Here is a 72,089-nt window from a genome sequence, read left to right as displayed (position 1 = left end):
ACCACCAGGAAAGGTGCAAAACCAGCCCAGTAGTGTGGCTTTAACCCCTCCAGCCACAACCCTTTCTTTAACCAAGGCACACATACCTGTGAAAAAGTGAAACCAGCTCAGAAGTGTAGCACCAAGTCCTTGGACCCCACAAATGCCCCCAATGAAGGCAGAGACTGCCATAATGCCAGGAGAAGCCCAACTCCCTCAGAGCTCCTGCTGCAGCCCCTCAGGCCATGTCCCCATCCCTGATGGGGCAGTGAATGCCACTGAGCCTGTGAGAAGCCCTGGCTGGCACCTGTATCGGGCTATAGCCCCTCCAGCTCCAGCTCTACCTCCCACCAAAGTGGGGGCTGCCAGTGCACCCCAGGGAAGACACAGCCCTCACTCATTTCAGATCTTGCCCTCCTGCTAGAACCACCAGGCACACACAGACCACACAGGGATGCTCCCACACAAGTACACACCTACAAGACAGAATAGATAACTGTTTCACCTAATTTCATAAAGACAGACAAAATTAAACAAAATGAGAAAACAGAGGAATACATTCCAAATTAAAGAACAAGATAAAACCCCAGGAAAAAATGCTAATAAAACAGAGATAAATAATTTACCTGATAAAGAGTTCGAAGCAATAGTAATAAGCATGCTAACTGAACTTAGGAAAAGAACAGATGAATGCAGTGAGAACTTCAACAAAGAACTAGAAACTATAAAAAATAACCAGTCAAAGGTAAAGAATACAATGACTGAAATGAAAACTACACTAGAAGGAATTAACAACAGATATGTATAACTGATTCACTATGCTGTACCCCTGAAACTAATACAACATTGTAAATCAACTATACTATAATAAAAATTAAAAACAACAACAACAGCAAAAACAGATTAGATGATACAGAAGAATACACAAGTGACCTAAAATACAGAAGAGTGGAAATCACCCAATCAGAAGAGCAAAAAACAATTTTTAATGAGAATAGTTTAAGGGACATCTGGGACAACATCAAGCAGACTAACTTTCATGTTATAGAGGTGCCAGAAGGAGAAGAGAGAGAGAAAGGGGTAGAAAATGTATTTGATGAAATTATGGCTGAAAAATTCCTGAACCTGAAGTTCAGGAACAGGAAGTACAGAGAGTCTCAAACAAGATGAACCCAAAGAGATCCACATCAAGACATATCATAATTAAAATGGGAACACTTAAAGATAAAGAGAGAACTTTAAAGGCAGCAAGAAAAGAAAAAAAAAAAACAAAGAGCCACATACAAGGAAACCCCCATAAGGCTACCAGCTGATTTTTCATCAGAAACTTTGCAGGTCAGAAAGGAGTGGTAAGATATATTTAAAATGCTGAAAGAAAAAAACCCTACAACCTAGGATACTTTTTACCCAGCAAGGTCATCATTCAGAATTGAAGGAGAGATAGACAGCTTTCCAGACAAGCGAAAACTTAAAGAGTCCATCACTACTAAACTGACCTTACTAGTAAAGTTAAAGGGTCTCTTTAAGTGAAAAAGAAAAGGCCATAACAAGAAATAAGAAGATATAGGAATGGAAAAATCCCACTGGTAAAGGCAAATATATAGTAAAGGCAGTGGATCAATCACTTAAATAAGCTAGTATGAAGGTTAAAAGACAATTGTAGAATCAACTATAACTACAATAAACAATTAAGGGGTAGACATGAGGATGCAAAATATGAAATAAAAAACACAAAACACTGGGGGAGTAATAAAAAATATAGATCTCTTAGAATGTGTTTGAACTTAAATTATTATAAGCTTAAAACAAGTAGATATAGTCATAAGTCAACATATATGAATTTCATGGTAACCACAAATTAAAAACCTACAATAGATACACAAAAATTAGAGAGAAAGGAACACATACATAATACAAAAAAAAATCATCAAATCATAAGGGAAGAGAATAAAAAGAACAGAGAAAAACTACAAAAACAATTAACAAGTAAACAAGGAGCAAAATGGCAATAAGTACACACCTATCAATAATCACTGTAAATGTCAATGGGCTAAACGTTCCAATCAAAAGACATAGGATGGCTGACTGAATAAAAAAAAGACCCATCTATATGCTACCTATAAAATATGCACTTCAGAACTAAAGACACATGCATACTGAAAATGAGGGAATGGAAAAAGATATTCCATGCAGACTGAAAAAAAAGAAGCTTGGGTAGCAATACTCACACCAGACAAAGTAGACTTTGAAACAAAGTTAGTAATAAAAAACAAAAAACGGTATTATATGATGAAAAATGTGTCAATACAAGAGGATATAACTTTCGTAAACATGTATGCATCTAATATAGGAGCACCTAAATATGTAAAGCAAATATTAACAGATACAAAGGGAGAAATTGAAATTGACAGCAATACAAAATCATTATGGGACTTTAATACACCACTTACATCAATGGATAGAACATCTAGACAGAAAATCAACAAGGAAACAGTGGCATCAGAAAGGGAAAGCAAGAAAATAAGCCTGTTTAAAAATCACTTCTAAAAGAGTAAAATACCTAGGAATAAACCTAACCAAGGAGGTGAAAGACCTATACTCTGAAAAGTATAAGACACTGATGAAAGAAATTGAAGACAAAACAAATAAATGGAAAGATATCCCAGGTTCATGGATTGGAAGAATTAATACTCTTGAAATGTCCATAGTACTCATAACAATCTACAGATTTAATGAAATCCCTATCAAAATAACCATGACATTTTTCAAAGAACTAGAACAATAATACTAATTGTTTGGAACCAAAAAAAGACCTCAAATGGCCAAAGCAATCTTGAGAAGAAAAAAAAAACACAGCTGGAGGTATCATACACCCTGACTTCAGACAATACTCAAAGTTACAGTAATCAAAACAGCATGGTACTGGCACAAAAACAGATACATAGATCAATGAAACAGAATAAAGAGCCCAGAAATAAATCCACACACAGATGGTGAATTGATCTATGACAAGGAAGGCAAAAATATACAATGGGGAAAAGACAGTGTCTGCAATGTGGTGCTGGGAAAACTGGACAGTTACATGTAAAAGAATGAAATTAGAACATTTTCTCACACTATATCTAAAAATAAACTCAAAATGGATTAAAGACATAAATGTAAAACCAGAAACAATAAAACATCTAGAAGAAAACATAGGGAGCACACTCTCTGCCATATGTCTTAGCAACATCTTTTTGGATCTGTTTCCTCAGGCAAGGAAAACAAAAGCAAAAAATAAACAAATGGGACCTAATCAAACTTAAAATCTTTTGCAGTGTGAAGGAAGCCATCAACAAAACGAAAAGGTAACCTATTGAATGGGAGTGGAAATTTTGCCATTTGCAACAGCATCAGTGGAACTGGAGGGTATTATGCCCAGTGAAGCAAGTCAGACAGAAAAAGATAAATACGGTATGTTTTCACTTATGTATGGAACCTGAAAAATAAAACAAGTGATCAAATATAACAAAACAGAAACAGCTTCACAAATACAGAGAATAAACTAGTGGTTACCAGTAGGGAGGGATGAGGGAAGATGCAAGTTAGGGAAAGGGGATTAGAGGTACAAACTACTGGGTATAAAACAAATAAGGTACAATGATGTAATATACCATATGGGAAATATAGTCAATATTTTATAATTTTATATGAAGTATAACCTATAAAAATATCAAATCACTATGTTGTACACCTGAAAACTATATAATATTGTAAGGCAACTATACTTCAATTAAAAGAAAAGAATTTCATCAGATATATTTTCCTATTCATTAGTCTTATGTCTAATATGCTGCTCAAGGCCTCCATTTAATTCTTTTCAATTGTTCAATTATAATTTTCATTTTTAAATTCCATTTTTGCTGATTGCTTACTTCTGTGACTTCATCCTTTATTTAAATATGTCATGTATAGGCTTTCTATATTCTGATTCTAACAGATCCAGTGTGTGAAATCTTTGTGAATCTAAATCTGTTGTTAATTGTTTCTGCTGACTCTCATTCATAGAGGCTTGTCTCCTCCTGTGCTTAGTGTTATTTGTGAGTTCTTTGAGCTTGAAAATCTGTGGGAATCCCAAAAGTGTCAGTGGGATGCTTTTCCTACTCCTCCTTGTAGCCAGGAGGTACCACAAACTTGGCATACTTTCAATTGCCCTCTGAAGTGGACATGGTAGTCCCAAGCTCAGATATACCACCCATAGTGGGCTCAAAGCACTTATCTGGACACCAGTGGTTCTTTGAATATCTGCCTGGAAGCATCCCTGACTCCCATCTCCCAGTACATACTTTTCTGAGCTCTGGACCTGTACACTTCGGTTTGTTAGTTTGGAAGGTAATGGTAGAGGATGGTCCTTGAGGGGGAAAAAGGTGTGATTTATGCAGAATCTAGTTGTTCTAAAGCAGGAGAATGCCCCAGATCTTCTAGTCCATCACACTGCAAGCAGCAAACATTTATTCAACTCGATTCTTAAATTATGTTCTGCTTCTCACATCCTAGAAGTACTGTCCCTTGTCCATACCATATCATCCTTCTGAATGGAGTCCTGTTCCTTCTCCTTAGCACCACCAACTCAAGACCAAAAATAAGAGGTAATAAGATTTTACATCACAAGGTAAGATCATTAACAACCTAAAATGTAATGTTATAAAGCCTCAGCTGCTGATGAATTATGCCTGCCTCTCTTCAGCTTGGACTACCTTATACTTATCTGGCTTGCCACACCTACAAATAACCCTGTTCTTTCTAGTGCAAATCAATTTAGCTTCTCTTTTTCCAACCATGTACAGAGGTCTAAATCTTTCTGACAAAATAGTATAAAATCACGCATATATGGAACTAAGACAGTTTTTCCCAAAAAGAGATTCTCTCACTCTTTTTTTTCCTTTCTTCTCACACTTTACCTGTAGATAATAGATGTCCCCTTTACCTGCAGATAATATATGTATAGTCACATGTGAGAGACATGTGTGCTGTTATATTTTATCAAGTGGCAACAAAAAATTCCTTAAAGTTTTAAAAGTTGACCACAGAGGAAACTGGTCAAAGATTATCCTTGAGATCACTTTCATCTTTAAATGGCTTTTATGAAATGGAAACTTCCCTGAGGTTAAGAGGCAAGTCACTTCATATATTTGTCATTAAAAAGAAAAATAATGATCTTGTAGATTTTGAATTCCTTTTTATAAGCATATTAACCAAATAACATGTGATGAAGAAAAAAACATAACCAAAGGAATCTGAGAAAGAGATTCCAGTGCCATCTGGGAAGTCAAGGCAATGCTTAAGTCATCTCATGTGGTGGTAGATAGGCATAGATTACATGCTAAGGGTGCAAGGATTTACAAAGTAAAAGTTTTAAGCTTACATCAAGTACCTTTTCTGTTACTTCCTCTTCAAGCACTAATAATTTGGGCATAGCCTCCTCCTAAATAATCCACTCCTTTCCAAGTATGATCATATTCTTCCACAAAGATTTAAAAGTCTTGGGACTCAAACTTCAGAGTTGTTTCTATTGCAATACAATACAATATTCCTTTGTGTCACAAGTTAACATACAAATAAATATTAATGGGTAACAATAAACTTTTTTAAAAAGACCTTGATATCAACCAATTAGGCACAAATTACTACAACAGAGAACATAGAAGGATTTGTATAGCTGTAAAAGACAATTGTGTGAATAATGTGCATGATTAAAGCCAATGTATTTTTTCCAGACCTCCTACAGCACTGCTTTTGATAAAAGTATACCACAAACTTACTAAGATTATGTCTATGTTACAAAGCCTGACAATTTTTAGGGTATGGGTTATGTATATAGTGATGATGGGAAGGTATCAATGAGATTCAGCAGCACTAAGGCAAATGTTTTATTTCAGAAGGAGTGAGAGGGCAGAGATCAGTCACTATGAGGTAGGAGAAGATGGTCCCCTGGGCCAGACAGCTGGGGTCTGTCAAGTAGAGTAAAACTGTGAAGCTTTGTTCTCACCCAGACACTCCAAGGACAAAGCTAATGGCAGAAGCTGAGCTCTGCTGAAGTAAAGAGATAAGACGACCACTCCTGAGGTCAAGGAAAACTTCCCTGTCTGGACATGAGCAGGAAGGCTCTTTGGGGGTCAAAAAGGGAGGGGGCACTACCCCATAATAAGTGTGGACATGCACCCACAGGTCTCTGTGGTGGGATCTGTCTTAGCATAAAGATGCGCACGCATGTTGCGGAGTGTCCTAGAACAGGTCAGATGTGGGAAAAGAAACAAGATAACTGGCAAAGGTAAACAAAGACCTGGAGGGACTGTCCTATATAAGTGACTTAAATCACTTCTTTACTGAGCTCCTCACTCAGGACGCCTGCACTTCCCTCCGGGTGTGTATTTCTGCCCAGCTTCTGACTTACTGTGATCCTCCTCCTTAGAGAGGACCACCATACCCTTTCTCTCTGGGTGTGTATCTCTGCCTAGCTTCAGTCTTAAATAACCAACCTGTTTCTCTGTGTGCTCTCCCACTTGTGCTGTGTCTCTAATAATAAACTTTGTACCTGTTTTTACAATTTTTGCCTCTTTGAAACATTCTTGCTTTCAAATGGGGGAAAGAGCCAGGGCCACTTTTCTTCTAGCCTCTAGTCCCTGGTGGTCTAATGGCTAGGATTCCTGGTTTTCATCCAGGCTACCCAGGTTCAATTCCTGGGCAGGGAACTAAGATCACTGCTGTCTCTCTGAGATCAACTGGAGAGTTAAAGGGTTTAGTCTATACATAACTTCCAGGAAAAGTCACAGTATGTGCCTTCATTTCCTTTTAGTGTACAATAGTTTGAGGTTGCAAAGCACGCGCACCAAAACTGTTTCACTGAATAAATGCAAGTTAGTGGTTTTTGTTTTCCTTCACTCCTTGTGTGACAGCAATGAGTTTTGAGACTTTCACCTGAAACTGAACTTAGCTAATACATATCCACCTAATTTTTGTGAATTAAATTATAACTAAATACACTAGGAAGCCAGGCTACTGAAATTAATTGTATTACAAAACAAAATGTTACTGTAATACTGCTGTTGACTCCTAGTGCACTGCACCCCAAACTTTCATGCTTAACTGATCTTTACCATTTTGTCATGCCTTCGCACAGTGTACTATCATTTACTTAACATTTTTCTTTTTAAGATATCAATCTTTTTAAGATACCCTTCTATCTCTCATGAAATTTAGATTTGCATGTACTTACATTTTACTAAGGGGCATACAATAAATAAGTAGTAACTAAAATTTAAAGGATTGTCCATATGCCTCCTCCTAATATTTTCAAATTCTACCACTTGTATGTTATCCTACCTTGGAAAATGCTAATTTAACTATATTTTTGTATGCTGTACATTTTTTAATATTGTATTTTCTCTTAAACAATGTGTGCTTATCAGTACTTATTAAAGAGAAGTCATGAATGAATACAAAAATATAGGTAGAGGGCATGGATCAACAACATATTTTGTCTTTAGGTATAGTTACGTAGAAACATCTGTCCAAGATTTACGAGATATCTAAGAAAATAAGAAAAATGAAATAACAATATTATCCTTTTTTTTTCAGCCTTACGTTGAACATTTGATGCTGTACAACTTTCAGACTGATAAACTATGCGTCCCTTCCAGTTCAGAATGGGTCTATTCATGTATCTTCCAATGAAGATACAGTTTCAAAGTTCAGATTATTCTTAAAGAAAAATGACATTCTTTTAAGTTCCATTAGTTTATTAGACCTTCTAACTTGATAAATCAAAAGATAAAAGACCACTATATAAACATCTATGACATAAGGAATTTCTGAGACTCTTATTTATTGGCTACAACATTTTGCTAACAAAACTGAGTAAATTCCATACGTTCATTGTGTTTCAAAAACCTATAAACATACCATGAAGAAAAGCTATGTGCATAGATTACAGATGGTCCTAATGTTTACAGTAGCTAGATTATTTAATAGTTTAAGCAAAGGATACTTACGAATGCTTCAAAAGATAAGCAAAAAAGAAATGCTAAAATCATGAAATATATTATAGGTAACAGCTCTTAGAAAATGTACTTAAAAGAGTAGTTAAACTGTACAAACATACAGCAATGAGATTACTGTATTTTATATTATAAATTTTCACAATTGGTTGAATTTTCCCACAATAAAATCTTTCAATGAAAGCTTTCAAAAAATAAAACAAAAACTTGATTACTTAACATGATTTAAGATTAGTTAAATTAAAATGTATGTTAAATTTCATTGGGCCAAGATTAGAAGAATATTCCTATTATCTTTCAAGAAGAAACTGAAATACAGAGAAATAATGAAGATAAAATACCTGCAAGAAAAAGGAGAAATGAAAGATATAAAGATGTGAAAAAGTAATTTTAGAAATAATAAATATTATACTGGAAAATTAGCCCAATATCAAATATTATATACAGTCTAAAAATAAAAAACACTCTTATCTAGAAATACAACTAATATTATTAAGCATCATTCCTATCTCCAGTAATTATACCTTGTTAATTTTTGTAGACTGTTGGATCTTAATTTTTTTATAAATGGGGAAAGGATATTGTTACTTCAGGTTTCCAGTCTGGCATGTAAGGAGCTTAGAAGTCATCACTCCATGCTAACAACAAGTAAAAAGTTAAACAAATTGAAAAAAAAGACCTCTTCTTAGATACAGCCAAAAAGTGAGGTCACAAGGCAAAATGCTGCCTCCTAAATTGGAGAGACAGGTAGATACAGAGAATCAGAACTTACCAAAGCAGAAACCTACTAGCAGAAACCTCCAGGGGAACCAGTCCAGGGTAGGAAAATCTAACTTGTAATTGACAAATTGTTCAAGGCTCAGTGTGGACAAGGCTGCAAGTTAAAAACTCCAAGGGGACATAGTCATAGGGGAACTCACACACTTGTGAGTTTTACCTCTAGGAGCTCTACCAGGTTTTCAGTGAATATCAAAGAAAAATCCCCTTATTCTTCTAGCAGGAGGAGCATTTTGAAATACACCAGAGCATTCTGTTCTTCTTAACAAGGCCTGACCTCAAAAGAAACTATTTTTACCAAAAACTAACCTAATAGGGTTTTACAGAACCTATCCTACCCAGGGAAAGGGAAATACCCATCTCCAGCCTACTCTAGCTATCCTGTCCCACCTACAGGGGTAATAAACAACTTAGAGGCACTGGTGAAATTCACAGCCCAGGGATACCAGCTCAACGAAAGACTGAGACTTAATCATAATACTAGAGATGGTTCAGCGCCCCCCTGCCAACACATTACTAAAGATCTATTTACCATAGTTCCTTTAACCCAGTACATCATGTCCACCTGTTAACAAAAAATTACAAAACATACTAAAAGGCAAAAAATAAATAAATAAATAAATAAACTGAGCAAATGTCAGAATCAAAGTCAGAACAGCAGGAGTACTGCAAATAAACTATGATTAATATGCTAAGTGCTTTAATGAGAAGAGCAGACAAATTGGAAGAGTAGACAAAATGGATAATGTAAGTCAAGAGATTAAAATCCTAAAAATAAAGAAGAAACGCTAGAGATCAAAGACAGTGTATCAGCAATGAAGAATGCCTTTGATGGGCACATAAATAGACTGGACATGGCTGAGGAAAGGATTTCTGAGCTTGAGGATATGACAAAACTTCCAAAACTATTTTTAAAAAAGTAGAAAAAAACTACATAAAAAATACAGAACATATACAAACTGTGGAACAACTGCAAGATGTGTAACATATGCTTTATGTAAATATCAGAAGGAGAAGAAAGAAAAAGAAGAAATAGTCAAGGAAATAATGATTGAGAATTTCCCCAAATTAATGTCAGATACCACACCACTTTTCCAGGAAACTCGGAGCACACCAAGCAGGACAATACAAAAACAAAAATAAAAACAAAAAAAAGAAAAAATTATTCCTAGGCACATGACATTCAAACTACAGAAAATCAAAGATAAAGAAAAAATCCTGAAAGAAGCCAAAGGGGAAAAAATTTGTAACCATAGAGGAGCAAAGATAAGAATTACATCTGATTTCTCTGAAACTATGCAAGCAAGGTGAGTAAACTTAAATACTTTACGTGTTAAGAGAGGAAAAAAAAAAAACCACCAACCTATAATTATGTCCCTCTGAAACTGTTCTTCAAAAGTGAAGGGACTTTCTCAGACAAACAAAAATTGAGGGAACTTGTTGTCAGTAGACCTGTCTTGGAAGAAATGTTAAAAGAAGTTCTTCAGTAAAAAGGAACATTATATAGGTAAGAAATGCAGATCTACATAAAGAAAGAAAGAGCAGAAAGAAGATATAAGTGAAGTAAAATAAAACCTTTTACTTTACTTATTTTTTTTTTAATTATTTATTTATTTTTGGCTGTGTTGGGTCTTCATTTCTGTGCGAGGGCTTTCTCCAGTTGCGGCAAGCAGTGGCCACTCTTCATCACAGTGCGCGGGCCTCTCACTATCGTGGCCTCTCTTGTTGCGGAGCACAGGCTCCAGACGCGCAGGCTCAGTAGTTGTGGCTCACGGGCCTAGTTGCTCCGTGGCATGTGGGATCTTCCCAGACCAGGGCTCGAACCCGTGTCCCCTGCATTGGCAGGCAGATTCTCAACCACTGCGCCACCAGGGAAGCCCACTTATTCTTAATTGATCTAAGAAGTAACACTTTTTTCAAAATAATAATAGAAACTATTATGTATGCTTATGTATAAATATGTGTATGAATGCTTATGTATAAGTGAAATAAATGACAGTAATGATACAAGAAACAGGAAAGAAAAATTAGCAATTATTGTTACTATAAGGTACTTGCAGTAACCATGAAGCAGTATAGTGTTATTTGAAAATGGACTTGGATTAGTTGTAAATATATATTGCAAACTCTTGAGCAACCACTAAAAAAGTAAAAAAAAACAAAAAAACAAAAAAACAAGAGAAACAGAGAAAAAAGAAGTACAATTGGTATGCTAAGGAGAGAAAATGTAATCATATAAAATGCTCATTTAAAACCATGAAAGTCAGATAAGTGTGAAAGATAAAATTAGGAACAAAGAACAGGGGCAACAAATAGAAAACAGTAACAAATAGCACAGATATTAATCCAACTATATCAATAATTACTTTAAACATAAATGGCCTAAAAACACCAATTAAAAAAAAGAGATTGTCAAAGAGGATTCCCCCGTCAAAAAGAGAAAAGACCTAACTGTATGTTGTCTAGAAGAAACCCATTTTATATTAAAAGTAAAGGGATGGAGAAAGATACCACATTAACACGAATTAAAAGAAAGTAGAAGCAGCTATTTTAATTTCAGATAGAGCAGTCTTCAGAGCAAGGAAAGTTATCAGGGATAAAGAGGGAAATTACATAATGATAAAAGGGTCAATATTATAAGAATACAATAATCCTTAATAAGTATATGCCACTCTACACCTATTAGAATGGTCAACATCCAAAACACTGATGCCAAATACTGGTGAGTATGTGAAACAACAGGAACTCTCATTCACTGCTGGTAGAAGCGCAAAATGGTGCAGCCACTTTGGAAAACAGTTTGGCAGCTTCTTACAAACCTAAACACATTCATCATATAATCCAGCAATCTTGCTCCTTGGTATTTGCCCAAATAAATAGAAAACTAAGTTTATAGCAGCCTTATCCATAATCGATAAAACCTGGGCGCAACCAAGATGTACTTACTAGGCAAATGGATAAATAAACTGTAGGACATCCAGATAATGAAATATTACTCAGTGCTAAAAAGAAATGAGCTATCAAACCATGAAAAGAAATGGAGGAAATTTAAATGCATACACTATGTGAAAGAAGCCAATTTGAGAAGATTTCATACTGTATAATCCCAACCATATTATATTCTGGAAAGGCAAAACTATGGAAACAGTAAAAAGGTCAAAAGTTGCAAGAGTTAGGGGTGAGGCAGGGATGCACAGGCAGATCACAGAGGATTTTTAGGGCAGTGAAACTATTCTGTATTATGTTACAATGGTGGGCACAGATCATAATACATTTGTCAAAAACCCACAGAATGTACAAAACCAAGAGAGAAACCTCATATAAACTATGGATTTTGGGTGATAATGATGTATCCACGTAGGTTCATTGATCGTAACAAATGTACCAACGTAGTGTGAAATGTCAAAAGCTGGGGAGGTTGTATGGGTGTGGAAGTGTGAGTATATGGGAACTCTCTGTATTTTCAGCTCCATTTTGCTAATGAACCTAAAACTGCTCTAAAAATAAAGTTTATTAAATTTTTTTAAAGATTATTCCCAATGCTATGCAAATAAAGCAGGCCCTGCCAATGTGCATATCATTCTCTAATAAAGTTAGGCAGTGAGGAAAATGAACTATTTGTTAAGGAAAAATTAAACAATTATTGGTAAAGCACAGCATTTTCCAAGGCACTCTTCAAAAGAAATTTTCCTTTCGGAAGTAATTTTGAGAAATTCCATCCATTATATTCTCTCTTGGCAAGCAACAATGTATACTTGCTAATAAGTCCTAAAGTAAAGAAAGTTACTGGGGCTTCCCCGGTGGTGCAGTGATTAAGAATCCACCTGCCAATGCAGGGGACACGGGTTCGAGCCCTGGCCCGGGAAGATCCCACATGCCACGAAGCAACTAAGCCCGTGAGCCACAACTACTGAAGCCCTTGTGCCTAGATCCCATGGTCCACAACAAGGGAAGCCACCGCACTGAGAAGCCCGCGCACCACAACAAAGAGTAGCCCCCGCTCTCTGCAACTAGAGAAAGCCCGCGCGCAGCAACGAAGACCCAACACAGCCAAAAATAAATAAATAAAACAAATGTATTTAAAAAAAGAAAGAAAGTTATTTAATGCAGTTATTTAATGCAGTGTTTATTTATTCAGCAAACACTTATATAGCATTTCCTTTGCAGGAGGTACTCTTCTAAGCATTTTTTCAAATATTAACTCTTAATTAAACTTCTCATAAGAATGAACTCAGAATTTTCCTAAGAACTTTTTGAGGGAGTCATTATTATTATTTCCATTTTACAAATGAGGAAAAATGTCACAAAGATACTAAGTTACCCACGTCAGCAGCTAGTAAATTGTGGAGCTGGGATTCAAATAAACATGTGTAAGCATGGAGCCACATTTCAATGTAAAACTATGGAAATAAAATGGAATTAGTACTCTGATATACTTTGAGAATTAATGGTAGTATATCACATTATAGTTTTCAAAAATGTTTCCTTTGGTTTTCTCATTTGGAAGTACAATCACCCTTGGGATATGAGTCACAGAGACGTTTTATAAATATTAAATGATTTTTCCAAGATTTCAGAGCTAATAAGTGATGAAGTTGAAATTTCAGTTTTGATTTACTGAATTCTGAAGTCTGTTCTCTTTGCAATATGCTCTGCTAGGAACAACAGGACTTTTTGCTATGCAATGAGGATAGGCAAGGGCGGGGTGAGGGGATGATGGGCTTTAAGACTGGAAACCAATTGAAGGCCAATTGTAAAAATTGGAAGGAGTCTTACTTCCAGGCTAAGGTGTTTGGACATGATTGAGTAGAAGAAAACGGTGGTTTCATGGGAGGGTTTTTTTCACTGCTCAGGGGGACAACTGAAGCAGTTCGCTGTAAACGTGAATCTACATAATACGAACAATGTTTGGAAATGTTTGGAATAAGGAATGAATGGAAGCTGGAAGAACCACAAAATTATTAAATTAGCATTGTGGTCTAAAATAAAAGGTTGTCTGATCAAAATAACCGATATTTTATGCCCCCTAATTATATGAAAGAAGGTTTACGTATGTAACATTAGAGTTAAAAATAAACACATTTACACAAAAATTGAGTCATTTTCTATTTACCATTTTTATACATCTCTATTATCCTATTTCATCTATAGGCAGAGTGAAGTTCCTTCTTGGCTTCTCTTCAGGAAGAGAATACTAATTGCTCCTTTGGACCAGAGAGATTACGGCTCCCCTATTGCACACAATAGGGGAGCATGTGCTGTAAATCTATAAGGACTCGTTTGTTAACGATATGTCGGACTCGTTTGTTAACGATATGTCCTTTATCTACATTTTACAATAAGGAGTACGTTTTCTTAAAAGCATTTGGGCTCTTTTCAACTTACTTTAAAGCCAACAAATACAAAAGAACAGGTCTTGACACAATTATATAGTGCTGTTTTCACATGATTAGGGCAACTTGACAAATACTCAGCACTGAAACAGAGCTCCAAACCATGCTGTTTGCAAGGACATACTCATAGCCTCGATAGACTTTTCAAAGTTGTGACAAGAACATAATGCAAGAATCCCTCGGAAAAAAAAAAAAAAAAAGCAGCAGCAAAGCTGAGGAATGGAAAATCAATTGTGACCATGAAATATATATGCATAAAGTTTTTAATATGATTTTTTAATATTGGATAACCAACCCAAAACAGCTACATATGTTCCCATCTTTGGGCATGAGTTCAGCCTTCGATAAAATGATCTCATAGGCCAACACACTCACCGCACACTTGCAGAACACTAGGACTGTTTTCAGGCAGGCTATTGTGCAAACGGGGTCAAGGCACTACAAGGATCCCTAGCCTGGCCTGTGGGTAGCGTGCACATTTTGAGCCCATTTCTGCTGGCACTGTCAGTTTATTAAGCTGCCGGCTGCCTGCAGTTTCTATTCTCATTTCCATTCTCTTGCTTTCAATGTTTTTGGAATCAGTTGAAGTTGAAACATCTTGGAAGAAAAGTTTGGTTTTTTGAACCCCCTGGTTTCAATTATTTTTAAATCTGACGCACAAACACTGCTTTTAAAGATATGTGACTGAAGTGCCAAATAAGGCTCTTTTGATTTTTTGAAATACATGTGGTTGAAATTTGAGACCTGGCTGCTGCCAAGCTGCAGTTCAGGGAATAGAATACTGGCACAAGAAAATGAGCTGTTGTTCGGAGGATAATGTCAGACGGAACTGTCCTACAGAAGGAAAATGTAAATTTTCATGATTTAGCTTATGCTTGTGGGACAATTCCATAATCCTTTGTTAAACATGTAAAAGTTGAAATGCTGACTCTCCTGTTGTTTATTCAGGTTCTCAGCTGTAAGTTTCTCATCTATAATAAGTCAGACTTACCTTGAATTTTTATAATGGTAATTTTAAAAATTACATTCACAAGATACCATGACATGAATTCAAACAGGTCCATTTTGTTTTTTAAGTGTAACATGATGGCAAGAGGTATTGATTTCTCAGAGAGAAAAGTTACAGTACTTTACAGTAGTACAAACTCCTCCGGTACAACTGGAATTGTGGTAAAAATCATTCAGGCTAACATGTAACTCAGGGAGAAAGTATCAAAGTATAATTTACCTATTTGTGGCAGGTACTCTAAGTGGGTGCCTCCAATAAATATATTAGAGCATTCATTGTGTAAGTCACTATAATTCATCATCTAGTATTTTAGCCAATGCTACACATAAAAAGAAAAATCAACAGTACTATCGTTTTTTGACTAGCTAATGATAGATGCCACATCTAGCAAAATATGCCAGGAATTCATATCAATTGGAAAGATATAAAAGTTGAAACTAGATTGTGCTGCTGAAGAAGACCATGAAGAAATAGCAAAATCATACAGGAAAACTAACATGCAATAAAATCAAATAGGGGCAAATTTGAAGAATCAAAACAGGAATAGAAAAAGAACTATTTATTTATTTATTTTAACATCTTTATTGGAGTATAATTGCTTTACAATGGTGTGTTCGTTTCTGCTTTATAACCAAGTGAATCAGCTATACGTATACATATATCCCCATATCCCCTCCCTCTTGCGTCTCCCTCCCTCCCACCCTCCCTATCCCACCCCTCTAGGTGGACACAATGCACCCAGCTGATCTCCCTGTGCTGTGTGGCTACTTCCCACTAGCTATCTATTTTACATGGCATGGACATATATACACTGCCAAAAATAACTCTTAAACATTTCCAGTGTATTACCAAATCCTTAGAATTGGTTACCTCAGACAAGTAGGACCAGTGGAGCAAAGCAATACTATTGGGTTGACCAAAAAGTTTGGTCAGGTTTTTCCATAACAGCTTATGGAAAAACCTGAAAGAAATTTTTGGCCAACCCAATATTATTATTTTTTGCACATTCTGTATTGTTTGAATTACTTGTGCAATAACGGAACATATATTACTTTAAAAATAAATGGTTATTAAATTTGGCTTTTCTTAATTCGATATAAATTTCTAGAATCACCATACTCTTCCAAAAGTATTTACTATGCACTTGCACTTTACAGTAACATAAAAAATCTGAAGATAACAGGTCTCTTTGGAAGCTTATGCTAAAGCTGCAGTTATACGACATCAGATCTCCAGATTAAATGCAACAATTTAAGTCAGCTAAGCATATGTTTGGCATTAGAGAGCTGAATGTCCAGATAAATTAACACAATGTTTACTATTTACCCAGATGCATGAATAGTAAACAAAGATACTATCTACAAGTATGAAAGGACAAAATAGATAGATACATATGATATGACTTAAATTCATAAAATGTATCAATATAGCATCATATGGGAAATAATTTGAGAAAATAGTTGAGGGTGATAAGAGCATTTTATGAATACTATGTGTTCATGGGAGAGTCTAGAGTAGAAAGTGTTATTTCCCTAATTTATCTTAAAAGTCTTCCAGAAAAAAAATTAAGATTTCAAAAATGGTTTTTGGAAACTATCAATACATAATATTTTGGTAAGCTTAAGAGGATGACAGATTTGAATTCAAAGTTTGAAAAGAAACACGAAAGCAGACACTGATTAGTGGCAAAAAGGAATTATGATACAAGGACTGAAAACACCATGGTTAACATCTAGAGTATTCACCCTGCAGGAAAGCCCACTCTCCTCCAGAAGCCATATTTGGCACTTTTATGAATACCTACAGTTGTATAAATCATGTTGAAAGTGTTTAAGTACCCCTTATTTTGATCTATTTTTATTCTCTCCCTAAACAGACAAGTGGACCTGAAAGAATATTGACTTAAGAAGTTTAAAGGGAAAAAGGACCATCATAAATGCCTTAATTTACCTTCTAAAGTTTAAGGATTTGATGGACTAGTATAATTTGTGACATGAATCTTGTTAAATCAGCACTCTGTTAAGAGAAGCCATTATCATTTCACTATAAGAAACAGAACATCTTTTTTTTTGTTGTTTTTTAAGTTGGCTAGTTTTATTATCTAAGTAATGCATTCCTGTTGTGTTGTTCACCACCAGACTGAGCCACATCTTATGCAGATCCACACGCAGGTCACTTCCAAGCACTGAGGACCATTGTCTATGACTAAAGATTTCAAAGACTTCCTGCCTAAGGGCAGAAGTTGAGACACAGATGTAGAGAACAAACGTATGGACACCAAGGGGGGAAAACTGCGGTGGGGTGGGGATGGTGGTGTGCTGAATTGGGCGATTGGGATTGACATGTATACAGTGATGTGTATAAAATTGATGACTGATTTAAAAAAAAAAAAAAAAGACTTCCTGCCTAAAGAAGTTCATGGTTCAGTTTTAAAGCACTTAATTTTCATAAACTATATTTAAGGTGATAGTTATTGCTCCTATTTATTACACAGATATATGCAAATTCTTGCGTTTAAGCAGGTTGGCTGTCTTTCACGCAAAGTACGAATTTATCTGTTATAGCTCCGTGCTACCACCTAGAAAAGTATTTCTTTATTTTGGGGGCTGAAATAAGGGGATTTATAAATAATTCTGGATTTCATGGACAAAAACAAACATTTTTTTCTGATTGAAGATAGAGGGTAAAACATACAAAAATTCTCTCTTCTATTCCCAAAATATAGAAATATATTATATAAATATAACTATTTATAATTATAAAATAATAATTATATAAAATATAAGTAAATAAATTTATAATTATTAAATATAATTAATATATAAATATAAAATACAGATAATGGCTTCTTTTTGGTTTAAAATATAGAGACAAACTCATAAACTAAACAGGTACATAACCATGAAGTAGCAAAGGATAACTGAGAAGAAGTAAAAGGAAGAGAAAGAAAGCAACTGAAAATATAGTCATGTAGCCTATGAATAGAGCCAAATACAGGCTATGAGGTCACGGGCTACACCTATATAAACGGAGCCAGATCTGTACCCTCTTCCCACAAAAAAGGAAAGAAAGAAACTACCAGACTATTGCCCAGCACAGATGAAAAGTTAGTTGTGTGTGGCATGAATATGAGGTATCACATAGACCAAGAGTTTTAAGCCAAACATTTACCATGTTCAAGCCACTTACTTTATAAGCCCAGAGCAGAAATAAACAATTGCAATAAACAGTAAGCAATTATATAGACAGTCACAAACCCACATAGGGTAAGTTTACAGACAAGATTTAAAAAGAACAAAAGTACATGTATTACTGATGTGACAAATAGTTATTAAGTACCTACTATGTGCCAGGAGCTCTGCCAAGTGCTGAGGAAACAACAGTTTTTTAAAAAGAAGTTAACAAGTCAAAGCCTTCATGAAGCAAACATTATGCACCAGCAGGAGTAAAATCAAACACACAATAAACTGATAAAACGTAAGAGGGTTCATTTTCTCCAACAGGAGAGAATTTGAACCCAGAAAATTAAGTTAATGAAGTAATTTAAGAAAATGCTAAGAGAACTATGTTTAAATATCTCAAAGAGATAAAAAGAGAAAAGCTTTTTAGGAAAGATAATAAGTGGTTACAAAACAGCAGACAGGAAAATGAACAAATTAGACATTTGGGAATGAAAAAAACATAGTCATTAGGGAAATTTAAAAATCCTTCAAACTACAGGCTAAATCTCGCTTAAAGAAACTTAAACACAAAATTAATAAGTTAGAAGACAAAACTAAGGAAATCTCCCAGGAGGAGGAAGGGGGAGGGGAAGAGAGAAAGAGAGATTAACAGACATGAGGAAAAATTTGAGGAGTTCATATATCTGCCTAATTCCAGAAAGAAAAGAAAAATGGAAAGACCACAAAGAGGTAATATTTGAAGATATAAGAGCTGAAATTTGCCCAGAACTAATGATGTGAATCTTCAGGCTAAAAAAAATCCACCAAATGCCTAATCTACACCTCTACACATCATAATGAACTTTGCTACTTTTGGCGGCAACAAAAATTTTTTTAATTTTCCAGTAAAAGACTAATTTTCTGTAAGGAAACTTCACTAATTAGATTGAAGGCAGACTTCTTATTCCCAGAAAGACATGGCAGAAATCAGACAATAAATATATTTAGATGGCTGTGGGAAAAGTACCTTGTCTTCATTATATGCCTTGTCAGACATATGCCTTGTCACCCTCAAGAGCTAGGGTGAGTTAAAGACATTTGTATAAATTTAGGACACAGAAATTTCAGTCATTTCCTCACCGAAAAAAAAATATATAAGGGGCATATTTCAACAAGGAGAAATTAACTATGTAGTAAGCCACAGAAATAAAGCTTCCACAAATTCCAAGTAATTGATATTCTGAGACTGTCTTCTCTTATCACAGTCTTATGAAGTTAGAAGACAGAAATTAACAGAACTAAAACAAACCAAAAAAGGACAAAAATACCAAATATTTGAGAGCCAGAAAAGTCACATCCAAGTAATCTAATAATCCATGAGTTAAGAAAAGAAAATCATATTACATTGACCAGGACCTCCAGTAATTAATGCTTTGAGCAGGAGGGGTGATAGTGGGCATCACTTTTTTAAATGCTTCTGAAGTTAAAAATTAAGCACTATTGTTCGCATTAAGTTTTGGTAGATACGCACAAGCAGGTTAAGTAAAGTTCCCTTCTACTGTTAATACACACACACACAAACACACATAGACAACTGCATGTGTGTACAATATTGAATGGTATTGAATGCCTTTTCTGTATGTATTGAGATGATCAAGAATTCTGCTAATAGAGTGATGAATTTGCAGTGATAAGGTAGTATAAAAAGTATTGTCAAATCTTCCTTGCATAAATATGATTAGTTCTGATGTATTTTTAAATACTTCACATATTTTTCTCAAACACAACCAAATTCGATTATGTCATCTCAATGAGATGTCTGACATTAATATCTGTAAAATGCCATTTGCTCTATTTACTAGATCTTTTATTTTATTGAGAAAATAAGTTGAAACTCATGTTAAATATTCAAACATTATTGTCAATGCAGTGAAAAGAACTTCTCTAATCCCCATTTTCTTGCCCATGAGAATCACTCTTAATAGTGTCCATGTGACCTACGAATTTATCATTTTAACATAAATTCACATACATTTTAATACTGTTCTGGGAATTGATTTTTCTACTTAAAATATATTTAAGAGATCTTTTTTATGTAAACACAAAGACCAACTCTTCTTTTTAATAGTTGCATAATATTCCCTGGTATAGGTATTGCATAATCAAATGCAAGACATTAAGGTAGCTGCCAGTTTTTGCTATCATAAACAGGGCAGCAGAAACCATCTTTGTAGATATGTCCTTGCACACATCTATAAGTATACCACGTGATAAATTCCTAGTAGTGAAGTTTCTGGGTCAAAGTAATGTACATTTTTATAGGTATTGTCAAACTGCCATTAAAAGAGATGAAAATAATTTCAACTTCACCACCTTTGAATGAGAATTATTACTCCTCCATTCTGTACACTTAACATACCATATTTATTAATAGATATTTCAGTCTTTAAGAAAATAAGTGAAAATCAAGTTCTTATTATCTTAATTCTCATTTCTTTAATTATGAGTCAGATTATGCAGTTCAGTGGAAAGGTAGTCCACTTGCATTTCTTTTGGGTGTTTTGGTTACCCAATATTTAAAAACACATGTAAAACTATATACATGACACATTTCATGGTCACAATTAATTTTCCATTCTTCAGATTTGTCCTTTTTTGGAGAGATTCTTGCATTATGTTCTTGCCACAACCTTGAAAGTCTATCAAGGCTGTGCTATGTCCTTGTGAACAGCATGGTTAACAGTTCTGTTTCAGTGTTAAGTATTTGTCAAGTTGAATCAATCGTGTAAAAACACTATGTAACTATCTTAAGACTTATTATTTTGTATTTGTTGGCTTTAAACTATTAAGTTGAAAAGAGTCCAGGTACCTTTAAGAAAAAGGGAGGCCTTATTGTAAAATGCAGATAAAGGACATACAGCGGTTGGCAAATCTGCTTCCTTGCAGACTTACAGCACATACTTCCCCCATTGTGTGTAATAGGGCAGCCATGGTTCTCTCTTCCTGAAGAGAAGCCAGGAAGGAACTTCACTGGCCTGTTCATGTCTTTTACAAAAATTTCCAGTATGTTATCGACCTTTTTCTTATTGATTTGTTATTTGCATAACTCATAAATAAGACTATATATTGTAAAGGATACATATCCTTTATAATAATTCATTAAAATTAAAAGATGATGAAAGAGAGGAAGAAGCAGGAAGAAAAGAGGTAACAGGAGCAGGAGGAGGAGAGAAGGTAAGGAAGTAGCCACATCTCATAGGGACTGATTTCTTTCCACTGACTTGAAACCAAGCAGGACCCTGCAAGGCCTTCCCAGGGACAGAGATCTCCATGTCCCTGGCTCTTGTTTGTAGAAAAGCTTTAGCTTAGAGGGCCTTTCCTGAGTCTCAAAGAGCGAATTTAATTAGAGAAGTGAGAAAATGCAGAAACAAAGAAAAACAGATAAGCAAAATAAAATAATAATAGTTTAGCCATAAAACAAAGTCAAGGACCTTTAGTTCCTCCTCAAGGTCTGTAGATAATATCCTGAGCCGTATCCTAGAGTAGTTTTACTAATAGTAAAACCCCCATCAGGTGGAAAAAGTTAACCGCATGCTGACCACCAGCACACAGACGTCAGTCAGACAAGCTGGAACCAGAAGGCTTATGATTGAGATTCCAGAAACATCAAACTGCTACCTCACCACCAACCAGTCAGAGAATTAAGCACAAGCTGATCACACACCTTGTGACCCTCTCCTTCACATTGTCTTTAAAAGCCCTTCCCCAAAAGCCTTCAGGGAGCTCAGATCTTTTGAGCATGAGCTGCCCATTCTCCTGGCTTGGCCCCACTATGGGGTATTTCCTGTATGTTTTACTTTGCATGATACACACAAAAAGGAGAAAAATCACTACACTAAAATAACCAGCATGATTGAAGGATAGTCAGTAGACCACGCTGTAAAATTTGTAGTCACTGTAGCATAAATTCAGGAATATCTATGAATAATTACCCCAGAAAGAAGCAAAGAATATTCCATTTGGGTGTAGATCCTCAGAAAGACCAACAATATGGTGGTCTATACGGCTAAAGCAAATGATAGTACAAAAGGGATTTTGTTTACAAGTTCTATTTCTGGTCTGCTAAAATATGACAGGTTAATTTTTTTTCAACATACAGTAAGTTTTTATGAGTCGCTATAAACAATATAATGCACTTTAAAGAAAAACTCAAAGAAATTTAATTACATAATTAACAAGCATTTATTTGAATAAGGTTAGATAAAAGGGGAAAATTTATTTCAAAGACATTGCTTGCAGATATTTATGTAAAGACAGTTTTCCAGTCATTAAACTATTTTTAATAAAAATATAAGAGATAAACCTATATCAAGGTCAAGCTGCTTGAAGAAATATAATTCCTCAAAGGTTTTGATTTAAATCTGTAGTTTGGCCTATCTCCCCAAAGAAGTAACAGAGGTTCAGCCACCTGAGACATATGTTCTCAACCACACTCAAGTCAACCACATTTACTACTGAGAAAGTCAACACCTAAGATGCACAGCAACTGGGAAATGAAATGCCGTAGTCTATGTTTGCTTTAAACATAACCTAATAAGAGCAACACTCACATACACAACAGACTTTAGCCCCATTGTGTACGTACATGCTCAGAAATGGCATTTGAGCTTTTTCCTGTTCTCCCTCTCACTCTCCCCAAAAATGGTACAGTTAAGATGATGTGGGATTTGGCCCGCAAGCTCTAGCTTGCAAATCTCTGCTCTATGTTCTTCACATTGCTTCTGTTATTTCTGAATTTTAATAAAATATATGTATGTTCCAAATTAGCATGTGTTTGTTATTTACCTTTAATAAAAATATTATTCTATGGGCAAGTTAATTTGGAAAACTCTGAGTTACCCAGTCAGCCCTGACACACAGACTCAGCTACCCCAGCCTCCCGCATGCATTTCAAGAGTAAATTCAATATAGTTTAAAATAATTGAGCTCAGTTTGGGCACAGTTCACAACTCTAATCACTATGGCTCAATACGTTACTGCATCTGTAAATTCAAAATAAATAATGATAGCACAGTGACTATAAAGATGACGAAAGAGTATTTGGTTTACTTTAATATTGTAATTCTATGCACAAATCACTCTCTGAATCTTGCAGAATTTATTTTATTGAAGGCATCCTTCATGTATGTCTTCCCTATTTTTCAAAAAAATACTTTAATTAAGAAGTACTAATCCATTACTTCTTTGTTTTCTAATTTTTTTACTAGCATAGTTATATACACAAAATTTAACACAAGAAAATTTCTCTGTATTTCTTTTTCTGTTATTATTACTGTTAGTATCTGTTTCATTTCATGATTATTACTAAAAATAATTTTGTTATATAAGGAATATTATAAGATGATCCACTTTGGGGATAATTTACAATATATACAGCACTGCTCCATGGGTTTATTAAGCAAGTATATGCATTTTAAGCATTTATTTACTTGGTAAAAAGTTTAAATGTTTTCAAGGGTAAAAAAGAATTAAGATAAAATTAATCTCAGAAATCAACAAAGTGCCAATAACATATTAGACAAAGTTCAGAGAATACAAAGATTGAAATTTCACAGGACTAATCATATAAAATAACTAATCAGAAATTTCACAGGACTAATAAGATGTAAATAATAAGCAAGCTGCAATCACACAGTAAAAGGGCACAGTTTAGGAAATGTACATTGTATCTATAAGGACAAGGTGAGCTTGAATACTGGACTCATCATTAATTACATCTGATATAAAAGTGCCTTTTCTCAAAAGAAGCTGGCTTTCATATAAATCTAGTCTTTTCAAACATATCAGAAAGTCAGAGGAGGGACTTTTGTCAAAATCTTAAAATTTTATTATCTATTCTGTTAGTCTTTCAAGAGATGAATCACTGGACTCATTAAGTATTATATATCTAAGAACAGGATTATTCATTTGTTTGAAATGAAACATAATAATGAACAACTTAAATTCCTTTAGTATCATCACCTTCTTTAGCATTTAAACATCTTATATGTCTTTAGAGATGTTAATAACATATAGTTTAATTAATTCAACAAACCTATACTGAGAATTGACTAGGCCTGAGAAAGAAATACCAACACAAGGTTTTCCAAGTTCATTCTTCAACCAAAAGTAAAAAGAGCGTTGGAGACAAAATGATAGAGTGAGGAGAAAAGATAACAGAATATTAGATTACCTCACAGGATCTCAACTGCAAAATATGTGGTATGTAGAACTTAACTAAATTCCATTGTTTTACTGTCAGAGCAAAATGCCTCATTGTTTTAGAAAACTTTGGCTTTGCAAGTGTGGTAATCTTAACAATAAATATCTATATTATTTCTGATTATTCCTTAACTTATTATTCCTTAACAAGATTTCTTCCTGCGTTACACGACAGCTGTCTTACATGTGCCATTCACTGGTTAAACACAAATCCAAAGAATTGTCATACCAAGAGGTTTGGGTGTCACCAGGCTAGGCTAAAATGTTAAGATACAATTCCAGAGTCCCTTCATCATTGAGAAAAAAATAAAGGTATAACCTATATATTTCCCCCAAATATTTTAAAATTATGGGTTTTGAATGATTTTGAAAAATCCCTGCAATTATGAATTCTTGGTGCAGTGAAAGAACAGTGAACTAATCAGAAAACCTGGGCTGAAATTCCATTAAGCCACCTAACCTTATTAAACCACAGTTTCTTAAAATAAGCAAATGATACCTGCACTCACAGCCTGTTATGAGAAAATAAATCAACAGACAAAGAGAGGTTGGGCAGGAAAAAATTGCTTTTTAAAGATGAAATCTCAGTATAAATAGATTCATTAGGTTAGTGTATCTCTAAACGTAATTTAGGAAAATAAAAGTATCTTCCATCTATGGCTGCTTAGACTGTGCTTAAATATTCACCAGCGGCCAATTTTCTTCCCACCAAATTATTACAAATTAAATTAAAAATTATACAATGATTTAGATGAGTCTCTTTAGAAAGAGATTTCATACATAAACCATATTCTAAATATGAAATTACATGAAATTACATGATTGTAAATCTGAACCCTCACAAAGTAAATTTGATTCATGAGATGGTATTTCAGGAAACGTTTTGGAAGAGTGCTTAAGTCAAAGACAAAAAAGCCTCAAAATCTTGCAACTAGGGGGCTTCCCTGGTGGCACAGTGGTTGAGAATCTGCCTGCCAGTGTAGGGGACGCGGGTTCGATCCCTGGTCTGGGAGGATCCCACATGCCGTGGAGCAACTAGGCCCGTGAGCCACAATTACTGAGCCTGCGCGTCTAGAGCCTGTGCTCCGCAACAAGAGAGGCCACGATAGTGAGAGGCCCGTGCACCGCGATGTAGAGTGGCCCCCGCTTGCCACACTAGAGAAAGCCCTCGCACAGAAGAGAAGACCCAACACAGCCATAAAAAAAAAAAAAAAAAAAAATCTTGCAACTATGATTAAATATGTGAAACACACACAATTAGTGGAGAATTCAACAATGACGCATTCACTCCATTTTTGGGTTCATTTTTAACACTGAACATAATATATTCTGTACTTTGTTTTATTTTTAACAATTAATACATGTATATGTTACCTTATAAAATTTGTAATGAAAAGCAACAGCGTCTTCCCTATCCCCCCCCCCCCCCACCTCAACACAAGTCCCGGTCCCATTAGCCAGAGGCAATAATTTTGGAGTATCTCCTGCTTTTGACATTTACTTCCACAACCCTGAGTACTACGTTCCTCTCTAGTTCTGCTATGCAGGGAATATATACCAGTTACCTGCTAATTAGTTACCTGGTGGCTTTCCTATGTACTTTTTTCTCTCACTGTTTTGCTTTTTAACTTCATGTTCTCAAAGTTATTCTGCTATTTCTGTTTTAGATTTTCTAAATCAAAGAACGTTGTTTTTTCCTTTAATTATTCCTCTTTCCTTCACTGACTTTTTTTTTAATTTTTTAATTTTATTTTATTTTTTTATACAGTTGGTTCTTATTAGTTATCCATTTTATACATAATAGTGTATATATGTCAATTCCAATCTCCCAATTCATCCCACCACCACCACCCCCCCTCCACTTTCCCCCCTTGGTGTCCATACGTTTGTTCTCTACATCTGTGTCTCTATTTCTGCCCTGCAAAACGGTTCAGCTGTACCATTTTTCTAGGTTCCACATATATGTGTTAATATACGATATTTGTTTTTCTCTTTCTGACTTACTTCACTCTGTATGACAGTCTCTAGATCCATCCACGTCTCTACAAATCAAACATTCAGAGAAGAGCTAAAACCCATCCTTCTCAAACTCGTCCAAAAATTGCAGAGGAAGAAACACTCCCAAACTCATTTTATGAGGCCACCAACACCCTGATACCTAAACCAGACAAAGATACTACAAAAAAAGAAAATTACAGACCAATATCACTGATGAATATAGAGGCAAAAATCCTCAACAAAATACTATCAAACAGAATCCAACAACACATTAAAAGGATCATACACCATGATCAAGTGGGATTTATCCCAGGGATGCGAGGATTCTTCAATATATGCAAATCAATCAATGTGATACACCATATTAAGAAATTGAAGAAGAAAAACCATACGATCATCTTAATAGATGCAGAAAAAGCTTTTGACAAAATTCAACACTGATTTATGATAAAAACTCTCCAGAAAGTGGGCATAGAGGGAAACTACTTCAAGATCATATAGGCCATATACGACAAACTCACAGCAAACATCATTCTCAATGGTGAAAAACTGAAAGCATTTCCTCTAAGATCAGGAACAAGACAAGGATGTCCACTCTTGCCACTGTTATTCAACATAGTTTTGGAAGTTCTACCCATGGCAATCAGAGAAGAAAAAGAAATAAAAGGAAAACAAATTGGAAAAGAAGACGTAAAACTGTCACTGTTGGCAGATGACATGATACTATACATAGAGGAACCTAAAGATGCCTCCAGAAAACTACTAGAGCTAATCAATGAATTTGGTAAAGTTACAGGATACAACATTAATGCACAGAAATCTCTTGCATTCCTATACACTAATGATGAAAAATCTGAAAGAGAAATTAAGGAAACACTCCCATTTACCACTGCAACAGAAAGAATAAAATACCTAGAAATAAACCTACCTAGGGAGACAAAAGTCCTGTATGCAGAAAACTATAAGACACTGATGAAAGAAATTAAAGATGATACCAACAGATGGAGAGATATACCATGTTCCTGGATAGGAAGAATCAATATTGTGAAAACGACTATACTACCCAAAGCAATCTACAGATTCAATGCAATCCCTATCAAATTACCAATGGCACTTTTTACAGAACTAGAACAAATCATCTGAAAATTTGTATGGAGACACAAAAGACCCCGAATATCCAAAGCAGTCTTGAGGGAAAAAAATGGAGCTGGAGGAATCAGACTCCCTGACTTCAGACTATACTACAAAGCTACAGTAATCAAGACAATATGGTACTGGCACAAAAACAGAAATATTGATCAATGGAACAGGATAGAAAGCCCAGCGATAAACCCATGCACCTACTAATCTATGATAAAGGAGGCAAGGATATACAATGGAGAAAAGACAGCCTCTTCAATAAGTGGTGCTGGGAAAACTGGACAGCTACATGTAAAAGAATGAAATTAGAACACTCCTTAACACCATACACAAAAATAAACTCAAAATGCATTAAAGACTTAAATGTAAGACTGGACACTATAAAACTCTTAGAGGAAAACATAGGAAGAACACTCTTTGACATAAATCACAACAAGATCTTTTTTGATCCACCTCCTAGAGTAATGGAAATAAAAACAAAAATAAACAAATCGGACCTAACGAAACTTAAAAGCTTTTGCAAAGCAAAGGAAACTACAAGCAAGATGAAAAGACAACCCTCAGAATGGGAGAAAATATTTGCAAACCAATCAATGGACAAAGGATTAATCTCCAAAATATATAAACAGCTCATGCAGCTCAATATTAAAAAAACAAACAACCCAATCCAAAAATGGGCAGAAGACCTAAACAGACATTTCTCCAAATAAGACATACAGATGGCCAAGAAGCACATGAAAACCTGCTCAACACTAATTATTAGAGAAATGCAACTCAAAACTACAATGAGGTATCACCTCACATCAGTTGGAATGGGCATTATCAGAAAATCTACAAACAACAAATGCTGGAGAGGGTGTGGAGAAAAGGGAACCCTCTTGCACTGTTGGTGGGAATGTAAATTGATACAGCCACTATGGAGAACAGTAGGGAGGTTCCTTTAAAAACTAAAAATATAATTACCATATGATGCAGCAATCCCACTACTGGGCATATACCCAGAGAAAACCATAATTCAAAAAGACACATTCACCCCAATATTCATTGCAGTACTATTTACAATAACCCGGTCATGGAAGCAACCTAAATGCCCATTGACAGACGAATGGATAAAGAGGATGTGGTACATATACACAACGAAATTGGCTTCCTTTCTTTATGGACACAATTCTTCTTGTACTTTTGAAGTTATTAACAAAAAATTGTTAAGCTATCGTCTCATTCCTGAATTGCCTGTTTCCTACAATCATTTGTTATTTTTGTGGGTTTTGGTCTTTCTCACTCCTGCTGCCAATTTTCCTTACAGGGCTAGAGATTGTGATTCCCTTTTTCCTGTTGGAGGAAAGGATTATGTTGATTCTGGGGTTTCTGGCAGACAGTCATCTCCATCGGGCCTCTCTCTCAGCTGAGGGGTTTCCTGGGAGCTCTGTGTACACAACTTAGGGGTACAGACTGACCTTTTTGGGGGTGCATGTATTGTAGAGTTCCCACAGTTGTCAGGATGTAGACGACTATTGTGGAGTGCCAATGTCCACTTTAGCAACCTCAGCTCTGCACAGGAATATCAGTCATTCTCTTCACAGAAGAGTCCTCTGATTTTCTTGTCTGGGTATAAACACCAAAGAGTTGTTCTGTGCTTGAGGTACAAAGGACTAGAGAATATAGGGATAGCACCTGGTACAAGGAGTCCATGACAAGTCTTTAATTACCTCCCTATTTCAGCTGCTTTTCTCACATCTACTCTTGGTACCTGCCTCGCTGGTGTTCCACCCGAGAGTCACCTGCTAATACCTCTAACAGCTTCATAGCGGCAGACTCCTCTTAAATAGTGTTTTTTGTACCGTGTTGAATCCAATCTCCAGCTCATATTCACTTTCTAACTTCTAGAGACTTGCTGAAAGCTCTCCACTTACGATCCTTCACCTTCATTTTGCTTCACTGCCATGGATTTATTTCCATTTGCAGGGCGTTTCTGTTCACTTAATGCTGTCCCCCTGAGCACCATTTTTGAATAACTTTATCCATGCGCATTAACAGCCATCCAAATCATCGTGTGTGTGCTTAACCTCTACCTCTCTAGAACAACATGTTTTCCTTTGAATCTATTCATCCTTCAAGTCTCTCTTCAAGTTTCACCCTTTTGGGGAATCTTCTCTGATCTCTGTGTTGTGTCTCCTCAATGAGCTCCCACAGCACCTTGTTTTCCACCACAGACTCTATCACAGTGGGTCTGACTAATCTCTTTGCCACTTGAGGGCAGGAGGTCCTTGATAACACAGATGGAAATGTTTCCAAATCACATATTATTGAGCTTAATTCCTTATCTAAAATGTTTTTCGAATTAATGTAAAAAGTGACCCAGGAACTTTTTTTTTTAAGCATTTATTTCCTAGAGAATATAGAATGAATTCCAACCTCAAAAACTGTTAACATGGAGCTTGTTGGTCAAAAAAGTCTGGGAAATAATGCTATATATCCTTTTTATAAATATACAGTTCACATCTTAGCATATTAAAGGTTCTAAACAAAGGAAAAAAACATTAAATTGTATTAACTTGGTGTTTCCTAAAGTTACTTAACTACATAATTCTTTTGTGAAATAATGACGAACATCCCACAGTTCTAGTGCATTAGGAATAATAGAGAGCTCTATGAAATCTAGGATAAAATGTGATGATTCTGGAAAAGCAGGTGGCTTATGATCAAAGAGGACTTGAAGATAAGGGCTGGCCTTGGATTCTTGTACGAGGGCTAAAAAATGGACATCAGAGTAGTTCTTTATGCCTCTCCTTGGGAGAGAAGTTTAGAGCTTCCCTAGGAGTCAAATGTGTACTTGTTATGCCAGAGTACCCTGCAGAGATTTCACCTTTTGTGGGCCAAGGCCAACCCAAAAAAGGTTGTTAGGCAGGTCTTCAGTCTTAACCAAAAGAAAAAGAATTCACTCAAACACAGTTTAAGTTAGTCTAAACCTAAAGTGATTTTCTTAAAAAAAGTAATCACTTTTAACCTTTTCTAAGGATAAATGCATAGGTAGGTTATATCAAATCAGCTACTGTCATGGTGCTCTGGCACCGATTCCAATCAGTTGAGGCTGCTGGATGGATTTAAAGCATGTATTTGAAACATTTTAGGATATTTGTCTGTATGCTTATACCATTGTACATTATTTTCAGTGGGTAGCCCAGAACAGAGCCATATGCAATCAGAGAAGTCAACATAGAATATATTATGGGTATTTTTAATAGATACTATTTATTAATAATTGTGTAAGTGTGAATTTTTAAACACTATCACATGATCAGTGACTTTTTCAAATTTTGAACCATGACCTGGGTTTAGGCTGAATTTTGTTTGAATGTGATATGTTGTCTCTCATTTTTGGCTTAGAAATTTAGAATATCACTTTCTCTGAATGAGAAAATAAGTAAATCAACACGTTGTAATGCAAAGAACACAAGTCTAGGAGAAAAGAAATTGGTCCCCGACTAGGTTTACCATCAATTAGTTATGTGACTATGCACGTACTCTGTCACCTCTTTGACCCTTAGGTCTGTCCAGCTGTAATGTTGGAGGGGGGTGAATTAAACAGGAGTAGTACATTAAATTAAATGCTTACAAGGCCACAAAAGGACAAATATTGTATGATTCTACTTATATGAAGTATATAGAGTAGTCAAATCCGTAGAGACAGAGAGTAGAATGGTGGTTGCCAAGGGCTGGTGGGAAGGGGCAATGGGGAATTATTGCTTAATAGGTGTGGATCTTCAGTTTGGGGAGATAAAAAAGTTCTGGCAATGGATGGTGGCGATGGTTGCACAGCAATGTGAATATACCTAATGCCACTGAACTATATTCTTAAAAATGCTTAAAATGATACATTTTATGCTATACATATTTTACCCCAATTTTTTAAAAAACAATGAAATGTTTTAAATTCCTAGGGGAGCCAGTGAGATAACATAAATGAAAAGGCAGTTTGAGTATAATGCAGTTAAGAATTGGTGGGTGTCACACTGGAGAATCAATGCTCTGTTAATCCAACAAATGTTTACTAAGTAAAATTGTACCTAAAGGTAAGGAGAATAATGCTGGAATATCACAAAAATCTCTTCCCAGTGTATAATGTATCACACCTATATTTCTGGAACAACATAGCAAACTGCTTTCTGACAGAACAATGACCAAGACCACTCCAGAAATGCATTATATAACCCTAAGCTCTGTTTGTTCAGAGGAGAAACAGAACAAAAAAATTTATGAGCTTCACTTTAGCTCATATCAATATATTTCAAGCACCAGAACACTTGTTCATTTTGCAGGTGGTGTTTTAAAGTTTGTATTATAGATTTTAAAAACTCATTCATAAGAATCCTAAGCCCCTAAGACCTATTAATTAACCCTGTAGTATGAAACATTTTAAAACCAATCATTTACCTCTCTTGTGCAAGCTGAAGCAATGCTAACAAGCACTTTCACTTTAATAAATTAAGAGTTGTTTCAAAAGTTAAGATAAGTGTATGTTCAAACTGTATTATGTATGTTGTCAGGTGATTTGAGTTATAAGAAATTATTTATTGTGTGTTTTAAAAAAATTACCTTTCTGTGGGGAATCCATTAGTTTCTTTCTGTCATCCTCTTCTCCTCCCCTCCAAGCTACCCACTAATCTAAGCATTCTTGAACACAAACCTTTTAAGAAGTATTTCTTCATGCATGTGTAGTACATTGGGCAACTAAATGAAATGCAGCTGGGAAATATGAAGTAGACATTGAAATGACTCATTAGGCAGTTGTATAGAATAGACAGAAGAAACAGCAGGAAAAGCTACCATGAAGATGCCTAGGATCATACATACCATTTCCTGTGGATGACTAGAAGCAACATAAAATAAAGCTCTGGGGAAGAATATGGCGTTTTAAGATTCCAATGCTAGACAATAATAAGAAATAAAACTTACTAAAAATGTAGATTTTCAGATAAAATTGATACCAGAAATCACTGAATCCAAGACTGTGATTAGTAGAAACAAAGCTGGGGGTATGAATGATTAAAACCAAAAAAAAAAACAAAAAACCAATAATATTTTAGAGAAGTCACTGATTAACAGGGAGCTTAGGGCCCCAAATTATTTATATTTTACTTTGTTTCTTAATCCTAAACTTGATAAGGAAGTTAGTACAACATGCAGGTCATGAAATTTGGAGCAGGAAACCCTAAGTTAAATCTCAGCTTAGCCATTTTCTATCCGGATAAATGAGTCTGTTCCCTAGTCTAAAAATAAATGGGAATAATAAAGACTACATAAAACTATATCTGCAAGGATGCAGGTATATTAATTGATGAAAAAGTAGCATTATTTGAAACCAGACTAATTTGGGTACTTCCTCTATCACTTATCATTTGCCTGACATATGAAAAATATTTAATGTCTCTAAACCTCAATTTATTCTTCTAAGAAATGGGTAAGATAACATACAAATCACAGGATTACAACTATCACATAGGATAATATATGTAATATGTTAGCACAATAACAGCTTATTATATACTACAAAAGTTAATTATCACTAGTAAAAGAAATTACTTGGAGAATAATTCATGTTCTAAAAGTCTTAGTCAAATCTAAATATGATAAATAGAAGGATAATTTATCTTAAGGGCAGTTATAATGCTTTTTACCTTTGCCAATTATGACCTACATATATTTGGAATTTTTAATGATAACGAGAATGAACAGCAATAGCAGCCAATGCTATACACACACACACACACACACACACACACACACGTACGATCTTAACTAATGCGGTATTTTGAGAAGCTCACTATAGCTAAATATCCTACCAAAGAAAGAGAGTAAAGGTACTATGATATAGATTTAAGAGAGCATTAGCTAAAAAAAGCTAAGAGGAAAAGTGTTCTAAAGTTGCCAGTAAACATTGGAAGGCTAGCCTATGAGAATTCAGAAAATAAAAATAATAATAATCTGAGAAACATAGCCCAAACTATAGCCAAATGGCCTGTTTTGCCTGTTAGCCATACCACTTCCAGCAACCTCTTTTTTTTCAGGCCTACAGGTCACTAAGTAAACTACCATCCAAATACTTCCTAACACCATGTCACCTCTGCAATCAAAACATTTCCAAGATGTGTCCATTTCCTAAGCATTTAAGTACAAATGTAGTCTAGGTTAAAATCTCTCCAAAATGAGAAGTCAACTCACTCCTTCAGCTTTAGTTCTCATTCCACCCTAAGCACAGAACACTAAGCTCCAAGCACATGGGACCATGTACTATGTGCCCAAGCACTTCCTGAGCTTTCTCATTTCCCTGCTCTTCTACATTCAGTTCTTTCTCCATGAAAGACTTCTTTTCTGTCTTTACTTGTTTGAATCCTCACCTAATTGAAAGAACCTTGAGAACAAGTAATATTCACATACCTTTATATATAACTTGTTTCAGCTAACAAAATGCTTCCATCTGTTCACTCATTCCCAAATACTAAGTGTCAATCGACTACCAATCATGCAATAGGCATAATGAGAGATGCTGTAGGTGAAGTGCTAAAAAAAATTTGCTGAATTTAATTAAAACTTCAGCTGTAAAGATAATATACTTTAGCTATTATGCATTTTAAAAAGCAATATATGGGTTTTGGGGATTGGGAGAGCACTTGTGCTTGCTTTACATTTACTGAAAACCCCTTTGTGAAAGTGTCTAAAAATAAAGAATTGTTCCATCCTAAAAAAAAAAAAAAAAAAATTTAGAATTTTCTAAAGGATCTATGATATAGTCAGTAATTTCCCTCTAAGAACAATTTCTGTCTACTTTGAAAAAAAATATTTTAAAATTAGTTTGTAAGGTGACAATAAAATGTGTACATTATTACTACATTGGCCTTCATTTTACAAAACAAGAGAAAATTAGTCATTATTCAAAATACACCAAAAAAATATAAAATTAAGGTGACACACACAGTGCTGTGTATACAGAATGGAGTCAGGATAAATTCAGTAAAACTTCACTTTTCAACAGGTAAAACAATCTTTATGACTTCATGTAATTTTTTCATACATTTTATAATAAATCAAGCATATGAAATCATCTTGATTTTTGACATCATGCTTAATCAGTTTCTTTGCAATGAATGTAATTTTTTCCATTGCTCCATTAAAATTTTTCCAGGTCTAACTTGGAACTCCTATATTATTAATAAGACACAGTGACTTAATATACCTAAATTTGCCTCATTGGCAGCTATCTATCATTTGCTTGATATAGGATTCATAAATTTTTATATATAACAAAAAGTAAGCAAGAAAACTTGTGTAATAAATATAATGAATACAATACAGAGCATCTACAAATATGGAAAAACAGGAAACAGTGTATTTTTGTACTTTTCTTAGGTTGACATTTGGACCCATTGCTTAAAACTTAGAGATACTTCATCTAAAAAAGTGCCTTGAGGATGAACAAAAACACATATTGAGCATATTATTGGAAATGTAACAAGTATACTTAAAAATAAGTTTATGCAATGTTTTCAAATCAATTGTACAGTCTTTAAGTATAGACAAGATTCAGGCAAGAAAAAACACCCACAAATAACGAGATTGTTTTTAAATTCTTGAGTTAGGTTGATTGTTCTTCACATCTCATTTATCTTAGCTCCAGAGAACACTGTCACCATAAGTAGCAACAAAGTATGCTAATGGTCATGTGTTCCACACTCCTTTAAAGGTGACCTATTTTGACACAGCATGCAAATATCTAACATCCTGGCCTGCATTTTTCTTCCCTCCTGGCTGTAAAATAAGCAAAAATTACAAAGACTATCTGGTAAAAAAAAGGCCTGTAGATTTTTAAAATATCTGAATATTTAGCACTGACAGTTTGAAAACATTATTATGTGGTAAGTAAATGGAAAAATCATTTTTCCCATTTTCCATTATTACTATTAAAATAATTTTTATTATTTTTAAAATATTATTATTATATTTTTATACATTACTATTTTTAAAATCAATTTTTCCATTATTATGAACTACACAAATAGAAAAATCCAAAAAAAATTATTTTCATTTTATAAAAGCTACATATTTTTACCTAGGAGACAATAAAGAGTCACTAAAATAAAGATACATTTAACTTAAAAGTTTGATGTGGGCTTATTTAAATGAAGTCAAAAATAAATAAATGGGACCTAATCAAACTTACAAGCTTTTGCACAGCAAAGAAAACCATAAAAAAAAAAAAAAAAAAAACTAGAAGACAACCTACAGAATGGGAGAAAATATTTGCAAGTAATGTGACAGACAAGGGCTTAATCTGCAAAACATAAAAACAGCTCATACAACTCAACAAGAAAAAAACAAACAACCCAATCAAAAAATGGGTCTAGAAGACCTTAACAGCCATTTCTCAAAAGAAGACATACAGATGGCCAAAAAGCACAAGAAAAGATGTTCAACATCACTAATTATTAGAGATATGCAAATTGAAACTACAATGAGGTATCACCTCACACCAATCAGAATGGCCATCAGCAAAAAATCTACAGACAATAAATGCTGGACAGGGTATGGAGAAAAGGGAACCCTCCTACACTGTTGGTGGGAATGTAAATTAGTGCAGCCACTATGGAAAACAGTGTGAAGCTTCCTCAGAAAACTAAAAATAGAATTACCGTATGATCCAGCAATCCCACTCCTGGGCATAGGCCCAGATAAAACTATAATTCAAAAAGACCCATGCACCCCTGTGTTCATAGCAGCACTATTCACAATAGCCAAAACATGGAAGCAACATAAATGTACATTGAGAGATGAATGGATAAAGAAGATATGGTACATATATACAACGGAATATTACTCAGCCATAAAGAAGAATGAAATAATGCCATTTGCAGCAACATGGATGCAACTAGAGACTATCATACTAAATATGATACTTCTGAAGTAAGTCAGAAGGAGAAAGACAAATACCATATGATATCACTTATATGTGGAATCTAAAATATGGCACAAATGAACCTATCTACAAAACAGAAACAGACCCACAGACATAGAGAACAGACTTGTGGTTGCCAAGCGGGAGTGGGGGAGGGAAGGACCAGGAGTTTGGGATTAGTGGATGTAAACTATTATATATAGGATGGATAAACAACAAGATCCTACTGTATAGCACAGGAACTTTATTCAATATCCTGTGATAAACCATAATGGAAAAGAATATTTTTTAAAAAATGTCAATATGTGTATAACTGAGTCACTTTGCTGCACAGCAGAGATTGGCACAGCATTGTATATCAACTATACTTAATAAAAATAAAATAAATTTACAAAAGAAAAAAAATTGATGTTTAAATAAGATTTCAGTATGTACAACTGACTTCATTTGCTTGACTCATCAACAACTAGAAACTACAAGTAGTATCTTTGTGACATCAAATCAGCAAGCTGATGAGAAAATTAAAGAATTTGGTTTAGTTTTCTGATTTTTTTGTCCACAGAGAATCAAATTTATCATCTTTTTTTTTCGCATGGAGGCTTTCAATCTTATCAAAGTTATAATCTATTTGGCTGTACTGGCAACCGTAGGGCACTGAACCCATTCACATTTTTAAGACAGTTGTCAAAATATTCATAACATTTTGGGGTCACTAAGTTTTAAAAATTACTGTTTCCCAAGAGCAGGAGACAAGGCAAGAGAAAACTCATAGAAAACATTTCTTATCTCCTGGCCCCAAGAGACACAGTAATATATGAAATGGCCCCTTTGAGTAATGGTCCCTGTACATATACAAAGCTAGTAATGGGCTAAGGAGAAAGGCCACTGCAGCGATTCAGTCAGATGCAATCTGTTTCTTTCGTACTCTCCCTAAGGCAATCTACTTATAACTCCTCTATCCCTATACCTAGAAACTTGAAACTTCCTCTTCCAGGTTTTGCAAAACCATCTCTCACTTGTATAGGTAACTTTGTTTTTTGTTTTTGTTTTCTGGGTTTTTTTAAATTTATTTTTGGCTGCGTTGGGTCTTCGTTGCTGCACGCGAGCTTTCTCTAGTTGCGGCGAGCGGGGGCTACTCTTCGTTGCAGTGTGCAGGCTTCTCATTGTGGTGGCTTGTCTTGTTGCGGAGCACGGGCTCTAGGTGCACGGGCTTCAGTAGTTGTGGCTCATGGGCTCTAGAGCACAGGCTCAGTAGTTGCGGCGCACGGGCTTAGTTGCTATGCGGCATGTGGGATGTTCCCGGACCAGGGCTCGAACCCACATCCCCTGCATTGGCAGGCAGATTCTTAACCACTGCGCCACCAGGGAAGCCCTGTACAGGTAAGTCTGAAGAATAAGAGAGCAACAGAAATTATTCTGGAAAGCTTTTCTATCTGCATTCAGTAATGAGAACGACTAGGAGGAAAGGTAGGAAGCAATGGTACTACGATTTCCTAGACGCTAGTTCCTCTGGATACTGTGTAGAAAAAGGAGTTGTACAGTTGAACATCTCTGGAAAATAGTGCCTACAATATACCCCACCCTACTGAAGTTATACTATGCATATAAGAGCCAAAATCCTGCTATAAAAATAGCAACATTTAAAATCCTTATTTAGTTAACTCAACATTTCCAGAACCGATTCGACCGTGCGGATTGCTATGAGCTGAATGTTTGTGTCCTCACTGCAAAAGTCACATGTTGAAGTCCTAACCCCCAATGTGATGGTATTAGGAGGTGGTGCCTTTGGGAAGTAATTAGGTTTAGATGAGGTCATGAGAGCTGAGATCCCATGACAGGATCAGTGCCATTGGGAGAGGAAGGAGAGACACCAAGGCTTCCTCTCTCTGCCATGTGAGCACATCACATAGTAAGAAGGCATCAGTCTGCAAGCCAGGAAGAGGGCTCTCACCAGAAAGAACCCAGCCATACAGGCACCCTGATCTCACACTTCCCAGCCTCCAGAACTGTGAAAAATAAATGTCAGTTGTTTAAGCCATCCAGTCTGTGGTGTTTTATTGAGCAGACTAATACAGGGCCTTTTTTTTACATTATATCAATTATATAGTTACAGAGACCACACTTTGGCAATATTGCAATAGGCTGAAAAGGCTTTACGTAGGAGGGGGAATAAACATGTTCACTTTGGAAATCCATCACTTCATGTATATTTGTGGAAAACAGGAGGGAGGAAATACTAGGAGCAGTGTGAGTAGAACATACTAATAGAATAGATGAGGGAGCAGGAAGAATCAAAGACAGCTGAAGGCTTTCTGGGTTGAGCACCTCAGTAGGTGGCAGCTGTCACCGACTGAGATGGGAAGGACTTCAGGAGGAAAGGGTTGTAGGGAAAAATAAGGCACAGCCCCAAAATAGTAAGACTACACTCTATGTTATGTGTACATATTATTAAAGCAAAGTATCAAACCCATCTCATCATTTTACTTACCTTGGGATATTTTTTTAAAAGATAAAGTCCTGAGACATTCACACATAGATTTTTGTTTCAGCAGGTCTGATGTAGGGCCAGAGAATTTATATTCCTACACAACTTCTCAAGTACTTCTGATGACCAAACTAGCTTGAGCGTCACAGCTAGATCTTTTGCCTAGCCATATCGCTTGCACTTAGCAAGTGCTTAGTTACTATTAACTGAAGAAAGAAGGACAATGTAATCCCAGGGCAGAACAGGACACTGTAATCCCAGGTTAGAACCTTGCATTGGGGGAACTGGGAAGTAGTGAAACTGTAGAGAGAAAAGGAAAGCAAACATAAGCAGTCAGGATACCTGAGGCCAAGTATCTGCTCAAACACTAACTGGGCTGATCTTCATTTGCTTCACTTATAAAATAACCTGTAATGACGCTTCGGACTCCAAAATTCAGTGTTTGCAAGATATCACGTGGTGAGTGTTTGCAATGGGTAATTAGGAGGGCAATGAGCACTTATTTTATCAGTGCAGTCAGCACATAAAAAATGAATTAGTCTTTAGTACTATAGGAACAATATAGTTGAAGGGCCATAACTGCTAAGATGCATTCTACACATCATTGTTGCATAGAGTTCAAGAGATTGCCCATGCAAGAGTACTGTAGTTATTTTGCTACCGCAATGTTCCAAATGATCCGCTATCATTGCAAAACACTTTTTATGTCAAGAGCTTATACCTTTTATGAGAGAAGTAATTTTTTTGAAGAGTTTGCTGGATCCACATTGAAAAGTACTTATACCACTTGGAAACCTCCTGAGTAAATGCAGGAGCCCAGCTGCTTTTATTTTCAAGTTTCTGTGAAGAGTATCAAAGGGGATCGGGGAAGGAGAAGAGGATTTCAGCCCTCAGAGCACTCTTTCTACAAGAAAGGCCAAGGAAGGGCATACTAAAGCTGAATCCGAATCAGACTACGGTGGTGGTGTTCACATTGCCACCATAGCCCTGCCTCAAGCAGCAGTTATCTTTCAAGTTTTATTCCTTCATTCAATATTTTGTGAACTTCCCATATCAACAATACTAGGTTAGGTGTCTCTTATATTCTCCTTCTTCATGGAAACCAACACGCTACCCTCTAAATAACTATAAACTTTCCAAACAGAACAACAAAACAAACTACTGAGCTGGGAGGATATGGTATATTACTCAGCACTCCATTTTTAATTCTGCGTTCAAAGCACTTTTTTTTTTTTGTTTTCTTCTTAATTTGCTCTGGATAAGCTATGCTTAAGCTTTTTCTCCCTCCTGCAGAATGGAAATATTTACAACAATGTATCCAGTCACTACAAAGCAATTTAGTTGTCTCATGGAATCCATCATGACGGGATTTTTACCTGCTCTTGATTAGTCCATGACCACGCCCCCACTTCCCCAAACTGTTTTTTCACCAATTGTCTGATGAATCCAACATGAGGTGCCTGCTACACAGCTGTGCATTGATTTATGCATAACTGTGTATCTCATTTGGCTCCTTCTGGTGGAATTATTTTCTGTTACCTCCAATATCAGAGGAGACCCTATCCCAGATTCTCTTTCTGCTCTTTCTACCAGTACCTTCCTAATACGCACAGAGCTAGAGTTTGTCATATTTCCAAATTGGCCTACCCATTCCTAATTATTTAAAAATACTCTGTACTTTGAAACATGACATTTTACTGAATTATGAACCTTACGAAACAGATGCTAAGAAAACATCTGATATTAAAATACATATTTTTCAATACTGTATTATGATCTTCTGGGAAACAAATTTATAAGGATCATCTGGTTGCAAAATGTGATTTTTAGGATTGGAACACTGAAAGCATTTAGCATATTTTTGGTATATGCACTATAAAAATTAACATCAAGAGAGTTCCCAGGACATGCTGAATGTCATAAAATCAATCAGGGCTATATGGTGCCTAAAAAGCTACACTAAAAATGCCCAAATTGTTCCTGATACTAAAAGTGACACTGTGGAAACAATAATTTTAAAATAGCATTCATTATTATAAACCAATACTAATCATTGGCACATTCACTGTTGCTCTTCAACTCCTAGAATCTTACAAATTACTCAAACTGTTAAAACTTTACCAGTTTCTGAGTTACCTCTTCCATGTAGTGTTGTAGTTTACAGGTGTTAACTCCTTTTGATTCCTTTATTAAATACCCTTAAACACCTTAAAAGGGATTATCCAATGAACTTGGATGCCACTAAGTTAACTTTAACATCATTATAACCAAGAGAAGCAAAATTCATTTGGGCATTTTACAACTATAAAATAAATGAAAAAAGTGTGTTTCAAGTCCCAGTGGTGAGGATGAGGTGCTGTCTGGCAGAGAGGAATACAACTAAAACCAGTCAGTAACAAGAAGAAGCAAGTGGCGATCCTAGTAAAAATCTTCTTAGATCATAGAGCCATGATAAACTTTACAACTCCAAGCCAAAAGGCCACTATTCATACCTATTTTGTTATTGCTTTCTTTAAATAAAATCAGTGTTACTATTGGTCAAAAGCCAATTCAGTGAAACAATCAGTGAAAATCCAAAGTAGATACCATTTATAATTTTGTGAAAGAAAGGAAACTGATGTAAATATATTAAAAGTCATATACATTTCTATCAGCTTTTAAAAAATCAATTGTTCAAAGAGAAAAGAAAAGGGAAGAAGGGAGGGAGGGAGGGAAGAAGGAAGGAAGGAAGGAAAGAAGGGAGGGAGGGAGGGAGGAAGGAAGGGAGGGAGGAAGGAAGGAAAACATTTAGTGATCAAATCTTTCTATAACACATATTCATACAGACACATTTTGAGGTTTATCCACAAAGGCCAGTTTAATACTTGACCTTCTGCAGTGCTAAACATCTCTAAACCTCAGACTTCTTTGCTATAAAATAGCCAAAATAGCCAAAAATAATATCTTCAGCTTATAAACTATATATATCTGATAAATATCTTTATATAGCATACCAAGAAGTCTCTAAATGTGAAAAAAATGATAAAAAGAAAAAGTTATAATTTTTTTCTTTACTGAGGAAAAATATGTATCCACTTCTGCAGTGTATGTACAACCTTCATATAGAAACAAGTAACAAAATTATATAAATAAACCAGCTGAATACTTTTCAGGATTACTGGTCCTTTGGTCTATTTTTAATATTAAAAAATGTAGTTTTGTGTTCTAGTTGACATTTAATACACATTCAGTCCTTAAACCAAACATGAAATTTGTCATTTAAAAATGTGTTTGTTGACAATTTATGCCTTTTTGAAAATTAATTGAGTTAATTAAACAGCTTGTGACACTTCAGTGGGAAAATAAGAGATTCTGCCTACATATAATCTGATCTTTGTAGTGAAATGTTTAATAGTATATGATACAAAATAATTTTTCCTGTATCACACATAATCATACATTATTATTAACATTCCAAAGCGGAGTTTGCCAGACATTTACCCACACTGCATGAACACTGGTAGATGCTGTCTGAGACAGTCACTGTTTTTCATGTGGTACATAACTAACTTTGAGAATTAGACTACTGAACTCATATATTAACTATCCTCAACCAATGGAGAGTAAAAAGAGTTATCTTCAATTTGTTGCATCTTAGAAAACTATCACTACTCAAATGATTCTCTAGCCAAGTAATGACTACTTTCCATCTACTGCTCATATGCAGATGTTTCTTAGGACCTAAGAATTTGACCCCAAGATATTGATATTTTTATCAAAGGTCATATGCAGGAAATAGCAACTAGATTGATTGTTTTTTTAAATTACTTTTCTTGTAAGAAAATAAATAGATTACATAAATATCAAGTGAAAAATTTAGAGTTCCAGAAATTTTTAAGGTAAAAACATAATATGCTAAGGTTAGAAGAGTAATTAACACCAAAAAAAAACCCAAGCTGTTACATCATCCTTTACTGTGACAGCAGAAGGCAATCCCACACTGACCAGGGACATTGTTTATGGAAATATTTAATTACTAACCCCATACTTCCAATACATAAACTATTACTCTAAAGTCTACCTCTCCACAAGTCTCAATGTTTCTGTTACTCTCATCTAGAACAATGTCAAGGAGTTAGTAGAAACTCAATAAATATTTGTTGAGTGAAAAGAAAAAAGAATGAATATAATGAACAAACTTCTGACAGTCATACTGTTCTTCAAGAGTTATTCGAAAATGCTAATATTTTAATTGCAAAGACCTAGATTTGAGGCAAGAATTTTATGGCCTTAGAAACCACTCTCCATGACATTGGCATTGCCCCTGAACACTGTCTCTCCTACATCATGCTCCTAGTGAAGAATCACTATCTCAGGCATGTTACATCCTGCAACTCCTACACTCAGGTAGGGAGACAATGTTATAGGAATTTTTCCTGGTTTCTGAGTCTTGTTAGCATTCTAGGAGAGAGTTCAGCCTTGCCTGTGGGCTATCTCCTATCTCATTTAATAATATAAATCATTTATTGAGCAGCTATCCCAAACCAAGAATTGTCATAGTATAGTGACCATATAGAAATGGTCACTAACAGTAAAAGAAGCTGGCCTCAAAGTGATTGAGTAACATTGTCCAAAGTCACAGAATTACTTATAAATAGTGGAAAAAGATTTCAAACTCACCTCTGTTTCATTTCAAAGCTAGGGTTTATCCTACTTATGTCATGCTGCATTTTACTTATTTCCTAATTAAATATATTGATACAAAGAGGGAAAAATATTTTGGCTTCAAAAATACAGCACACATGGAAATGTATCTGTATAGTCATACTAAATGTCAGAAGACAGAGAAGTGAAAAATAATTTTGAGTTATATTAATAGTCAAATATTATAACTATACATATATATACACACATATATAAATATTGTGATGGTCATTATTTTCTGTCAACCTGGCTAGAGTACAGTCCCTAGTTATTCAATAAACACTAATCTAGGCACTGTTACTAAGGTATTTCATAGATATGATTAAAGTTCATAATCAGTTGACTAGGTAAGATTATCCTACATCATCTGGCTAGGCCTGATTCAATCAGTTGAAAGGCCTTTAGAGCAGAGCTGAGGATTCCACAAAAAGGTAGGTATTCCACTTATGGACCGCAACTTTAACTGAACCTGAGAGTTCCAAGTTCCTGCCTTTCCTGATGGTCTGCACTAAGGATTTCAGACTTGCCTAGCCAGCCTTCACATCATACAAGTCACTTCTCTTAATATATTTCTCCTACTGGTTCTGTTTCCCTGGTTGAACCCCAACTGATACAGCTAGATAGATAATCTTCTCAAAATACCTTAATTCTTAATCTTGCCTTTGTGGTAATTTACTTAAAATCACCAATAGCACTATGGCAGAGACTAGCTAGCTGGTCACCAAACATATTTCTTCTTTCTCCTGGACATACATATAGACAATATTTCCCAGCATCATTTATAGTTAGGTGTGGCCATGTGGCTGAGTTCTGGCCAATGGAATGTGAGTAGAAGTGACAAACACTATTTCCAGGTTTGCCTATACAACATAACATTTGCAATCCCCCATGCCTTTTCCCCTCTTGTGGTAATTTTAGTAGTCAGATGTTGAAGATTACTGAACCAATAGATAGAGGGAAAATGGGTTACTGAATCAGTGTTTTCACAAACACTGCCTGCCACTCAGGGTTGCCTGTTTGGGACTTTTCATTAGCAAAAATTAAACTTACATTGTATTACACGTTGACATGTAAACACTGCTCTATTTAAAATAGATAACCAACAAGGATTTACTTTATAGCACAGGGAACTCTGCTCAATACTCTATAATAACCTAAATGGGAAAAGAATTTGAAAAAGAATAGATACATGTATATGTATAACTGAATCACTTTGCTGTACACCTGAAACGAATACAACATTGTTAATCAACTATACTCCAGTACAAAATAAAAATTTTTTTAAAACTTACATTTTATTAATTACCAAAATTGTTACATAAATTCTAGTACCTTAACTAGCATGAGCACTTTCCATTTTTTCCATAATATATATATTCCAGTTTATTACCAACAAAAGCTTGAAATGTCCATCGCTATTGCTTACTTCTCTTGGCTGAATAGCATAGAGATAAAGTCAATGACTTTCACTCTATTTCATTACTTAACAAAAATGTCAATAATTCCCAAAGAACCAAAACACTCTGAAATGTAGCAGAGACAAAAATATTCAAATTATCTAGATCATTGAAAATATACTATTTTATTCTACAGAATTACTTCTAAAGCATTTTTTTAATTAAAAAGCTTATGCTAAATAAAAAGCTAAGAAAAATAATACAACACACTTCAGATAGTTACGATGTTAAGTGTGTCTGTTTGCTGTCCTCATGCATTTCAACTTAACAAACCAAGATCTTTTGTGCCTCAAAAGGAATTAGAGATTTGCTAGTGGTTAAAAAGAAAAAGTAATACATTATGTATTTTAATTTTAAAAAGTGCACTTCACAAAAAATTTAAAGCTGTTCATATCTCTGACCTACCCTGCATGTGTATTCTGACAATAGCAATGCTATTTCTGCTGTGGCCCTGCCACCTCGTGTTCCCTTCCTAAGCACACAAGCAATTTTACCTTTTTTTTTTTTTTTTTAGTACAGTGAGACATGTTATGAGAGCTCATGTGTGCAAGATTTCAGATATTTTGCTTTAATAAAAAGAAAACTCAAATTCACCTCTTGCCTTTGGCTGCATCTCTGTATGCACAAAGAAGTGGAAATTTAATGCAAGTGTCAAGACCCACATAATCCTGTTATTGAGGGGAAAAAATTAAAGATGAAATGATCCGGATTTGCTGTGCATACTGGGCACATTTTTCGGATAATTCTTCAACTCTCTACTTTTACTGGCTCCCATTGTTTTACTGTGTAGTCTTTACAAAGTGCCTAGAAACTCAGGAGATAAGTTAACTCAGCACTATTAAGATCTCTGACTCCAGACAATGTACTTTGGTGGAAAGCCAGGTTTTAAGTCCTTTGGGGAGGCTTTAGGGATAAAATGATAGAAGATGAGACAGAAAAAAGAGCATTATAATCACTCATACAAAAAAGAGAGAGAGAGATGAGGAGGAGGAGGAATATTGGCCCTGACGAAAAAAGGTGGATTCAATCAAATGTGTTCATAACCACAGTGAGGGAAAATGAGCTCAATTAGAGAGAACACAATTGGTCCTATAGATGACAAGTGTTGATTTGAAGAAAACATTCTTAACATATATCATTTATTAATAAATAGTATATTGAAAAATTGATAAAAAGAAGAGAATTCCATCAGGCAGTTTTATAACCACCTGTTAGAGATAAATTCCAAAAATTTAATGTAGCTATAAAAAAGATCAATTGATTTTTAAATATATAATTGATGCTGGAAGATTCAGTGTTCACTGATCTAAAACATATCCACATACATCTCTACAACATAACTATAAACCTTGATAGCAAATACAAATACTTTAACTGTCACGTACAATTTAATCTCAGCAAAATAAACATATTATTAACTCGGAAGAACTGTATCTCTCTACAAGAGAATCTGCAAACTAGCTAAATGCCAAACTTAGATTAAAAACATATTTTTGTACCTTGTTGGTAAACCAGAGTAAATATGTTTCCCATAACCCATCAGTATTTAATTAACATATGATAACTGTCTTATTAAACCTAAATTAAATCCTTAATGGAAAGGTAGTTTAAAATGCAACTGCAGCTTCTTTTCATGTAAATTATAACTACTCACAAAGACCAAAAACAAATCTCAAATGCAAACTATCTGAAGTGATTATATATATAGCTCGATTTAGGAGAATGGAAACTCGGAAACCAAAAGAAAGCAAAACTTGGAGGGAGGCAGTTTGACATGCATCAATAATTTCTTTTTTCTTTTTAAAATTTTTCTTCTTTTATTTTAAAATTTTGCTATGAATTCAACTGTATTCATTCAGCTATCCAAATATAATTTGGGATCTAAAATAGTTTATATGCTTTCCTCCTGCCTAGCAACCCAACTGCTTTTGACTGCCTCCCAGAAAATGTGCCATTTTTCCTTCTGTTTATTTCTCCAGTATATCAGCATTCATCTGTTAAGCCTGCTTTAATGGAAGTCTTTCAGTATGCCATGCAACGTTTTGCTGGGGGAAGGAAGGTTTCTGCCTGACAATCATGTGTGTAGTAGACCAAGGCTGAGGGCTTGCAGGAAGAACCAAACATTAGGACCGTCTCTTGTCTGGGAACACTGAGAATGTTTATAGAATATTCTGTGTTAGGAAATGTCTGCATGAAGGAAAGTCTCCAATAAAGTTTGTTTGGAATTAGTTGTAACCTCCCTGTTTGAGAATATTGCACGATTTGAGGATGACATCAGGTAGGAATAAAAGACAGAAATAAGACCAAGAATGTGTTTTACTTTCTTTTTAGGCAGCCAAGAATAACTTGCTTTGCATGATCATGGAACCACTTCAGTAAAATGTTTAAATCTCAGGATTCTATGCATAATAAACCCACAGGAGCATTTAAGCCCTGAACAACCTCCTTTTCTTAATCCAACCACATAAATCACTACTCTACAAAGCATAGATTATGTGTACCTGAAAAATATGTTCAAACAAGTATTAACAGGTATGATACACTACATACCATTTACTCTTTTGAATGGGCTTGATAAGAATAACCTGGGTACTAGAAACCCTCATATAATATCAGAACCCTATCATTGACATCATCCTGTACCACAGAATCTAATAAGCAGAACTGAATGGTTTGCACAGTATGTCTTCTTTGATATTGTTGTTGGAAACGGCTTTAAACCAGTAAAGTGACAAGAAAATCAACAGGAATTAACAAACTATTTCAAAACTAGTTAATTCATTGTTTATAAGGCCACCACTCGATAGAGAATGAAACCAATTATTTGACCAGTGCAATGTGACACGGGTGGTTAAGACGGTCCTACAACAGTAACATGTGTACTTCTACATCCTCATTACTCAAAGGATCTCATCAGGTCTATTGAAGAAATGTACCAGGCCAACATATACTATGAGAATTAGACAGAATTCAACAAACATTTTAGTTGAAGCCAATTCTTACCTTTCAGACAACTAAACCAGAGTACAGTAAGCTGAAGTATGATTTGAGGTAAAATCAGCAGATTTCTTGCCATAATGTAGCCCAAGCCCACTATACACAGAACGTAATGATACTAGGGTACCGAAAATTTCACAGGACTCATGCCTCCTTCATGAGAAGGCATTGTTTAGAAGAAGGTTACACCTTATTCATCCAGTCAAACACTGAGTTTCAGAGAAATGGGATAAATGAGACCAAGGTCAGGAAAGATCATAAATTTCTCAAACACAGTGAGTTAGCCATAAGGAACCACACAAAAATCCTTGGCCATCTGAGAGACTGCAAGAGAACTCTGATTGCCTTGTAGGAAGAAATATTGAAAGCACAGAGGGAACTATGGAAAGGACAAAGGTAGCCCAAAGAAAGCTTGCTCCCTCCTAATTTGGGCTAGGCCCATCCTATTCCAGACCAATCTAGTTTTAGGTTATTCCTTGCCTCTTCCATTACTCTTTAAATTATTTTTGCCAAAATTGCCTCAATCGTGCCCTGTCTCTTATAAAGATGAAGGATGAAATGAATAGATGTCAAAGTATTTTCAGCTGTTTAGAATGAAGACTCTCAATAAAGAGCATTATTTTTGGTGTTGCTGTTATAATTCTACTGATTCTTTTAAGATTATCTTGAACGTATTCATCTAATTATAGATCACAGAGGGAAAAAAGTGTCATGGGTTGGATAGCTTCTTCATGCTCAAGCCAATCTTTGTAACTTTCAAAATCAATATAAGTCTTTCAGGGATATATATATATGTATAGCTGATTCACTTTGTTATAAAGCAGAAACTAACACACCATTGTATAGCAATTATACTCCAATAAAGATGTTAAAAAAAAAAAAAGAAGGAAGGTCATGTCCTTAAGCCAGCCACGATATCCTGGCTGGAAAGTCACATACTAAGCCTGATTTCTGTTTCTTTTTTTTAAATACTAGAATGCCAATTTATTAATAAAAATACAACTGTTAGACAATCCAGTTAGCCTAACTACTGCATTCTCCTTTCTCCCTGTAGTTCTGAGACTAAGCCTAATTTCTGGAGCTTACCCCATGCTTTGCCCCTGAAGGTGTGACCCATACATAATTTTTCTCTCTGATTATAGCTTAACACAAAGATTTCCAGGTCTACTCTGTGTTTGGGAACCATCATATTTCCCTGAGCAAATATATGTGCTTGTATCCCCATTGTTCCCATAACCATAGACTAGAAAAACACAAAAATGTAAGAAAGACTTCAATCCAGATGACTACACTGAAAACCAGGACAGTCCATCTCTCCATTCATACAGCCCCAACTGCTTACTCTGCCAGGTCTTGGAGAGAATTTCCCCACAGTAAGGAGCCAGTCCCCCCATCCCCTCACACCCACCCAAACCAGCACAGACTTCACAAAGCAATACTTAAAAGACTCATTCCATCCTTAGATTACTCCATTGTCTAAAATGCCCTCTCCCCAATCCACAAAACAAAACAAAAAACTTACAGTAAGAAATAGAGGGCTTCCCTGGTGGCGCAGTGGTTGAGAATCTGCCTGCCAATGCAGGGGACACGGGTTCGCGCCCTGGTCTGGGAGGATACCACATGCCGCGGAGCGACTGGGCCCGTGAGCCACAATTACTGAGCCTATGCGTCTGGAGCCTGTGCTCCGCAACAAGAGAGGCCGCGATGGTGAGAGGCCCGCGCACCGCGATGAAGAGTGGCCCCCCGCTTGCCACAACTAGAGAAAGCCCTCGCACAGAAACGAAGACCCAACACAGCCATAAATAAATAAAAAATAAATAAATAACTTTAAAAAAAAAAAAAAAAAAAGAAATAGAAAAAAGAATCAGACTATATTCATCCACTTCACTCTAATTTTGTTCCTGAGAATACATGGGGTCTTAGAGGAGAACATTCATGTCATTAACCATTACTCAAGCACATTCACAACTTCCCCTTTACTCTTTCTGCAGTTCACAGGCTTGGTTTCTTAAACATGGCATTAGAAAACCTTTACAACTAAAAGCGAATTTCTTTACAAAGCTGTATGCTCCATCCATAAAAATTTTATTGCTTCCTAAAGAGCGGCCACAGTAACTCCCAAGAAGGACAGAGACCAACCCCATTTCTTGAGTGTGGTGGTGGTTCTCTTAATTACTGGTTATCTGGTTGAGATGTTTGTTTTTGTTTTTAGATGAAGAGTCTGTATTATGCCTGTAGACCAAAATCTTGATTCTTTATCCATTAAATATGCCCAGATGTATATTTTTTAAAAAGTGAAGAGATTCTAAGCTAAAGAGACATTAAAGCTTTGTTTGTTTTCACTTTTAGAGAAGATGAGAAATGGCTGGAATCTAAGGATTCCAAGAAAAGAAGGAAAAAGATGAGGGTAGAATGAAAAGGAAGACAGAACTAGAGATATTTTTTGGAAAGAAATGTTAGGAGACCTCACACAAAAGTGGTAAAATAATTTAAGAAAAAGAAAAGGCATTTTCTCCCATTCTCATCCATCCAAGCATTGTGTCTAGTTAAAAATTGTTGATCATTATAACCAAAATATAGCAAGGTCTGAAACACAGTCTATTAGACCATTGAAAATGAAGCAGATGCAATTCTACTCTCAATACAAAATACATTTCCAAATAATCACCTAACACCCTATCTAATATCTCACAGCCCTCTTTGGTAGCCAAAAAGACCAGTCATAGAATAGAGACATTATATCTTGAATAAAGGAATTCTATGCACTTCAAAAATGAAATCAATAATTTATACTCAATTTGATTGCTCCTGTAGCTTACAATATGACCCCAGCAAATACTCCTTTAAAAAAGAAACTCTTTTACAAGAGTACACCCAAGACTTTCATATTATTTGATTTTAAAAGAACTTTCTTCTATTATTTAAACAACACATGAGGAAAGAATTCAATGTGATGGAAAGACATTTGGCTTGACTATTCACAGTCACAGTGAAAATTTTTTTAGCTTCTTCTTGATTCTACGTCAGTGGTACTCAGAGAACCTGTAACACAAGGAGAGAGTCCCATCAGACCAAGAGATTTCTAGCTAAACACCAGCTACATTATACTCATCCAAAAAGAAGAAGGTGGGAAATAATTTTAATCATTATGGCACTAGCACTTACCCAAATGCCTGAAATTAGTTAGCTGCTCAATAAATATGGAAAGAAGAAAAGAAAGAAAGGAGGAGGGAGAGAGGAAGAAAGGAAAGGAGGGTAAGAAATGGAATAATTTGACCCAACGAAGAATTCAGCAACTCATTTACTTCAAGCTGTTTGGAGCATAAACACACTATAGGATAAAGATAATTGACAGAATAAAGTACTTTGCCTTTTGCTTCACAGTAAAACATTCATATTTGCCCCAATAAAATTGTGCTCTACTTCTTTCTTTACATCTTGGTCATTAGCCATTGAATGGACATTAACTGTACTAAAAAATAAAACCTATGCAATTAACTTAAATTTTGTCTGTGGCAGATCCTTATTGTGGGAATTCCAATCTATCATTTTTTCCCCTAAGCTTTTTTATACTATTCCTAAAAGTCAGAATATACTATTTGAGTATGGTTTCTATTTGTTAGGATAATTTAAATTTTTATCCTGTGATTATGATTTCTACATGTGTCCAAACCAAGGAAGTAACGTGCATGCATCAGCAGCACCTAGAAATTGCAAGCAAATAAAGGATTTGCATAGTAAGTTCGTTTCCTTGTGATTCTGCTCTGCATTCTATTTTTGTGTGCTGTATTGAAAATAGATGCTGGTATCTAAAATGTGGGTTCTTTCCTTTTTCACCAAATCTTAAATTTACTCACGTGAATAATGTGAATAAGTATAAAAGAACACTTTATGTGATACCAGTCTTCTAACCATTAGTCTTCTTTAGAACCCCAGAGATAAATTTAAATTATATTTTCAGGAAATCAATCCCATAGGTTTTGGATTTCCTCCTACTCATTGCTCTTACTACCACCATATCCAAATTCTAATAGATTCTTTTTTTCACAATAGACAATTCTCCTTTTGTGAGACTGACCAGCAATAGCAAATCACCAAGTCACTTTCCCACAGTCACTTGGAGCTCCTTGCTTTTCACTGACAGACTAATTAACATGAGCCAGTATGTTACGTGCATCGTATTTAATGATGATACTTCGGGTTATCCAATCTTCTTTCATGTCAACACTAAACACTATTCCATAATTGCAATTTATTCTTTTAGAAAGAGCTTCGCCCAAAGCAGTTTGACACAATGAGAAAAACTCACTCTCCTAATCCTAAAGGCACTAGTGAAATGTGAGGATCAATATTTCTCATCCTTCAAAAAGTATCCGTCAATGAATAAAACCAAAAGTATACTGAATATTTTTATTCAACTCTTACACTTATCAAATAAGGCCCTTATCATCTAAATAACCAGGATCTTGAGTTTCCTTGTGTTTTGGGGGGTTGCTATCAAATGCTGAATTCATGCCAAATTTCCCTCTGGTCTCTCTTGTTCACAACTTCAATACAGGCAAAGAAGCAACCACATTTGTTCTGCTTTATCGTAGATGGTAGTCCAACCAAAAAAATAATTGAATATATCTGTTTCCTGTTTCACAAAGCTGGCATTTTGCTTTCAGCACTCTTCACTGCCTTAACGCCTCTCTCAATTAGGCAGTGAGAGGAGAGGGGAAAATGCACATACTGCACTCCGGCATTTCAACAGCAGTGTCTCTAGTCAATTCCAGCACAGCATCTTGCCTTCTGATTTAATCTCTCTTGTCAGTTGCTCATCATAAACTGTATAAGTATGTTGCATATATTTTACAATTCACAATTCTCAATTCTGCAGTGGGAAAGAGAATGTGTCTACTGATGCATAATGCATGAGCAAAGCTTGAAAACAATCTGCATGCCTTTAAAATTTTATTTGAAATCAGATGATTTATGTTCACCCTAATTGTCAAGATAATAATAACTGATAAATTACATATATATATATATATATATATATATAAATGGAGAGAGAGAGGAAGAAAATAAGAGAAAGAGAGGGAGAAAGAGAGAGAGATAGGGAGAGAGAGAGAGGGAAAGGGAGAGAGAGAAGAGAAAAAGGTTAGTCATCTCTAAGTTTACCTAATGATAACCAAGCTCATCATAAAATGAAAACATGAGCAACAGATTTGTAAATCCCACACTTAGGATTCCCCACTGTACCTGAGAAAAATCAATCTTGCATGAGCAAATATAACTCAGTACTACAGAGCTGAGGATGAAAAATGGCATTCCTTTCTTTACATGAAATCATTTCTCCATCAGAGTAGCAATGAGACTAAAGACTTGAGATAATTGCCCTTTAATATGAAATCTATTTTGAGTCTACTACTCGTCTTTCTGTTACAAAAATTAAAAGTGAACAGAAACCTAAGATTCTCTGCACAAACTCATGTTGAGGGCCTATACTTCCTGCCATTTAATCTCCATTCTCACTTTTTGCATCTCTCACCATGCCCCTTACATCTAACTTTTATCATGAGCTTTAACCCATTGTTCTTTCACTTCCCATTAAAACTTTGTTCTTTCCCTTCCCACTTAAACTTCTGTTTTATTTCCAATCCTCCCCATTTTCATTTTTCTCTGCCTTTCTACACAGCATAATGAAAAAAACTATTAGTTCATGGCACTCTGCATTAGGAGACAACAGCTGAATCCTAGTTGTCATCTTTCTTCATATATTTCCTTAGGTGTTATGTGAGGATTTATACCAAAAAGTTACTTCTTAACTCTATAGTGTAAGTCATTTGTAAAAATAGATTCTTTATGAAATAAACTCAAATTTAACTAACCTCACATCTTCTAGCTGTGAGAAGCCAAAATTCAAAAGCAAGAAAAACTTTCCTGTATTAATGAGAAAGAATATCTTCTTAGCAAAACCCACCACCCAGCACATGAGGCAGTGGAAGTAAAGAGATGTTTTGCATACTGCAACTCCAGGCATTTTCATGTGCCTTAGTGGAAATGAAGTAATTTGAATACAAAAACAAAAGATATGACATTGTGTCTGTTATCTAGAAGCCAACAATTCAGTGAGGAGATAAAATACATAATCAATATAAATAGAGACAATAATTATGAAAAGAGACTTAGAATGAGAGATTGCAAGATGGAGATGGAGAGAAAATAAACCCTTCGCTGTGACTGTACTGATAGGTAAAAGAAATAAGAAGAAAATACATCAAATCTCCCTTTATCTTCCACCAAGAAAAAGGTGTCAGGCAGAACTGGAGCCCTATCAAACCCAGAAAATGGAAAACTTCATAAGTGTTCTCCTTGTTTGAAGCATAGTTAAGCACTATAGTGGGTATTGGCTTCTTCATTAATTCCACAGGTGTTTGTGTCTAGGCAGGCACTGTCCTAGGAACCGGGAGCCTACATAGCATTTGCCTCACGTTGTTTTCAGACTCTTAGGGAAGATGAACACCTAAAGAGACAATTATAATACAAATGCTCAGTTCGATATAAGCAGAGACTGTGTGGGAGAATGTAAGAGGCCCCGTAAACCTCCATGAAGTTCAGGGAAGTCTTCTCTGAAGAGGAAGGGAGAGGAAACTGAGGGACAGCATGGACAAAACAAAGACCTTCCAAAGGATCTGGGGCATTAGAACAGTTATGAACTGATGTCCAAAGTGCCATCCCTTTTGCCTGCCTTCTCTCCCTTCTCTTCTCCTCTCTTCTCCTCCTCCCCCCATTTCCTTCTCTCTCTCTCCCTACCCTCCACACACTACTCAACCCCTCTCTCTCAGCCCATTTCATTCTCTTTCTGATTACAAAACACCAAAGTACGTGGCAAGGATCCCAGCTTTGGCCGTAACGCTGCCCTGTGGTGGTATTCAAGTGTGTCTTGGCTGGTATGATGGTTTGGTGGGGACACCTTCCAGGAGATTATTTATGTGATAGTTTTGGAATGAGTAAAGGAAAACTTGGGGAAAGACAAAATTTTGTGCGTCATGGATATTGGTTACCTCACCAAGTCTCTTGGACCCCTATCTGAGCCCAAGAGAGGGAAAAACTGTAAGTCAAAACTCAAGGAGCATTTTCCAGAAAACCTCTGACACTCAGAAGCGCACAAGAAGTACCACTCTGGTGCCCATCTAACAACCAGAAGACACTTCAGTTACTCAAGAACAAGGACGTTAATCAATACATATATTGTAGCTTCTTCAAAAACGAAGAACATTTTAAAGGGTTATTTATATTATCGTATTCTGGCAGAATTTTGCAAAACAAGGGCCTTTTCCACCTGATGGATACTCTTTCTCCCGTGACATTTCTACAGCAAGGCTTCTCAACCTCTGCATTATTGGACCAGATAATTCTTTGTTGTGGGTGCCGTGCTGTGCATTGTAGGATGCTACTAAACATTCTACAGAGACTGCCCCCACTAAGATGTCAGTAGCATCTAGTCATGACAATCAAAAATGTCTCCAGACATTGCCAAACGCCTCTGGAGGACAAAATCATCCCAATTGAGTACCACTATTCTACAGTAATGTGTAGTCATTTGGTACTTTGATGTCTGCTGTCCTGTGTCACTGACTGATTTTCCATGTATCTATCTCTCTGATAAGCTACCAGTGAAGATCACATAGTAGGCACTCAATAAATACTCATTGATTGAAATGAATAAATCTTCACAGCAATGCATGTTTTTCCTTTTCCTAAATTCTTTAAAGTTGAGGCAACCGCACACTTTCCCACCTGGACCTCCCTGTGTGAGCAAACAGAACAAGCCAACAACCAAAGGCAGAATTTGGTTCCAAGAAAGAAAATGTGTAGAATGGAGTATTTATTAAGAACAATCCAATCTGAGAAACATCCTTAAAGATAATTTATCTTCCCTTCAGTTGCATCCATTTTCCTCTAGGGAAGCTTTAAAACTGTGTATAAATGTTTGTAAACTCTTGCTTTCTCCATGGTTACAAACTATGAGATCCTATTTATTTATACAGAGAGGTCAAGACTGAGGCTATTACCAACCAGAGACACACTAAGATAATGGTACTCTACCGATATTATTTTGGGCAAATATTTGTCAAAAATATAAATTGAAGCTCCCTTAAATGAGTCAGACCTTATATTTCCTTCCTACAACTCTAAAATCTAAAAAATGTCTTAAAGGAGGAGAAAAACCACAGGCAAAATAACTATGACAATATGAAGCTGGGCAGAATAGGAAGTGAATCATGGGCAAAAAGGAATACAAACATCAGGGAATGAGATACTCTGAATGGTATGTAGCATCTGAGAAGAAAAGTCAAGCTTTGAAACCTGCTACTCTACAAATCAAGGTCTGACAAATGACACAATAAAGGAGGCTGGTATCATGTCCCTTGACTACGTCTATTGCCCAAATGTTTTGCATTTGAAGGTCTTGAGGCATTTATGAGAAGCTGAATGAACTTTCATGGTCGGCTCAGAAATGTCAGTGTCTTGAGGCCAGAATGCTTTCAACCTCATCATTTCCTAACTTGAAGACAGGAAACTGGAAAAGCTTCATGAAGTGTAGGGGAGACAGATTTCATGTTTAAATGCAACAGTATGTTTCTCAAAATATTTAAACGAGCTAGGGAATAAATCTCTTAACTAGAAAGTTAATAAACCAAATGCATGTGTTTTAGCCATCTCGAAATCTACTGTAGTATTTTCCTTAAATACTTTATGGCTTTAAAAGGCGAGAAAACCAAAAAATAAAAGAATTTTCTCTTTTTTTCCCTCTCACTCACACATGGTAGAAATTTCCAGAGGGAGAGAAAAAAGAAAGGGGACCTCACATTTACTGAGCATTTATTGAATCCTTCAAAAGTACCATTTCATTTAATCAGAATAATCCTGTGAAATAAGTACTGATAATCACATTATACAGATGAAGAAACTGATGCTCAATCTATACAGCTAGCAAGTACCAGAATTTGAACCCAGAAAGTCTGTGCTATATCCCTATTCTAACCTCTAAGTTACTTTTTAAAAAATGCAAAAAAAAATTTTCCTGATTTTTTTCTGAGAAGCCCAAAGTAGAAAACAAACAAAAACAAAAAAACCACCGTGTTAGAATTCAAAGAGAGAATTTCATTTTCTTTTTAAGTGTGGCCTACAAAAACAACACTTTGTCAATATATTACACTCCTTCTCATATTCTACTCAATTTAACTCAGGTTAAGGTAACAAATATATATATAACTTTATATTAGAATTATCATTTAACAGTGAAATAGAAAATAAAACACATAACTGATCTCAGATGTAACTAAATGTAATAAATTCTGGCAAAAGTATGCATAGAATTTACTACAGTTTCAGAGGGTTTATTTCTAGCCTAATAACCACAGTTTAGGGAATGTTTCTGAAGTACAAATCAAGATATATTTTTCCCATTTTGCCTAATTATTTTTTGACTTTGAGGCTATCATGATGATACTAGAAAAAAAGATTGTACAAACTCTTCTGTGTTGAAATTCACAGTGTTGTACACAATTTTCCTATTAGATATCCCATGACTATTCATATTGATGGGTTGATAGGTCTATATAATTGATGTAAAGTATACCTGACATGTGTGGAGAAAAGAAAAAGGCAAGTTGTCCTATTCCAGTAGGAAAAGGAGTCATCCAATATCATTACTTCAAAAACATTGGCCCATACCCAGAATCTCCTTTCATATTGCAAGGTCTAAAAGAAAAATCTCAAAAATGCTCTTTCCCATTCACTGAATGCCACTGCAGAAGGCTCCACTGGTTGGTGCTCTGCAGTGCTGAAACTCTCATTTGCTTTGGGAAAAAAAAAGGGAAGAGGTGAAACATTTGCTACTGAAAGATTTTACTTAAAGTAAAATCATATGTTTCCCCCCACTGCTCATATTAATGTATGGTGCATTAAAATTTAGTCCCGTAAGTCTTCATTATTCAGGCATTTAATCATATGGAAAAAGTGGTAATTTAATTAAAACAAGAACATAGGTTAGATATCCCTTGGGATACAAACCTAGGAAAATGATCTAATCCATCGGGTTTCCATTGTGAAAATGTATTAATATTAGACCACAAGACCTCAGCAGAAAAAATGCTACTCATTTGCAAAGCAGTAATCTGATGCAGAAACAACTTGAGTTTAAGAAGCCAAAGCTACACCATTATTTCTGGGATGAGTGGAGAGTTTGTAAGAGACTGCTGCTCTGCTCTCACAGAGGTTAGGAAAATGCTGCAGGAGATGCATTTTCAGAGATAAGAACTTTGCTTTGTTTAGAATATAATTGCTGACAGTTGACATTATGATAGTCTATTGAATGGACTACCAAGATGCAATTGTCTTTTCAGAGCATGATATTTCATCTTTTAAAACATGTTACTATCTTTGTTTATGAGAAACAATATTTACCAGTGCTATATGAAAACAAAATTAATCTCATTTACACCTGAGTATCTCCTTACCAAGACTATTACTGCTAATGTGGAGGTTCCCCTTTTCTAATTCCAAAGTCAAGTTTATTTCCATAGACTAGACAAATGCCATAATACCCTTAGTTCTGGGAACCTAAAAAAAAAAGTTAAAAAGATCAACTTTAGAATCACAAGTTTCCATAATAAAAAAAATTTTTAAATTACCTCCTCTATCAATCTTGCTACAATGAATGAAATCCTCATATCATTCACTCCTTGCTGCTGAGTCCTGAAAGTATATGCTACAATTTAAGATTACTGCCTAGTTGGGTTAATATAAATGTATTTTACCATCATCCAGACTACAATATCTTAGGCTGAACTATTTTAACAAACTGTATATCCCATGAAAGTTTGCAGTAGTGATGATAGCTTTTATTGAGTAAGAAGGACAAGAGAATTTTTCTGGCACATGGGGCACTGATTTGGATAAGAGTATCATAAAAGCCTAAGATACATTTCTTGGACCATATTCTATCCATCATGGACAGTTCTGGAGTAGAAATTTAGTAGGTTACCCAAAATTTCTCATGATTTCTGGATCTCACTTGATCCTGTACTATTTCTACTATAACTAAATACCAGTTAAACCAATATAAATGGGAGAAAGCACCCACGATATTAAAATAGATCCTCAAAACTTCACTTTTGTGCCTTTCCTCACCAATCTAACCTTACTCTATCAGAGTAATGCCTCCAGTATTAAGAAAGGGTCTATCTTGTCCCAGATGGACCGAATTTCAGCATCTTCTGCACTTGGCCCACTACACGCATACCCAAGGGATCAGAAGAAATTTTAGAAGGGTGGCCAAAAAAAAAATAGGTGGAAACTAGAAGAAATGGAATCCAAGAATCCAAAGAAAGAAAAAGTTTCAGGAAGGATAGGTTGAACAAGAATATCAAAGTTCAAAAAGATAAAAACCAAAATATAATCATGACCTTGATGTGCCTGAGGAGCAACAGGTAGTCCAGGATGGTAGGAGCCAAGGATGTAAAAGAGTAGTAGAAACCTTATCTTTAAGTGGTAGGAAAAGTGCTGATGATGTAGGATTATGTACCCTTTCGAGGCAGAATAAGGAATAAGTGTGATGGGAATCCATTGTGAAGGGAAATCCATCTACATTTTTGAAAGCATTTTCTGACTTCCCTTTGGAGAAAAGACTGTAAAGGAAGAGTGAAAACAGTAAAATATTTTAGGAGGCTATTACATGGGTCTGTTGAAAGGTGGTACTGGTTTGTACTAGGGTGGTAGAAGAAAACGTAGTGAGAAATTATCAAATTAAGGGAAATTTTTTTTTTAAAGTAAAGGCAGAAGAAGAGTAAGGGGAGGAGAGAAACTAAGGATAACTTGGTGATTTTTGGTCTTAGCAACTGGAAAAATAATAGTGTACTTTTATTATGGGGAATAATTTGGGAAATATCAGATTTAAGGAGGGTGATAGTGATAAAGAGTTATTTGTCAGAAATGTTATGTTTGAGATGTCTATTAGACACTGGGATAAGGGAGTCAAGTAGTAAACTATATATACAAGTCTGGAAGTTAGGGGAAAGGTTAGGACTAAATATAAATATGAGTGTATATCATAATATACATGATATTTAAACAGTGGGAATTAGTGAGGTCATCTGTAGAGCAATAGCAGGTAGAAAAGAAGGTGAGGACTAAGCAAGCAGTTCTAGGGCACTCCAACAGATAGAGGTCAGGAGAGGAAAAAAGCCTGCAAAGGAGAATGGAAGGGTCCAGCCAATGAGGAAGGAGAAATACAGGAGACTATATATCCATGAATCAAGGGAAAGAATTTTTTCAAGAGCTGCGTCAAATATAGCTGGAAGGTTAATGAACAGAGTGTTTAAGAAATTATTGAATTTTATGATATGAATTCACAGGTAAATGTAACAAGAACTTATTTAATGACACACACAATGGTAATAAAAAGTTGATATGAATGAATTAAAGCAATAATGGAGAGGAGGAAAGTTGATACAATAAGTGCTGTGGTGCTTTTGTACTGTGGTGACTTGAGTAATTTAGAACTAGGTTTTACAAAACCCATTCTCTGTATGGTTCTGGATTAGAGCTGGACAAAAGAGAAACTTGCATGCAGAATGAAGCAGTAACCATTACTCTCTGAAGGTTATCAGAGTTAGATGTAATGAGACACAGACACAGAATTTGGCAACCTGTACCAGCTTGTCCTCACTCTCTTTTTTTTTTCCCCCCCACAGGTAGTTCTTCCTTACTGCAAGCCCTGCTGACCAACAGCAATCCCAGATCCACCACCAGGTCCAGAGGCAACAGCCTTCCATGGACTTCCCCTTTAGCTCTGCTTCATGGCCCCACTCTGGCAGTTAGACGTGTCTGGCTTTCCAGAAGTCTCTGACTTGTTCACCCACACCAGTGTTTCAGGAGAGTGATTAGCGACTTTTCTATGATCCTCCAACTTCCCTTTCTGTGGGCTTGTTTCCCAGCTTCTCCCCTCCCCATAATTCCTATAATTAATCCCTAGCATATAATACTCATTCTCTTCCTGAGTACAAGTATAAAATTGGTACAAGTATTAAACTTTTCAAGAAGTTTTGGTCTAAAGGGAAGGAAAGAAATATAAAACAGCTGGATGTAGGTGTAAAGTCAAGCACAGGTTCCTTTAATTTTTAAGATCAGAATTATGGCATATTGGTATACTAGTGGATTGATTCAGTAAAAAGGAGAAATTGATGATACAAGACATAGAGGAGGTAATTCAGAAGTAAAATCCTTAAATAAGCACATAGGGATACAACAAAGGAATGGTCTTAAATAGATTCTGAAGCAGTTCATAATAGAAGGCTGTGAATATGAACACAAATACAGGGAAACTGATAAATTAAGGATAATAAATTAAGATGAGGTTTGTGGTCTGATTGCTTTATTAGCTGAGAGTGAAGAATAAGAAATAGATGTTGAAGGTTTGACAAGGAGAAACTGTAAAATAAATGTTGACGCATAGGAGAAAAGTTGACTAGGGAAATGTAGTTGAACAACTGGACAGAGATGAGGGAAAGCTTGAAATCTGTGAAAAATGAGAGCAGTCCACTGAGTTCTGTTTATTGGTTGGTTGAGTTTTTTTCAATATAACCATCTGTTGGTTACAGGTTTGGAGCAGAAGACTTGGGTTTATCCACGATAGGGGGCTGGTAAATTTAGATGGAGAAATGTAGACGCATGCAAGGTAATGATTTTAGTAATTGGCTCTAAGCATGGAAAAGGGGGAAATGAACACATGAGAAAGAGTATGATGGGGACAATAATATTAAATTTCTCAGTTAGGCATAAGAATTCATCCAGTGAGGATACTAGAGAATGTGAGTGAGCTCTAAAGTTACTAGAGTTAATAAAAAATGGGATGCTTGACATTTATGTTTTGGAAGTGTTGTACTCTTTTGTAGTAACAAGGTCTATGGTATGACCTTAAACAAGTGAATGAAAAGAAAGATTACTGGAAGAGATGTCTGTCAAGTCAAGGAACTGAGATGCATTGATATAGGGTAAACTATCCTTCAGGAAGTTAATCCTGCCAAATAGTGTCATAACAGAGAGGATAACAACAGGGCTGGGACTAGGGTAAAGGAAGTAAGGCACCCAGGGCTCAAAATTCAAGGAGGCACGCAATTGTAGGTATTGATCCCACACTTGCATTATATCAGTAATGTTATAATTAAGACATTAAGAAGCGTGAAGAGCAAGAGAAAACAAGTACCATCCATTGAAAACAGAATCATGTAAGTTTTCATAATTAAAATTTATATTCCATATTGGATATAATTTTATAAAATCAGTAAGGATGCTGCTCATAAAAGTCAATGCTATTCATATAAAGAATACTCAATAAATCAGAGTTACTCCAGCATAACATAACTACATTGTTCACTTGTGGATCTGAAACACAGTCTCACTCCCTTTAACTATCTCTCATTGCTTACGGAGGGTTGAGTGGTTAACAGCTAAGTGTTAGGAGCTAAAGCCATTTTCTCTTTTACACCATATAGTAGAATTTTGATTTTGCTGTTTCCTATTCCCTGACAATAGATTTAGGAGTTGGCTTTAGATAACTACAGAACTAAAACTGACTTCATGAATTCTTTCTGATCCATGGCCATTCTCTTCCTTGAACCTTAAGAATCTCTAGGGACTTTCCTAACCTTACATGCTCTCAAATGCACATTTACCATCTCACTTAAATTCATCATTGTATTTCTGACATACATATTAATCTGGGAAGAAAGGAGAAATAAGGATATTCCACCGACACTGAAAAAAATTTGATAAGTATCAATCATGAGAAAAAATTACTAAAACAGAGGATTTGGTCTTAAAATGTGTTCAAATTCTCCTGAGAACACCAGACAGACAAATAAAGTGATCATTATTTTAACTTTCCAACTGAAGAGAAAGTATTTTTATTTGTAAATACATCTACCTCATTCAGGCTTTTGTTTCTACCTAAATTCACACTGATGACTTCTGGTGTCCCATCAGATGTAATGCTAACCTGCACCGCTTTGAGAAAAATAATGTCATCTTTCAGCCCAATCTTCCATTTCAGAGCAATAATCTTAAAAACCTCTTAATACCCTCAATGTAACTTAAAACTATATAAACTTCAGTATATGTAATGAATGGTGATAATGCCTTTAGTAGTTAACCAAAAAAGACATTGTTCCCTACTTTTAAAAAAGACATAAAGATAGAATCTACTTTGCTGAGCCAAAACATGTAATCATGAGTGATATTTGCCATCCCAGGGATGTAATTCGATTCCTTTAGAGAATGAACAAAGGCTTAAAACCAGCACCTGAAATAATTACTTTAAAGGTCAAAGAAATTAAAAATCAAAAATTCTATTTGTATTAGACCTTTATGAGACAAGTTTAATGTGCAATTTCATTGAAATAAGGGGAAATATTAGTCCTGGTCCTCCTAGAAAGCAGATCCAAGATGGGATTAAACATGCAAGGATTTTGTTAAGGAATATGCTTGTGTGAGGAAATGGGGAGGGAGCCAGGGGAGGCTGGGAGAGACACCAAGACCTGATACAAGCCTGACTCCAAGTGAAGGAGAGACAGAAGGAAGGTTTGGTGGAAGCATCCTAGACTGCCCTGCAGCTCAAGGAAGTTTCCACAAGGCTATCAGGGAGTCCGAGCCACAGGTACTCATCAGAGAAGCCCTATGTCTGCCAGGAACAGGCCTGCCTTAGCATCCCTCCCGTGTTGTTATACACTAGCAGTAGCCCATGGAAAGCATGGTCTCTGTGAAAATACCTTGATAGATTTCAGAGCAGGGCAGCTGGAGTCTTCTGTCAATTACACACTTGCTGTTTGGAGCTTTGTGAGGCACACTCTCATAGCTGCCAGAGGGTGGACATAACCAATATTCCATCCAATATCTGACTTGTAGCTATATTTAAACCTCACAAGCATTTTATGTCTCTTTTAATTGGACTGATATTGTTAATCAGAATGATCACTGAAATAGCAACAGAATATGCATATTAGGCATACATGTATAACAACAATTTTAATCAGGAATTCAAACGGACAGCTCATTCTTGTTCCTGCCCAAATACATAACTTTGGCAAAGGATCATAAGAGATTACTATGAACAATTATATGCCAATAAAATGGGCAGCCTAGAAGAAATGAATAAATTCATAGTAACATACAACCCACTAAGAATGAATCATGAAGACACAGAAAATACAAATAGATCAATTACTAGTAATGAGATCGCATAAGTAACCTAAAACCTCCCAATAAACAAAATTCCAGGTCATATAGCTTCACTGGTGAATTCTACCAAACATTCGAAGAATTAACACCAATCCTTCTCAAACTCTTCCAAAAGATAAAAGAGGAGGAAATATTTCCAAACTCATTTTATAATGCAATCCAGCATTAACCTGATACTCAAATCAGACAAGGACACCAGAAGAAAAGGAAATTACAGACCAATATCACCGAGAAACACATATGCAAAAATCCTCAACAAATTATTAGCAAATCAAATTCAACAAACATTGAAAGGATCATCACCATGATCAAGCAAAATTTAGTCTAGGGATACAAGAGTGGTTCAGCATCCACAGATCAATCGTTATGATATACCATATTAACAAAATGAAGGATAAAATCATATGATCATCTCAACAGATGCAGAAAAAGCATTTGACAAAATTCAATATCCCTTGATGATAAAAACTCTCAACAAAGTGGGTTTACAGAGAATGTAGCTCAACAAAATAAAGTTCATGTATGACAAACCCACAGTTAATATCATACTAGATGGAAAGATAAAACTTTTTCTTCTAAGATCAGAAACAAGACAAGGATGTCCATTCTCACCACTTTTATTCAACATAGTATTAGAAGTCCTAGCCAGAGTAATTAGGCAAGAAATGAAAGACATCCAAATTGGAAAGGCAGAAGTAAAACTGTCACTATTTGTGGATAATTTTACACATAGAAAGCCCTAAAGCCACCGCCAAAAAACTGTTAGAACCAACAAACAAATTTAATAAAGTTTCAGAGTACAAAATCAATACACAAAAATCTGTTGCATTTCTACACACTAAGATGAACTATCAGAAATATAAATTAAGAAATCAATTCCATTTACAATTGCATAAAAAGAACAAAATACCTAGGAATATATTTAACCAAGGAGGTGAAAAACCCAGAAAATGAAACCAATAAGACATTTATGAGAGAAATTGAAGCAAACAGATGGAAAGATATTCTGTGTCCATGAAATGGAAGAATTCATAGTTAAAATGTCCATTCTATCCAAAGCAATCTATAAGTTCAAAGCAAAATTCCAATGGCATTTTTCACAGAAATAGAACAAACAACTCTAAAATTTGTACAGAACCACAAAAGACCCCAAATAGCCAAAGCAATCTTCAGAAAGAAGAACAAAGCTGGAGCCATCTCACTTCCTGATTTCAAACTATATTACAAAGCTATAGCAATCAAAACAGTATAGTACTGGCCTAAAAACTGACACATAGGTCAACAGAACAGAGAGCCCAGAAAAAAAACCACATTTAGATGACCTGTTAATTTACAACAAAGGAGGTAACGATATCCACTGAGGAAAGGACAGTCTCTTCAATAAATGGTATTGGGAAAACGGGACTGCCACATACAAAAGAATGAAACTAGACTACTATCTTCTGCCATACACAAAAATTAACTTAAAATGCATTAAAAACTTGAATACCGAACTGAAACTATAAAACTCCTGGAAAAAAACATAGACAGTAAGCTCCTTGACATAGACCTTGGCAATGATTTTTTTGAATCTGACTCCAAACCAAAGGCAACAAAAACAGAATCAAACAAGTGGGACTACTAAATACTAAAAAGCTTCTGCATAGCTAAGGAAATCATCAACTAACTGAAAAGGCAACCTATTGGATGGGAGAAAATATTTGCCAATCAAGGAAGGGAGGGAGGGAGGGAAGAAGGAGGGAGGGAGGGAGAGAGGAAGGGAGGGAGGAAGGAGGGAGGAAGGGAGGAGGGAAGAAGGAGGAAGGAGGGAGGAACGATGGAGGAGGGAGGGTGGTAGGGAGAAAGGAGGGAGGAAGGGAGGACAGGAGGGAGGAAGCAGGGAGGGAGGGATGGAGGAGGGAAGGATGAAGGGAGGGAGGAAGGAGGGTGGGAGGGAGGAGGGAGGGAGGAAGGGATGAAGGGAGGGAGGGAGGAGGGAGGGACAAAGGGAGAGAGGGAGAGAGGGAGGAGGGAGGGAAGGAGGAGGGAGGGAAGGAGGAAGGAGGGAAGGAAGAAGGGAGGGAGGGAGGAACGAGGGAGGGAGGGAGGGAGGAATGAGGGAGGGAGGGAGGAAGGAGAGAGGGAGGGAGGGAGGAAAGAGGAAGGGATGAAGGGAGGGAGGGAGGAGGGAGGGAGGGAGAAAGGGAGGAAGGAGGGAGGCAGGAGGGAGAGAGGGAGAGAGGGAAGGAAGGAAGGGCAAACCAAGCTCATAGGTACAGAAAACAGATTTGTTGTTGCCAGAGATTAGGAGGCTGGGGGTTGGGTGAAATGGGTATAAGGGAGTAAACAGTACAAACTTCCTGTTATAAAATAAATAAGTTATGGGGTATAATGTACAGCATGGTGACTAGGGTTGATAATGCTGTATTACATATTTGAAAGCTGCTCAGAGAGTAAAAGTCCTCATCACAAGAGGAAATAAAAAAAGTTTTTCTATGTATGGTGACAGACAGTAACTAGACTTATTGTGGTGATTATTTCACAATGTATACAAATATTGAATCATCACACTGTACACCTGAAACTAATATAATGTTATATGCTGATTATACTTAAATAAAAATAGGAGCTTTATCATAAACAAATAGATATGCAAAAGTGCTATCTTAATCAATTCAATACCATAAATGGTGATGTGAGTTCCAATATGGTGAATAATTTGGGGATAATTCCATACAGACAGAATGTTTTACATAGACATATTCTATACCCATTTTTTCAACTATGATTTTTAGCTTTTCAATTTACAAGAGTCATTGGCATATTAGAAATACCATCAGACAGTCATAGACAATGTAATTTTTCCCATACAATAGTTTGCCTCTTGGCTTTGGTATAGTCTTAACACTCAAATTTTTCATTCTTCATTCTCAAATATATTTATCTTTTCTTAGTTTCCTATTTTGTTTAGAAAGATCATCTCTACATTGGACTAACAGTTACAGTATTTATTTTTTATTAGGTTTTTACCTTTGATCCTCTGAAACCCCAGCTTAATTGTTAAAGTCTTTGCCAGATAGCTAACCAACAATATCAACATCTCTCATTAAATAACTTATTCTTTTTCCACTAAAATGTAATACCATTTTTCCATTATTTTAAGTCCCTTATACCTTTGATTTTATGTCTGGATTCCTATTGTGTTAAACTGATCTGCTTTTCTATCCCTGTTCCAATGCCATGCTGTTTTGATTGTAATGATTTAGTAGTAAGTTTCAGTATCAGGCAAGGCAAATCTCCACTTAATATTCTTCTTTCTTATACCTTTCTTGATTATTCTAGGACATTTATTCTTTCATATAATTTTTATACAGTTTTATCTAATTTTTGAAAGCACTGCTATTCTGCCTGAAATTGCATTAAACACAGAAATTAATATAAAAGGATTGTTATTTTTATACTGTTTTCCCACCAAACACCATCAGCATCTTTTTTTTGGTCTGGTTTTTGTTTTATTCCCTTTACTAAAATTACATTTTTGCTTTCTTTTTAAAATTATGTTGTGTAGTGCATCAAGACAAAAGTATGTATAAACATAAAATATAATGAAAAACTAAACAGTGAACATTTTTCTAACTACCACTTAGATCAAGAAATAGTAAATTACCATCACCCAAAAGTTCCCCAACCAGTGTGTCTTCCCCGATACACTGTGGGGAGAAAGCCTTCTACGTTCTATCAGCGTGCCCTGCCACTTCCAGCACATACACCTACCTATATTTTATGGACCTGAGAGGAAGGTTGAAGGGAATAGAAACGTGATACATCTTTCTTTAATCCTCTCCTAAACTTTTTTTTAACGAACATTTGCAAAAGGAAGCTTAAATGGACTATTGCTAAAGCACTACAGATTTATCTTTTGGCTTTGGGATACTATTAATTTCATTAAATTAAATATTCCTGAAGCACTTTATATCTGCCTTTTAACTTTGAGATTATATTATTGTTGTTTATTTTAATGACAATCCTTAAATGGACTCCCACATGATGTAAAAAAATATGTTGTAAAAAAAATGTTGGCATGTTTATATATATAGGAATTGATACTAAAATAAAATTGGATAAAATATTATCCAAATAATTGGGTCAAACAGGTAAAAAAAATCAAATAAAGATATAGACAATTGATTAAAATATACTTTTCTGGAGTAATTCAGGTAACTATCTCAATTATCCACTTCAATAAACATGTGCAGATCCCAGCTAAATTTCAAAATACCTTAACAGTTTCTTGAAACAAATGGCATAAAATTGATGTTTTTTTGAATTGACACTTTAATGGGCCAATTTCTCTATGCCAATATAGAGCACTTACACAAATTCTAAATAAATATTTTAAAAAATAATAAGCCCATTGGTCAAATATGTACAATAATCACTATCACATTATAAGTATTACATTTAGAGTAAAAAGAACCTCCAATCTCATGAAGGCACAAAATTTAATAATATACATAACACTACACCAAATATGCAATGTATAATATAATTTAGCTAAATATTTTCTAGATTTTATTTTCAAGTCTTCTTGTGACATAAATTTGACATTGAGTCCCTATAGCGACTTAAAAACAATTTATATTTGATGTACTTTTATATTTTATCCTGTCTGAAAAATCAGCTTCTGCTCAATTTTGTGTGTGTATGTGTGTGTGTGAGAGAGAGAGAGACAGAGACAGAGAAAGAGAGAGAGAGAGAGTCAAAACTAATAGATTATGGTAATTAGAAAGGGAATTTGGGGTAGTGGGAGAGCCAGAATTTGGGGCCTCAATGATCTCAAATGGGCAAGTGAAGGAAAAATTAAATATACATAAATACAAAAGGTCAAGTAACACTTAGGAATCTTACATATGCAAATATTCTGGTAACAAAATCTCAGAACTGTAAAATCCCATTTGAATTTAAATTGATTGACTGATTTTTCTAATGCAAAGGACTAAAAAAATAGGACATGAAAATGTGAACAAATAAGGTCATCAGTTTTATGCAGTTCTTTTATTGTATTTTTCTAGTCTGACTGAATTGATTTTGCTTCTTTCACCTTCTCCTTTTAACTCTTCATGCCTTTTCCCCACAGACATAAAAGGCACAAAAGAAGCCAAGCCCAGGATTTTCTCAATGAGTGAGTGTGTTGGAAGAGGCTAGGTCTGACAGGAAAACCTGGTGCGAACAGCTCCACATGAAGCTGCCCTGAAGTAAAGTGAAACAATTCTGCTTATTTAGAGCTGTATCCCCAGTACCTGCCCAGTATCTGACACAAGATAGATGCTCTGTAAACTAAAAATAAATCATTGACACTGAATCCAATGTATCCAATTATATTTTAATTACAACAGTGCCTGAAAATCAGCATCACCTTATGAATGTAAGATGTAAACACGATTGGCCAATGAAATGTTCAATGGTCAAGGACACAGCAAGGCAGACTGGGACTGATACTGGCTGTGCCACCCACTACTTATGTAACTTTCACAATTTACATAAGTGTTCTATGCCTCAATTTCCTTATCAATATTAAAGGTAATATTAGTATCTGTATCATGACCATTTTGTTTCAATTTAAACGAATATCAGGCAAGTTTTTAGTGCTTTATTCTAACAATTATAATGAATGGTGGCAGGCATTTGGATAATAATCAAAGAACAAACAATTCTGTCATCATAATAGTCCCTGAGTCCAAGATACAGATATGATTTAGGATATGATTATGTAAGTGGCTTACCTTAACCTAGCAACACTATGTATATCAGTGCCTTATTAGGATTATGGAGCAACCATCCCAGCATTCCTAGTCAAATTTTGTACTGAATGGAAGCAGGCATATGAATAATCAAAGAACAAACAATTCTGTTTGTTTGTTTCATGCTTAGTTTCATCAAAAGACTAGGATAATTCCTTTCCACATGCCTTTTCACTAAAGAACTATTTGAAATTTACTGAAATGAAAATGTTTTTAAAACATGTTAGTTCAGTGTATTATGTATCAGGATAAAAATAAATATCAAAATTCTAAATTGAAATAGCAAAATTGACTCTATGATGCAGGTATACATATATAGATACATTATTTCTGTGTATGAAGTTCTAACTGGCTATAACACAATTCTGACACTACCTGGAGCTAAGTTAAATTTCAGAGGTTAAGGGCACAGTCCTTCACAAGACTCTCCTCACTTCAGACACCAGCTGCCATCTCTGGGGTCCCCTGGCTACCTACACTTCTGACCAACTGTCTACAAGTTCAGGGGTTCCCACTACCTCCTCAGGCTCAATAATTGGCTGAGATGACTCACAGAACTCAGGAAAACATTATACTTATGATTAGAGTTTTATTATTAAAAAATATAAATAAGAGCCAGCCAAATGAAAAGATGCATAGGGTGAGATCTGGGAGGTTCCCAAATGCAAAGCTTCTGCATCCTCAGGACACATTATCCTCTTGGCACATTGATATATGTCGCCAACCAGGAAGCTCATCCAAGCTTCAGAAGTCCAGAGTTTTATTGGAATTTCATTATGGAGGCATGATTGATTGAATCACCGGCCGTGTAACTGAACTCAGTTACTAGCTCCCCTTTCCTCCCAAGGTTAGGATGTCAGGAGGTCAGACCTGTATCATGTGGTTCAAAGCATCAGTCCTCTAGTCCCATGGCTGGCCTTTTCAGCATGGCCATTCCCCATGCTGAAACTATCTATGGCCCACCATGAGTCATCGTGTTAGCTTAAACTCAGGTGTGGTCCCAGGTGTCCACCATTAACAGCAAAGATACTCTTATTACCTGGGAAATTCCAGGAACCAGGGACAAAGGTCAGCCAAATGCTTTATTATACAACACTGGCATTAAATAGAATTGTTCAACATATCTTTGGATGCCAGATGAAAGGCACCCAAATAAAGTAAGTTACTGACATGTTATATAGCAGACCTTCCTAGCCATTAACAAATTTAGGTTGTTTTTTATAAATAATGTCATAAGTCCAAGTGCCAACTACTGGAATTCAATCTATCAATTGTAAATCTATCCATTAACATAGCAGTAATGAGTCTCTATAGTTTGTAAGGTTTCTTAATCCTCATGGCAAACATAAAAGGAAGGCAAGTGTCTAGTTTGACTAAAATTAAGGTTCAATTTTAAAAGTTGCACATCATGTTATATAAAGACAAAAAGTCGCAATTACAAAGTACCTCTGGGTGGTTCACCCTTAGTATAGTGACACCATTTGATGTAACTCCTGCAAGAAAACTAATCAGCCACTATGAAGGGCTAATAACTAGAGGACACGTTGTTGTGCGAAGTTGGCCTGTTCTCCAGCTGTGCCAGCTTACTCACTCCGTTGCTTGAATCTGAATAAGACCCTTGCGTATCAGATACAGACTTTGGTAAAGTTCATGAGACAATGTTCCCAGGAATCTTTCCAAGAAATCAAATCTGCCT

Source organism: Eubalaena glacialis, chromosome 5, assembly GCF_028564815.1.
Source record: "Eubalaena glacialis isolate mEubGla1 chromosome 5, mEubGla1.1.hap2.+ XY, whole genome shotgun sequence".
NCBI lineage: Eukaryota > Metazoa > Chordata > Mammalia > Artiodactyla > Balaenidae > Eubalaena > Eubalaena glacialis.
Note: the sequence above shows the minus strand (reverse complement) of the source record.